The 72,089-nt window shown below is 40.1% G+C and overlaps 6 protein-coding genes across 6 annotated transcripts; all 6 read left to right on the top strand.

The window, feature by feature from the left end:
- The first annotated feature begins 5,960 nt into the window (after nucleotides 1-5,960).
- LOC117594684 (olfactory receptor 4S1-like) lies at nucleotides 5,961-6,902 on the top strand. Its single transcript, XM_034293003.1, has one exon. The coding sequence runs from the start codon at nucleotides 5,961-5,963 to the stop codon at nucleotides 6,900-6,902; it is 942 nt and encodes a 313-aa protein (XP_034148894.1).
- A 14,071-nt stretch (nucleotides 6,903-20,973) lies between these two features.
- On the top strand, nucleotides 20,974-21,915 carry LOC105008648 (olfactory receptor 4S1-like). Its single transcript, XM_029121214.2, has one exon. It carries the CDS (start codon nucleotides 20,974-20,976, stop codon nucleotides 21,913-21,915), a length of 942 nt encoding a protein of 313 aa, XP_028977047.2.
- Nucleotides 21,916-27,545: 5,630 nt separating this feature from the next.
- LOC105008329 (olfactory receptor 8I2-like) lies at nucleotides 27,546-28,481 on the top strand. The gene has a single exon (XM_029121216.1). It carries the CDS (start codon nucleotides 27,546-27,548, stop codon nucleotides 28,479-28,481), a length of 936 nt encoding a protein of 311 aa, XP_028977049.1.
- A 7,140-nt stretch (nucleotides 28,482-35,621) lies between these two features.
- LOC105008371 (olfactory receptor 4S1-like) lies at nucleotides 35,622-36,569 on the top strand. The gene has a single exon (XM_029121217.1). The coding sequence runs from the start codon at nucleotides 35,622-35,624 to the stop codon at nucleotides 36,567-36,569; it is 948 nt and encodes a 315-aa protein (XP_028977050.1).
- An 11,240-nt stretch (nucleotides 36,570-47,809) lies between these two features.
- LOC117594683 (olfactory receptor 4S1-like) lies at nucleotides 47,810-48,757 on the top strand. The gene has a single exon (XM_034293002.1). It carries the CDS (start codon nucleotides 47,810-47,812, stop codon nucleotides 48,755-48,757), a length of 948 nt encoding a protein of 315 aa, XP_034148893.1.
- A 12,007-nt stretch (nucleotides 48,758-60,764) lies between these two features.
- Nucleotides 60,765-61,706, top strand: LOC117594682 (olfactory receptor 4S1-like). The gene has a single exon (XM_034293001.1). The coding sequence runs from the start codon at nucleotides 60,765-60,767 to the stop codon at nucleotides 61,704-61,706; it is 942 nt and encodes a 313-aa protein (XP_034148892.1).
- The last annotated feature ends 10,383 nt before the right edge of the window (nucleotides 61,707-72,089 follow it).

Here is a 72,089-nt window from a genome sequence, read left to right as displayed (position 1 = left end):
AGGCCAAATGTTGAATGTCTGTAGCAAAATGCAGATATTGAAAGTTGCATGTAGGAAAATAGGAAATCTTATTTAGATGGTTGCTAGGAAGAAGAAGTAGATTTAGCTTGGGTGTCTTAGGCAAACAGGACACAGATGGACAACGCACACACATACTGAGGAACTTTAAGCTGAAGACATAAAGCCCAAATATGACGCTTGTGCTGCATGTACACATATAAGGTATAGAACATAAATTGGACCAATGGCACACTGCTTGGCTACCTTAACGCCCCCACTTTTTAGGTGTGTTTGAAGTATAAGTAAAGCTGTTATGACAGTTCATGTTTAGACATTGTGCGGCGACATTTGTCTCCAAAAGCTTTTGTAATAAACGGAATATGCAGTACGGTAATTGACCTGACTCCTGGTGTGTTATTCTCCTTTCCAACAAACCAACTCAGTGAAGTGTTAGACTTCAACAGTACCCTTTTTCGTAGCCTTTTGTAAACGCACCTCTCAGCTTTGAGAGTCTCACAGTATCCCCAACCTGGAACTTGTAGCTATGATTACCATTTCTCATTATTGTTGTACCATACCGGTTCTTCATAACTAATCTAACATTCTCTGCACAAACGTCAGCTGACTTCATCTTAATGGACCAATGGTAGCTATGGTTGTATCCATGAACTAAATCTTGAATAACCTCAACATAGCCATGAGTGTTGGCAGCTATGAGATACCTCCACATTCGTGATTTAATTGTTTTATTAAATCTCTCAACGATACTCGCTTTGACATCAATTGCTGTAGCAAAATGTTTTATGTTGTACTTCATTAACATTTCAAAGTGTGAATTAAAAAACTACTTCCTGCTGTTTAGACTTTTTGTGGTGTTCTTCCTTCTTTTAATATAATGTCTTCAAACGTTTGCATTACCTCGATAGCGCTTTTATTTCTCAGCACGCGAATCCATGCGTATTTGCTTAATAAATCTATGCATGTTAACATACATTTCATGTTATTGTTTTCCACACTGTAAGCACTCATGTCAACCAAATCCAGCTGAAATTTACAGTGGGGAGAACAAGTATTTGATACACTGCCAATTTTGCAGGTTTTCCCACTTACAAAGCATGTAGAAGTCTGTTATTTTTAATCATAGGTACTCTTCAATTGTGAGTGACGGAATCAGAAAACAAAAATCCAGAAAATCACATTGTATGATATTTAAGTAATTAATTAGCCTTTTATTGCATGACATAAGTATTTGATACATCAGAAAAGTAGAAACCTTTGTTTGCAATTTACAGAGATCTTACGTTTCCTGTAGTTCTTGACCAGGTTTGCACACACTACAGCAGGGATTTTGGCCCACTCCTCCACACAGACCTGCAGTCGTCCTGCCCCCTTTGCAGAAAAGCATCCCCAAACAATGATGTTTCCACCTCCATGCTTCAAGGTTGGGATGGTGTTCTTGGGGTTAAACTCATCCTTCTTCTTCCTCCAAACATGGCGAGTGGAGTTTAGACCTAAAAGCTTTATTTTTGTCTCATCAGACCACATGACCTTCTCCAATTCCTCCTCTGGATCATTCAGATGGTCATTGGCAAACTTCAGATGGGCCTGGACATGCGGTGGCTTGAGCAGGGGGACCTTCCGTGCGCTGCAGGATTTTAATCCATGACGGCGTAGTGTGTTACTAATGGTTTTCTTTGAGACTGGTCCCAGCTCTCTTCAGGTCATTGACCAGGTCCTGCTGTGTAGTTCCGGGCTGATCCCTCACCTTCCTCTTTGATACCCCACGAGATGAGATCTTGCATGGAGCCCCAGACCGAGGGAGATTGACCATCATCTTGAACTTCTTCCATTTTCTAATAATTGCGCCAACAGTTGTTGCCTTCTCACCAAGCTGCTTGCCTATTGTCCAGTAGCCCATCCCAGCCTTGTGCAGGTCTACACTTGTATCCCTCATGTCCTTACAGCGCTCTCTGGTCTTGGCCATTGTGGAGATGTTGGAGTCTGTTTGATTGAGTTTTTGGACATGTGTCTTTTATACAGGTAATGAGTTCAAACAGGTGCAGTTAATACAGGTAATGAGTGGAGAACAGGAGGGCTTCTTAAATAAAAACTAACTGTTCTGTGAGAACTGGAATTCTTACTGGTTGGTAGGTGATCAAATACTTATGTCATGCAATAAAATGCAAATTAATTATTTAAAAATCATACAATGTGATTTCCTGGATTAGATTCCGTCTCTCACAGTTTAAGTGTACCTATGAAAGAAATTACAGACCTCTACATGCTTTGTAAGTAGGAAAACCTGCAAAATAGACAGTTTATCAAATACTTGTTCTCCCCACAGTATATGAAGGGCATCAACATTACAATCCATTCTATTGTGATAAACATTCAAATCACTGTTCCACTCACTAATAACTACTTTATTATTCTTTAAATGTTTCTTGGTTTTCAACTGATTTGGCAAATTGTGCAAATTTCTGAGCTTTTTTATCCAAGTGTTTGATTTTGGAGTTCTGTGTAGCTAGCTACACTGGCTTCCAAAACCATTCACCCCTGTTGCACTTGTCCACATTTTGTTTTACGACATGGCGTCTAATGGATTTAATTAGGAGATTTTGCCACTGATCAACAAGAGAATATGTAAATCTAGAAAGTATTCTAAATTAATAAATATTAGAAAGGACAAAGTACTTGATTACCATTGAAGTGTTACCAATAATGACCATTTAAACCCTTGTTTGTAAATCTTTAGGAAATATGATAAATTGCGGCCACTGAAGCATTTCATATAATAATACAAAACAATGAGTATAATATGAGCTTTGCTTGTCTTTGCAATATGTTAACAGTTCGCTTAAAAGAAAAGGCAAAACCCAAACAGAACAAAAACAGAACCTAACATCTGCAAAATAACTAATTAAAACTATTTATTTTTACTTAAGTAGTTAATACCGATTATTATTAATTTGAGAATGTCCTTAAAGGTGCACTAAATGAACAGTTTTCTGTATAAAAACAACACATTTTGTTGCATACATATTTTGCTTTATTGTAAGGAAACGCAAAAACCCATAATCTGTATCACCATTTTAAAGCATTTATTTCAAACTAAAGTTAATTGTTTTCCATTTTTCTCGGGGACCCACAGCTATTCCATGTATTTTATCTTTTCCATATTGTCACATTTCACGGTGAAGCAGGTCACAAACACAGTAATAACAGTGATGAATAAGTACATGTTTTGTAATCCGAAAGCCTTAAACATGACAAGGCATAACAGGATTTGGCAGGAACTAAACGTAACATTCAACATTGACCGACAAAGAGACAGGCAACTGGGGAGAGAAAACCAGGAGGTGATGAGGGGAAAACTAGACAGGTGAGAAGACTAAAGTCACAGGTGAAATCAACAAAAACTTAACACAGAAGTTGTTATGCTTGTTAGGTGTGCGAGCTAAACATCAAGCACTTTATTAGCTAATCAGGTGTGCCTGTTTGGAGTTACAGCAACATTTTAAAATGTTTAGGGGTCTCTGAGGTGAGGAATGAATACTTCTGCTGTAATTTAAAGCTATTTGTGCTTCTAATGTTAATGTAGAGATACTTCCTCTAAGCAATGTTGTCTACACACACACACACACCTTTACCATTTCTTTTTCACTAATACAACTTAAAATGTCTAGACTGCTGGTCATTATTTATTTAAATTGGGGCCATTGAGAAACAAAATGTATAGAGAACACAAACCTTGAAAACATTTTCAATATTGATTAGGTAATCCCCTGTAGTTGTAAGTCAATTATTGTCCAGAAATCAAACTTTTTAACTGAAATCCAAAGTTTTATAACTGACTTTTTTTGAAGCCTTGAATGAAAAGCTTATTTGATGTGTGACAGTGCAGAATCTTTGACACACAAGGACCAAATAGCTGATACTGTTTGGTATCGTACACCAGCCACTGGAGCATAAAATGCATGGACAGGCACAGCTCCGCTATACTTCCTCAAGATAACGAACTACAGTTGTGCTCATAAGTTTGCATATTCTGGCAGAAATTGTGAAATGTTGCCATTGATTTGGAAAATATGACATTCCTTTCCAAAAAAGTTGATAAGGAAAATTTTGAGTGAAGAACAGAAGCGTTAAATTTGCAGTGGTCTCTTAATTTGAAACCTTCTGTTCCTCACTAAAAAAACGTCTTTTTCAACTTTTTTGGAAAGGAAAGAAAAAGTGCAGTGGTCTCTTAAATATTTTTCGGAGCTGTGGTTGACTATAACAGAATTTTTCTTCTGGTGAAAAGAAGAGAGAATCATGGAAACCCCTCAGCGCAAGGGGTTGTGGTCTATATTACCCCAAATCGCTTGAATGAACGCATACTTCAAAAATCCAACAGAAATAGTAGAACATCAGGGAACTGCTGGCATATTTTCAGCGTACTATGGGTTGCGACATAAACATTTCTCGCATTTGAGATTCAGCCTATATCTGTTCCCACTGCTTCCTAGTCCTTGTGCGTTATTGTGTTCCTCTTTAGGTGTCCATGGTGATATTATACGCTGTTTCAGCAGTACCTTTTTTCCAGGCATTGTAGAATCATATGAACATATGTTTCATTAAAGTTAAATGTGCCGTGATAATGAGAACAACAGGAACATCTGTGTTTAGATGTTCTGTAGGTCATGGTCTGCCAACCTCAGGAATATGAAATGTTTAGATTGACCATTAGGCATTGGGGTCCTTGTGGAGATGTGATCTGTGCTAGGTAGACACGCCCCTCAACGTATGTAACCGCTAGCAACCATCTTTACAGTGAGATCGATTGAACATGTAACATCAGATAACTCTGCTGCAGTGCTTTTAATAAAGTTTATGTTTCTCCCTTGATGTTCGACCAAGTACTTTCTTACTAAAGTAACCACTATACAAACCCCTATCCAACAGCTTTGACCCATTGTTTTCTGTGTAACTCTCTGTATAGAATGTCCTCTGTAACTGAACTTGCTGTTCACAAGTGTTTTGTGCGGCCACATTATGAACACCCATATCCTGTGCCTGCCTCCCCACTCTCACCACGTTACAGGTGCCCTGAATAATAGCATGTCAAAAGTATTAAACATTTTAGCATTTCTAAATGGTATAAACAATATGTTCATGAATGCCGTCAAACAGAAGTAGAGAATCCTATAGAGTCATTGATATTGTTTGATTTAGAATCCGAACTCATGAGTAAATTAACCTCTAGAGGTTTATTGTAAATGTCGTCACTCCCTCCAGATACTTTGATTCTGCACAATAAAAGTGTGGCATGGAGAGAGAGGTGTCATATCCACATGTGATCTGGTCTGTTCAGGACCCAAAATCAAAATGAACAATGGAAAGGATCATCTTCCAGGTAAAACTAATTGTTGTTTGTATTCTGTTTTAAACAGTCATTTATTACCTTGAAGACTTTGAATTGACTTTGTTTTATCATCTAACTCCTAAAGTTCGATAATGGACGGTTTCTCCTTAACTTTGTATATCAAGATATACATCACTGATCAGCTTCAACAAACTTTGAAAATACTATATATCTATTGATAATCAAATTTCCTCAGTGAATAGTTAAGGTTTCTCCAAAGCTGTGAGTTGAATGATTTGCAAATAAATAATTTCATAGAGTATATTGCTTCATATACACCAGAATGTGATACATGTCTAATACTGTACTTACTGCTCTCTATTTCCTGTTCTCTAGCTGAGTGCTGAATCAAGATGGTTTTGGGTTTTCCTGCTATCAGTATACCAACATAAATCAATCAAAATACCAAGCAGGAAGGTTTGGGTTGTCCTGCAATCAAAATACAAACAACCCTGGTAAAAAAAGAGCTGTCAATATTGTTAGACAGGCCGTACGCAATTAAAAGCAAAATGTTCAGGCAGGTCATGTAAACAGAAGCTGCCTGTGCCTGTTGTCAATGACATCCCTGTTCAACTCCTCCCAGGAGATAGTGTTTGTGCTGCATGGACTGAATGTGACGCAGACAAACAGACACATCTATTTTGTATTTATTCTCATCCTCTACCTTTTTACAATGTTTATCAACGTGACACTAATCTGTGCTATTGTTCTAGAGAAAATATTGCATGAACCAATGTATTTATTCCTCTGTAACCTGTGTTTTAATGGTATCATTGGTGCTTCATCTTTCTACCCAAAGATACTTTATGACATTTTATTTGACTCTCATGTGATTACATACATTGGGTGTCTAACCCAAATATTTGTCATCTACTTTTATGTTTTTTGTGAATGTACCAACTTAACAGTGATGGCTTATGACAGATATGTTGCCATCTGTAAGCCACTTCACTACCACTGTATTATGACAATTAGAAAAGTGTGGACACTGATTCTTTTAACATGGCTTTTCTCATTGCTAGAAATTACTATTGGAATAGTGCTAACAGCTAGGTTAACCTTCTGTAGTTTTGACATTGATAAATTCTACTGCTCAGCCTGGGTGGTTGTGAAGCTGGCATGTGTTGACACCACTCTGAACAATCTCTACGGTTTCATTGTCACGTCATATAATTTTTCTCAAATGATACTTATATTGGTATCGTATGTGAACATCATCAAAGCATCTTTGCGTTCCCAGGCAGGAAGGAGGAAGTTTATGCAGACCTGTCTGCCTCATCTGATCACACTGAGTAACTTTGTCATATCTCTTCTCTTCGATGTGATGTATGCTCGTTATGGCAGCAACACCAGTCTGTTGGCCCTGAAGAATATCATGTCTGTGGAGTTTCTAGTTGTTCCTCCTCTGATAAATCCTATCATATATGGGATGAACCTCAATCAGATTCGGAATAGCGCAAGAAAGATGTTCAGCTGTAAAGTTTCTGCTCTAAGCTAGATGTTTGTTGTGGTGTAATTTTTTGTGTACTGTCTGATGGGGTCAATAGGTTGCAGACTTTAAGCAGTTTGGAATTTGGAAGTTGTACATTTTCCCCAATCTTCTTGTTGCACTCAAAAAAAGGGGACTCTAATCAATACAACGGGATCACAATAAAAAATGTCACTAGTAAATCTCTGTTTTGTTTAATCTCAGTTTTCACAGATATATTAATTATAGTGTTTCATTGAAACAGACTAACAAACATTCAGACAAACTTAACATTTTTGTTAAAAAAGATTTTCTGTCAAGTACTGTTTGTGTGCTACATGTGACAACAATCTCCCGTATTCTTCATATGAATGGGCTATGGAGTAGGGTGGCAAAACAGAAGCCTTTTCTTACAAAGAAAAACATCTAAGCCTGGCTGAAGTTTGCCAAAACAAACATCAAGTCCCCCAAAAGCATGTGGGCAAATGTGTTATGGTTTGATTAAACCAAGGTTGAACTTTTTGGCCATAATTCCAAAAGGTATGTTTGACGTAAAAACAACATTGCAGATCACCCAAAGAACACCATAGCCACAGTGAAGCATGGCGGTGGCAGCATCCTGCTTTGGGCCAGTTTTTTTGCCTTAGTCAGGGTGGAGAGAATAATGAACAGTTCCAAATACCAGGCAATTTTGGCACAAAACCTTCAGGCACCAGTTAGACAGCTGAATATGAAGAGGACGTTCACCTTTCAGCATGACAACGACCCAAAGCACACATCCAAATCCACAAAAGCATGGCTTCACCAGAAGAATATCAACGTTTTGGAATGGCCCAGACAGAGCCCAGACCTGAATCCAATAGAAAATCTGTGGGTGATCTGAAAAGGGCTGTGCACAGGAGATGTCCTCGCAATCTGATTTGGAGCGCGTTTGCAATGAAGAGTGGACAAATATTTCCACGTTAAGATGTGCCATGCTGATAGACTCCTACCCAAAAAGACTGAGTGCTGTAATAAAATGAAAAAGGTGCTTCAACAAAGTATTAGTTTAAAGGTGTGCACAGTTTTTTATTTTTCCCATTAAAAGGATTTTTTTTGGACATTATTAATCTTTGTCTCATTCTTTTACATCACAAAAACTTTGCATTTTATCAGGGATGTGTAGACTTTTTATATCCACTGTGCTTACCAAAGTACGTACTTTGTGGATGATGGTGTATGTACAGTATGTACTGTTTTGTATACACTCGGAAAGAAAAGGTGATTTAAGCAATTTTGAGCGTGGCATGGTTGTTGGTGCCAGACGGGCCGGTCTGAGTATTTCACAATCTGCTCAGTTACTGGGATTTTCACGCACAACCATTTCTAGGGTTTACAAAGAATGGTGTGAAAAGGGAAAAACATCCAGTATGCGGCAGTCCTGTGGTCGAAAATGCCTTGTTGATGCTAGAGGTCAGAGGAGAATGGGCCGACTGATTCAAGCTGATAGAAGAGCAACTTTGACTGAAATAACCACTCGTTACAACCGAGGTATGCAGCAAAGCATTTGTGAAGCCACAACACGCACAACCTTGAGGCGGATGGGCTACAACAGCAGAAGACCCCACCGGGTACCACTCATCTCCACTACAAATAGGAAAAAGAGGCTACAATTTGCACGAGCTCACCAAAATTGGACAGTTGAAGACTGGAAGAATGTTGCCTGGTCTGATGATTGAGACATTCAGATGGTAGAGTCAGAATTTGGCGTAAAAAGAATGAGAACATGGATCCATCATGCCTTGTTACCACTCTGCAGGCTGGTGGTGGTGGTGTAATGGTGTGGGGGATGTTTTCTTGGCACACTTTAGGCCCCTTAGTGCCAATTGGGCATCGTTTAAATGCCATGGCCTACCTGAGCATTGTTTCTGACCATGTCCATCCCTTTATGACCACCATGTACCCATCCTCTGATGGCTAATGCACCATGTCACAAAGCACGAATCATTTCAAATTGGTTTCTTGAACATGACAATGAGTTCACTGTACTGAAATGATACCGTATCGCTCGACACATTTACAAAATTTGTAATGAGTTCTAAACCCACAAACTCTCAGCTAGACCCGATTCCAACAAAATTACTTAAGGAGCTATTTCCTGTGCTAGGTCAGCCAATGCTGAACATAATAAATTGCTCCCTTTCCTCCGGATGCATACCAAACTCACTAAAAACAGCGGAAATTAAGCCTCTTCTAAAAAAAATCTAATCTGGATCCCGACATATTAAACAAATATAGGCCAATATCTAACCTCCCGTTCCTCTCAAAAATCTTAAAAAATTTGTTTCACAAATGCCTACCTAAAGAAAAATAACATTTATGAAATATTCCAGTCCGGTTTCAGATCCCATCATAGTACTAAGACTGCACTCGTGAAGGTAACAAATGACCTTCTAATGGCCTCAGACAAAGGTTCCGCATCCGTCCTGTTGCTTCTTGATCTTAATGCTGCTTTTGACACTATTGATCACTCCCTTCTCTTAGAGAGACTGGAAACCCAAATTGGGCTACGTGGACATGTTCTAGCCTGGTTTAAATTTTATTTATCTGAAAGATATCAGTTCGTTATGGTGGATGGCATATCCTCTGACAAGTCAAAGGTATTCTTTGGAGTTCCTCAAGGCTCGGTTCTGGGCCCATTATTGTTCTCACTATATATGCTCCCTCTGGGCGATGTAATCCTAAATCATAATATTAACTTTCACTGTTATGCTGATGACACAGTTATATATTTCAATGAAGCATGGAGAAGCCCCTAAATTAGCTACTTCGGAAGCATGCGTTTCAGATATTAGGAAGTGGATGACAGAGAATTTCTTGCTCTTAAACTCAAATAAAACAGAAATGCTCGTTTTAGGACCCAAAAAACAAAGAGCATTGTTAGCAGATCTCACTGTGAACCTCGACGGCTGCATGGTCGTATCCCAAAAAACTGTAAAAAACCTTGGCATTACCCTTGACCCTGACCTCTCCTATGAAGAACATATAAAATATGTCTCAAGAGTTGCTAATTTTCATCTTCGAAACATTGCAAAAATTAGAAACTTCTATCCACCTCTGAGCCCTCATCCTCTGCTTCCTCAATGGAAGACGTGACGGCGGGATTGAGGAGATCCTCGAAGTACTCCTTCCACCGCCCGACGACATCCCCAGTTGAGGTCAACAGCTGCCCACCTCTACTGTAAACAGCGTTGGTAGGGCACTGTTTCCCTCTCCTGAGGCGCCGGATGGTTTGCCAGAATCTCTTCGAGGCCAGCCGATAGTCCTTCTCCATGGCCTCACCGAACTCCTCCCAGGCCCGAGTTTTTGCCTCCACAACCACCCGGGCTGCAGTCCGCTTGGCCTGTCGGTACCCGTCAGCTGCCTCAGGAGTCCCACAAGCCAACCAGGCCTGATAGGACTCCTTCTTCAGCTTGACAGCATCCCTTACTTCCGGTTTCCACCACCGGGTTCGGGGATTGCCGCATCAACAGGCACCGGAGACCTTACGGCCACAGATCTGAGCGGCCGCTTCGACAATGGCGGTGGAGAACATGGTCAACTCGAACTCAATATCTCCAGCCTCCCTCGGGATTCAGTCGAAGCTCTGCCGGAGGTCGAAGTTAAAGATCTCTCTGACAGGAGACTCAGCCAGATGTTCCCAGCAGACCCTTACAGTATGCTTGGGCCTGCCGAGTCTGTCCAGCTTCCTCCCCCGCCATCGGATCCAACTCACCACCAGGTGGTGATCAGTTGACAGCTCCGCCCCTCTCTTTACCCGAGTGTCTAAGACATACGGCCGCAGGTCAGATGAAACGACAACAATGTCGATCATCGACCTGCGGCCTAGGGTGTCCTGGTGCCACGTGCACTGATGGGCACCCTTATGCTTGAACATGGTGTTCGTTATGGGCAAACTGTGACTAGCACAGAAGTCCAATAACTGAACACCGCTCGGGTTCAGATCAGGGGGGCCGTTCCTCCCAATCACATCCCTCCAGGTGTCACTGTCGTTGCCCACGTGGGCGTTGAAGTCCCCCAGTAGAACGATAGAGTCCCCAGTCGGAGCACTTTCCAGCACCCCTCCCAGAGACTCCAAGAAGGTTGGGTACTCTGAACTACCGTTCGACACGTAGGCACAAACCACAGTGAGAGACCTATCCCCGACCCGTAGGTGTAGGGAAACGACCCTCTCGTTCACCGGGGTAAACTCCAACACATGGCGGCAGAGCTGGGGAGCTATAAGCAAACCCACACCAGCCTGCCGCCTCTCACCATGGGCAACTCCAGAGTGGTGAAGAGTCCATCCTCTCTCAAGGAGTGTGGTTCTAGAGCCCAAGCCGTGCGTAGAGGTGATCCCGACTACCTCTAGTCGGAACCTCTCAACCTCACGCACGATCTCAGGCTCCTTCCCCGCCAGCGAGGTGACGTTCCACGTCCCTAGAGCTAGTTTCCGTGTCCAGGGATCGGGTTGTCTAGGCCCCCGCCTTCGACTGCCGCCCGATCCTCTCCGCACCGGCCCCTTATGGTCCCTCCTGTGGGTGGTGAGCCCACGGGAAGGCGGCCCCATGTCGCTCGTTCGGGCTGAACCCGGCCGAGCCCAATGGGGAAAGACCCGGCCACCAGGCGCTCGCGAACGAGGCCCAACCCCGGGCCTGGCTCCAGGGTGGGGCCCCGGCTACGCCATACCAGGCAACGTCACAGAACACAAAATGTTTTTCATCATTAAGGGGGTTTTGAACCGCTCTTAGTCTGACCCGTTGCCTAGGACCTGTTTGCCTTGGGAGACCCTACCAGGGGCATATAGCCCCAGACAACATAGCTCCTATTTTATTAACAACTTAATTTCAACTTTATCCCTCCAATCAAGAATTATTACTGCTATCTTTTATTGCTCTGTATTGAAACACAGGTAATATCCACAACTGGATAACATGAAGTCACATTCTCTTCAAAAGTACATTTCCACATACATGTATTATCACATATTTCCTCAACATTAACTTATCGCAGTTTTATCTTAAACCATAAACACACATTTTCTCTCTAAACCATATACTCTGTTATCTCTCATTAACAAGTATTTCTGTATTCATTATACATTCTGTAAGTGTTCACATAATATAACAGAAAAAAATTGTATTTACATTACATGAGTACAAATTTCAATATAAATCATATTTGTCTCATAACTTTAACACTTAATTTCTATTAACCGAAACTGTGTTAAAATCTAATACTACCATGTGCGTCTAATACTACCATGTGCGTTTCACCCAAAGCTACATCTGTAAACTGCTTTTGTTTATCTGTAAATGTTATTTCTTACCAGTAATGCATAGCCTTACACACACAGTTGCTCTACACATCCACAGTAATAAACTCAGAAATATCCCTAAGCAGTTAGGAATAGATAAGAGAAAACATTCGAGTGACTGTCGGCCGCCATTTCCTCTCAACTTCACAACGTTATCATTGGACTTTACACACTTAACGTACCTTTAGCTTATTAAACACACATCACTGGGGATTCATATTAGCTTATAACCCTTTGTAGTCATATAAATGATGTACAACAAACCTGGAAATATTGGAAATATGACGCCGTTATAAGAGACACTTTTTCCATTCAACCGGAATATGAGCTTATCTTCCTCTGCGCCTCGCTAAAGGTCCCAGAGTGACGAAGCTGAGAGGTACTGCCTTCTTGTGTCCATTCTGTGCAACAGCATGTCATAGCATGCTTCTTTGCATTCTCTCAACAGTATTTAACTTGAAATAAAACAAAACAAAACAAAAGATAATTATCTCAACAAAACCTATTTTTGTGTCACATGAAGAACAATGACATGTAACCAATGACACTTGCTGGAGGCGCCCCGGCTGTGATGTAAAGACAGTAACCCCGCAGCATCCTCAGAAGTCAGCTGTTGTTTCAAGCGCGGAGTATATCATTTCTGTTGTGAGTACAAGTTATTTCATTTGAAATAATTGATTTGAATTGTGCTGCAATTACAAAAGCTATCAAACGAGACATTTGAACTTTTTAAGAATTTGTACATCAATTTTAAGATTGCGCAATCCATGCATTTTTAGCTGTCTTTCATATTGCCTGTTTAAATCCCCGGTTTAGGCTGAGCAGAATTAAACACCAGCCATGTTTGGTAAACACATTTTTGGGCCTTCAATTCTTGGAAATAATTTTGACATTATTGTTAATCAGCTTTAATTACCTGTATACGCTTGTTAATCCTCTTTGTATTAATACCAAGTGACGAGCATCTGTGTCAGATGGACTGAGCGGTTGTGATCTTACACAACCGCCTAGCCCACAACCTGAGCAGATAGTTTTTGTGTAAGTTTAATTATTTACAGATATCTTGTACTAAAGTGTTATTAACAATTACGACAATATGCATACAGCTGATCCTTGGTACTCCTTTTTTTATTCCAACAGATTTAGGACAGCCCGGTGATGATACAGAGTACATTACCATAATGGATTCAGTTACGGACATCCTACCTTATGGCTGCACAGCGTGAGGGTATTCATGCTTGAAAGCTGAAGGTAATACCGTCAGCTCATCAAGACTGCGCTGTATGTAAATGTATGTTTGAGTTAGAATACTTTAACCTGAAAATTGGATCGTTATTTACACGTTAAGCTAGAAAAAAATGTTAAAAGATAATGCTAACAACAGACCAGACACGGAACAGACAACCTCTACACATAATTAATTGAACACACCCCAAAAAACAAAAGAACCAACCATTACTTTGTTACTCTGCGATGCACACAATAATCCTCAGATACAAGGCTTGTTAACCGAGCTTAGTAACCCCCATTTTTCACACAATCTAGTTGACTCTCCTTCAAGCTCTCGGATGCAAACTCAGTGCATTGACGGCGATGTTAGAGTTATACCACGTAATGCATTTGACAATGTTGAATTACGACAGTGATTTTGGCACATTTTATGCAAGTATTAGGGCAGGCTTGGATACTTTGATTGTTAGAGCTTCAGACTTTGTACACAGGCCTGGTGATCGTCTGCAGATTGAGTTGATTGGTGAATCTCTGATAGACCCCGTACGTGTGACCAATCAGAGCAGATTAATATAATGAACGCACGTTTGGTAATTTACTTGAAAGTGTTATGCAGAGTAATGCTGAGATTATTATTGATGAATCACTAGAGCTGGTGGTACAAATTGTCAAAAACTGCGAGGGTGGTGCCCCGCGACGTAAAGCTCAAACACTATTGATAGAGCAGATTATCAATAAAAAAATAAGGCATTCATATGTGGCTGTGAATTATGATTCTACATGTTTTTCTGTTTGTTTGATGGGTATGTTGAACCCGCAGTACACATCCTGAGACCCTGGTTAGTGATCGTGAGTTACATACGGGCGCTGGTTTAGCGTTAGATGATTGTATGGCATTCACAGATATTGATCGGTTTGAAGAAATGACAGGGTGTAAAATTGTTGTCTTTCACCAAACCCGGGATTTTTACCAAGTTTCAAAACAGCTAGGACACCCACCCTAGAACCGTCTTTATGTACTTACACGATAACCATTTCTATGGCATCATGAATCTGAAGGGTTTTCTAGGTGTGTCTTATGTCTGTGACTGGTGCTATACCGGTTTCAACACCTGTGGTGAACATGGTTGTAAACATAGCTGTAGTGTCTGTCTTCATGAAGATTGTCATACCCAACCCCAAAGCATTGCCCTGACTGTAAACGGATATGTTATTCAGATAAACGCTTAGCCAGCATAAACGCTTGAAGCACCACAAAAGTGTGGGTCGTAGGGTTAGCAGGTGTGACCAGAAGAAATATTGTGTCGATTGCGGCCGCTATTACAATGTTAGTATTAACTATAAAGCGCACAGGTGCACGGCTAACATGTGTCCCAATTGTAACATGGATCTGGTGGTTGAAATGAATCATCAGTGTTTTATAAAACCCTCCAAGCCTGCGGACCCCAGTGAGCGCTACATATTTTATGATTTTGAGACATTTGCCAATCCGTTGAATGGTGTACACACTGCAAACGTTGTGTGCGCAATTAGCTTTGATAACGAGACGTGGTGTTCAGCCGGAGATGGTTGTGTCGCAGATTTTTTCCAAAAGTTTAGGCAACCGAAATATAATGACTACACATTTATAGCACACAACTCTAAAGGTTTCGATGGTTACATCTTGATTCAGTACCTTGCTAACAATGGCATAGGCACAACAATTATTGCTAATGGTAGCAAGGTCATGATTTTTACAGACAGCACATTCAATCAGAGATACATTGATAGTCATGGCTTCCTACAGATGAAGCTGTCGGCCTTGCCACAAGCTATGGGTTTTAAGGATTCTAAAAAAGGCTACATTCCTTACAAATTTAACGTCAAAAAGAATGAGAACTATGTTGGCCCCCATCCGGAACCACATTACTACGATGTGAATACCATGATGGCTGAAGAAAAAGTTGAGTTTTTGCAATGGTATGCAATGTTTCTGCCGACCCCTTCGTCATGCAGGATGAAATAAAGGCCTACACAAATGATGTGGTCATCTTGAGAGAGGGTTGTATGCGCTACAGACTCGGCTTGCATGAATGTCTTTTGCAACAGATTCCTCAGCAAGGACACCATTGCATTGGTCCCCTCAGACAACTACAACCATTGTCAGAAGACAATCCAGTGGCTTGAATATGTGGCCTCCGAAGATAATATATCAATACAACACGCCCTGAACAGGGGAGAAGTGAAAATCGGTGCCTACTACGTTGATGGATATGCTGAACGCTATGGGTTGAGCACGGTCTATAAATTTCTATGCTGTTTCTGGCACGGTCACCCAAAGTGGCATTGTTCAGCAAGCATCAGAAAAGCAGAACTTAATATTTGGTACAGAAACCTTTGTTTGCAATTACAGAGAGCATACGTTTCCTGTAGTTCTTGACCAGGTTTGCACACACTGCAGAAGGGATTTTGGCCCACTCCTCCATACAGATCCTTCAGGTTTCGGGGCTGTGGCTGGGCAATACAGACTTTCAGCTCCCTCCAAAGATTTTCTATTGGGTTCAGGTCTGGAGACTGGCTAGGCCACTCCAGGACATTGAGATGCTTTTTACGGAGCCACTCCTTAAATGCCCTGGTTGTGTGTTTCGGGTCGTTGTCATGCTGGAAGACCCAGCCACAACCCATCTTCAATGCTCTTACTGAGGGAAGGAGGTTGTTGGACAAGATCTCGTGATACATGGCCCCATCCATACTCCCTTCAATACGTTGCAGTCGTCCTGTCCCCTTTGCAGAAAAGCATCCCCAAAGAATGATGTTTCCACCTCCATGCTTCACGGTTGGGATGGTGTTCTTGGGGTTGTATTCATCCTTCTTCTTCCTCCAAACATGGCGAGTGGAGTTTAGACCTAAAAGCTCTATTTTTGTCTCATCAGACCACATGACCTTCTCCCATTCCTCCTCTGGATCATCCAGATGGTAATTGGCAAACTTCAGATGGGCCTGGACATGTGCTGGCTTGAGCAGGGGGACCTTGTGTGTGCTGTAGGATTTTCATCCATGATGGTGTAGTGTGTTACTAATGGTTTTCTTTGAGACTCTGGTCCCAGCTCTATTCAGGTCATTGACCAGGTCCTGCCATGTAGTTCTAGGTTGATCCCTCAACTTCCTTATGATCATTGATGCCCCACGAGGTGAGATCTTGCATGGAGCCCCAGACCAAGGGAGATTGACCATCATCTTGAACTTCTTCCATTTTCTAATAATTGCACCAACAGTTGTTGCCTTCTCACCAAGCTGCTAGCCTATTGTCCTGTAGCCCATCCCAGCCTTGTGCAGGTCTACAATTTTATCCCTTACATAGCTCTCTGGTCTTGGCCATTATGGAGAGGTTGGAGTCTGTTTGATTGAGTGTGTGGACAGGTGCAATTAATACAGGTAATGAGGGGAGAACAGGAGGGCTTCTTAAAGAAAAACTAACAGGTCTGTGAGAGCCGGAATTTTAATTGGTTGGTAGGTGATCAAATACTTATGTCATTCAATAAAGTGCAAATTAATTAATTGATTTTCTGGATTTTTGTTTTAGATTCCGTCTCTCACAGTTGAAATGTACCTATGATAAAAATGACAGACTTCTACATGCCTCTACATGTAAGTAAGAAAATCTGCAAAATTGTATCAAATCCTTGTTCTCCCCACTGTATATCATGAACAATACCTCTATTTCTTTGAAAATGTATAGCTACAGGCCTGTGTAGCGTGTCTGTATCCTAGACGAGCAGCCAGTCATCAGCCATGGCATTTTTGAGGATCTCCCTGGTTTTCTCCAAGTACGCTCTTTTCAAACCCTCTCTACCCACATAAGCACCATGGTTTGCCGGGTCATTGTAAATACTTTTCATAACCTGTTCAGACATCGTAGACCATTCGAGCAATAATGGGAAGTAATACATGTTTAACATCGTTTTATTTGAGTTTTCGAAATTACACAACAAAGATATTCAGAAAAGTTACACAAACATTCATATTTCTCACAGTGTTTGTTTATATACATGTTAACATGAGAACGGAAGTTACCCGGCCTTAGACAACAGACTCTTTGCTTTCGTCGCACCATGACGCCACTGCGTCGCATACAGCATCCTCATTAAATTTGTCCATGTATTCATCCCGGTTCTCACTCAGTCTCTGTGTGATGTTCGGCTCCAACTTGAGCTCATGCAGAAAGTTCTCAGCGGCCGCGTGAACATCAGTCATCGGTGCGTGAAATCCCGATGCGTTCAAAGCCTTGACCAACACGTTTCAGTTGCATTGTTAAAACAGTCTCCACGATGTCATCATAATCGGTCTCAAAAAAATTATCAGGCGGATCAAGACAAGAATGTCTTGTCTGGCTCAGGTGGTCCACTTCACATTCGATGCATGCTTTGTGGAGAATCACTCCAACAACGTTTTCCAGAATCATACCCAATGTTGCCTTGATGTTATTTAAAACTTTTGGAGCAAGGTGTTTTTCCATTTTGTGATAACTCTTGTTAGCATTTGAAAGGTATGACAGATTAAGAGGACCTAGCTGATCACCAATCCGATCCAGTGGTAGTTTCTTGCTGGGTATGCCGGGGGAATCGAGCTGTCGGGGTCAGGGGTTCTGTAGAAGGCTTCAGCGTTGTCATCTCAGGCATCACACAGCCAGTCCTCAGCCTTGGGTTCTTCAATCACCGCTTGGTTGTAATCTTGAGACTGCTTGATAGTCACAGGCAGTATGTAAGGCGGGGCTTTAGGGTCTTGCGTCAGTTGAACAGTCCGCAGTCGTAGTCACAATCTAACCCACTGACATTTCCCGGAAATAGGTCCAATCTAACAGAGTCATACTCTTTCAGCCCATTGACAATTTTAAACAGTACATCTACCGTATTATGTGGGCCTTGTTTTGGCCCCAAATAAAACACTTTTTGAAAGGTGCCTCATAATCTGGCATTAAAAACCATTTGATCACTCACACCAGCCTTAAACTCTTAGCCTTCAGGTAATTAATAAAATGCCGCTTCTGGTTGCTCTGGTTTGAAGATGTATCCACCGATCCGGCCATCTTCCAATTGCCATTCCTGTGCCAACATATCCTGGTGTAGTTGATGGATTCGGGTTAAACTCTGCACGGTTTCTTCGGGCTGGCATGTTGATTGCATCTCTGCGGTCCATTTGTAATTTTTTACCAAATTGCTGAGCTGCGTTTAAGTTGTTAGCTTTCAACGGTGTTTCAACCAAAACATTGATCGCCGCACAATCCTCCATGTTTTGTATTCTGTAGTTAAGTTCACTCAGGCAAGACTGAATGACCATCACCGATGTCTGCGTGGTTTGAATACACAGACCACGCCAATCATCCCATATAACATGAAAGGTTAACAACCACCAGTTGTAGGCCATCTATTGTAGCACTTGTCAGAAGATAAAATCCCAGGGTTATAGATTTGCCGAAAACCATTTGTTAAACACCAAACACCTTACAGCTGACACAACACTTATTTATTGCCTGGGAATTTAACATTCCGGAAACCAAAGGCCCATCTGTTAATAAACCAACATAACCCACCTGTTATAACGCTAGCCTGGTTTGCTTATCACGCGTTGTAAAACATAAAATATGGACACATCAATATAATCATAAAAGATAAAGTCACCGGACATGCATACCTCACTCCTGAAGTCCTGCCCGAACACGTCATACAGGAAGTCCCACCCTAACACACGTACAAACCAGATGTCCCGCCCACCTGTCACATCAATCTGGAAGTCCCACCCTCCAGGGCAATAAATCACCATTCCGACACATTATAACCTGCATTTACTACTGATACAACCTCCTACAGTTCCTGCTTGCTCTTGGTGCCTTTTGCCTTCTGGTTTGTTTCCAGGAAAAAAAGTCCAGGCAGGTCAGGTGATTGACAGGTGCTTTTTCAACAGTCACATCATTGGCAGCCATACATGCCCGTTCCATAACACTTCCTCCACCACGCTTCACAGAAGATGTGCTATAAAACTTCTCCCACCATGCTTCACAGAAGTGTTTATTTGTATTTTTTATTTAAAAAACCTCTGCATCATGCCTACTCCAGATTTCGCTGATATTGCTACACTTGTTCTGGCCCTTGGGCCATTTTGCATGTTTTTTTATTACGTGTTTTGTATACGCATTTCTGTATTATTCAATGTAATTTCTCATCTAAAAATGTGATTGGATTGCAATGAATCTTTGAATGTATTATTATTTACAAACTAATTTGAGGGCAATGTTCAGAAAGCATTTTGTTAATATTTGGAAATGCCGTATTGATTCATTGAATCTCCTAAACAGATTACAAAAGATAGCTCCATGATCCATGCCCTATTTACTGTCAGTGATGCTTGAAAAGCGTAATCTGCAAATGTGTCTCACAATGAGTCTCGTTGGTAATAACCATTTATTTCTTACCAGATAGAAAGTCAGAAGTACATTAGGGCTCAGAATTAAAAAGCCGCTGCTGTATGGCAAACTTGGCTCACCAACTCAGCTGAATATACATGCAGATATGTTTGCTCAACTTTGTTGAGATCTACGGTATTTGTGGCAAGTGTGAATATGAACATCAACAATATTTCTGTGCTATTGTTTTGGAATTTCATTATAATGGTCTTATTAATGTGGCCTCGTCAGGAAATTAACCTCTAGAGATAGCAGTATATGTCATCAGTCTCTCCAGATACTCAAATTCTGCCCAATAAAAGTGTGGTGTAGAGAGAGAAGTGTCCAAACCTACGTATGATCTGGTATGTTCAGGACCCAACAACAAAATGAACAATGCAAAGGACACTCTTCCAGGTAAAATTGAGTGTTGTTTGTATTCTGTTTTAATCATTAATAATGTCATTATTTTATTTACATACACTACCCATATTTCATCATCGAACTCTAACAGTTCAGTATAGGAAGGTTTCTCCTTTACTTTATGTTCAAATATTTGGGAAGATTTTTTATTTAGTTTTCATGACACTAATGTTTTTTGCACACCAAAATGTGCATGAATTGGGTACCATGCCAACGGCATTTTACAAGCTGTAATGTTCAACAACGGTTATGAACATTTCAAATGCTACGTTTCTATTGATCATCGCATTCATTCAGTGAATAGTGTAAAGGTTTATCCCAAAATGTAAAATGAATAATTTGCAAATATATCATTCTATAAATGATATTGCTTCATACACACCAGAATGTGATTTATTTGTAATACTGTACTAACTCCACCCAATTTACTGTTCTCTAGCTAGGTGCTGACGCAACAAGGTTTGGGGTTTTCCTGCTATAAAAATACCAACGGAAATTAAACAAAATACCAAGCAGGAAGGTTTAGACTGTCATGCAATCAAAATACAAACAACACTGGTAAAAAGAGAGCTGTCAGTGTGGTTGGACTAGCCATACACATTTAGTGTTATGTTTTAAATAGACCACTTGATAACATTTGGATGAAAGCTAAATGTTCATACCCTGTGAACAATAGCCCTGTTTTGCTGTTGTTAATGACAACCCTGTTCAACTCCTCCCAGGAGATAGTGTTTGTGCTGCATGGACTGAATGTGACACAGAGAAACAGAAACATCTACTTCGTGTTTATTCTTATCATATATCTCTTCACCATTTTTATTAATCTAACATTGATCCTCACAATATTTCTGGAAAATATGTTGCAAACTCCAATGTATTTATTCCTCTGTAATCTGTGTATTAATGGTATCATTGGTGCTTCATCTTTCTACCCAAAGATACTTTATGACATTTCATTTGACTCTCATGTGATAACATACATTGGGTGCTTGACCCAGATATGTTTCATCTACTTCTATGTTTACTGTGAATTTACCAACTTAACAGTGATGGCTTATGACCGATATGTTGCCATCTGTAAGCCACTCCACTACCACTGTATTATGACTATTAGAAAAGTGTGGACACTGATTCTTCTAACATGGCTTTTTTCATTGCTAGAAGTTACTATTGGAATAGTGCTAACAGCTAGGTTACCCCTCTGTGGTGTTGACATTGATAAACTCTACTGCTCAAACTGGGCTGTGGTGAAGCTGTCTTGCATTGACATCACTCTGAACAACCTCTACGGTTTCATTTTCACATCAACTCAAGTCTCACAAACAATACTTATCCTGGTATCATATGTGAACATCATCAAAGCATCTTTGCGTTCTCAGGCAGGAAGGAAGAAGTTCATGCAAACCTGTGTACCTCATCTGATCACACTGATTAACTTCACCATATCTCTTGTCTTTGATGTGATGTTCGCTCGATATGGCAGCAACACCAGTCTGTTGGCCCTGAGGAATATCATGGCTGTGGAGTTTCTAGTTGTTCCTCCTCTGTTAAACCCTATCATATATGGGATGAATCTCAGTCAGATTCGGAATAGAGTAAGAAAGATGTTCAATTGTAAAGTTTCTGCTGTAAGCTAAATTTTTTGTTGTTTGGTGTAAATGTGATTTGGAAGAGATGTACATATACTGATGGGGTCAATGGGTCGCAGACACTTAGCAGTTGAATTGAATATCAAAGATATGCAAATACTAAACATATGTACTTAATTTTTACTTTATAAACATGTCCCAATTTTTGGGGGATTTTTATTCAGTACAACAATAGATTATTTCAGCTGTAAATCTCTGTTTTGTTAAACCTCCATAGTTTTTGATCAATGTTTTAACTCAAAAATATAATAACTTTACAGAGACATTTATGAATGTCTCAGAATTTATTGTTAGAAATTATAGTTAGATCAACTTAACTAGCAGTGCAGATACAGTATGTATAACTGGTAATTAATGTGCACCTCAATTACAGTAATTTGTTAAAATCTATGATAGGAAAATGTCTAGCTGAGTTTCGTTACAGTAATAATACACTCATAAAATATTTTTGATTAACAAAAATAAATAAATTATTAAACCATGTGATGGCTAATAGTTTTAACAAATTATATGTGAAACCATAACAAACAATGCTTGAAATGTCAAAGTTGTTTGAGTGGCTTTCTGTATCACTATATTTGCTGGAGATAATCAGAATAAAAGACCAATACAGCAGATTTTACTTATAGTATAGGGCTGTTCTATTAGTACAAAAAACTGAAATATTATGGGCAAAATGAACAAATAAAAACAGAACAATAAAGGAATACCCCAACTTATCCCACTAGACTTGGTACCCTTTCCAAGATCAATACCCCAAAAGTGTTCACCACCTTTCCCCCACACCTCCCAGACCATCTTGTCTCGTTCCCTTTTGGTGCAAGGGATCTTGTATCAAGATTAGATCCATTAATTAACCTGCCTGCAAGGTTATATTTCTATAGAATCATAAAAAGGTAGGGCCTGAAACAAGAGAGATAGTATAGTAAAAGCAAGATCCACTGTCAAGAAATCTGTCATCAAATCCGGTGGCTACTTTGAAGAATGAAGGCCTTTTAAATTGTTAAACACATGTGTGTTATTTGATAGTTTTGATGGTTACACTATTATTTTACAATGTGGAAAATAGTAAAAACATAGAACAATCCCTGAGTGAGGTTTGTGTGGGCTATATGTGAGAGAATTCTTATCTAGGCTGGAATAAAATGATGTACTACACACAATGAGTACCATGCGTGTCATGAAGTATGTCAGTAGACCATCCACCATCAGATGGTTTGGAGAATTTTTTTTATATTCCGTGCGTATCAACTCATCCGTGAAACATATGGAGGTATTGCTATGGCTTGGGCAGGAATGGCTGCAACTTTGTTTTCATTTACTGTACAATGAGGATCTCTGAATGGTCTGGTAGAAACTCACTAATTAGAACTCTAAGGCAGGTAAGACAGATTTTCTTTCACACAATAACAGTTTATTATATTATATTTGCAAATAGAGACAGAGAGAGACTAACTCCAGAACAGTGAAAGTCTGTCTGATGTACAGTTAAAAAAAAATAAACATGTTTATATGGTCTAAACCAGTTTGGTTTATTCCTCTTGTCAGTTTCATTCTCCTCCGCAAGTTTCCAAATACCTCCAGACTTCCAACTGTCCACCGATGTCTTGTCCCTTTCCAAATTACAGCACCATCAACATATCTTGTATTCTTCCTACTTGTCTAAAAACAGGCTCGGTACCTATCTAATCGGTCCAATACTAAGCTAGTAGTTCTCAACTCCCCTATACTGTTGTAGAATTAATCAATACATCAGCTCAATACATTGTCACGTCCTGGCTCTGCGCTGGGCTGGGGCCATAAGCCAGGACCGGACAGAAGGTGGTGCCTCCAAGCACCACTACTCAGTTTGGTCTCCCCAATTCGAGGCAGGTGTAGATCGTTGCCTCCAATTGGGGACCCTATTTATGTTCTGTGTGTGGCCACACCTGGTGTGGTTCATTTTTGTTTTGTTTTGTACTGAACGCCCTACGTCACTGGTTGCTGCTTTTGTTTTTGATTAAACCATGGATTACCACCACCCTTTCGTCTCTGCGCCTGTGTCCTACCACCACCGTGACAATGATGCAGCAGGATACGGACCAAAACATTTCCCGGTTGCTACCAAAGAATTCTTCTGGGCCAACAAATATTAAGTTATTGAGTGGCCAAAACAATCCTGATCTGAAGACAAGACTGAAGCAAAAGGCCCAAAGCAAACATGAACTGAAGATGGTTCAGGGCATAAGAAGGACATCCCACCCTGCCCCTGGTGAAGCCTATGGATTACAGACTTCAGGAAATGATTGCATGCAAGTGATATGCGACTGTTATGACCCAGCAGCTTGTCTAGGGAACAAGAGGTTGCAACATAAAACACCCCCCGCCCCACCCCAACCTAGTGTGTTTAGAAAATGACCGCCTACGTGTAGAATGTAGACCCCCGGGGCGTCTTCCCTATTCCCTGTCCCCAAAAATACAATCGAAAAGGGCCAATAACCAAAAAATAATAGCAATGCTTACAAAAATAAACAAAGAAAATATCTACCAGAGCTACATAAGGACAAAGAGACAACTGAATTCTGATGTGTCAACACCAAAACTTTCTCTTCAGGATACTTCCAGGGCTATATTCACAGAGTGTGGCGCGGGAAGGAACTGGCAGTCAGCGGTAGTGCATTGCCTGATGGGCAAGTTGAAATGGCAGTGGGATGCACCAATCCTGTCGATCCTAATGTGAATAAGATGAGGAGAGCTGAACATAGAACACAAACAACAACTCAAGGACACACACCAATGTGTGGGGACGTAACAGTGAACGAGCACAAAGCTGATTTACTTTGTTATACATAATGTCAGTCAGTGCAAATATGGTTGGTACCCTAAAACGTGTGGAGATTTCTATATACTTTGCCCGGATTAAATACAAGTCAGTACACAACCTACGCAACAACCTCAGGGTTTTCTACAAACAGAAAATAGATTTCTTATGGAGTTCAGTGAATTTCAGAAGTCCTATAGTGAAAAATGTTGCTCAATGTCAACACAATGTGTTGCTTAACAATGGGACCTGAAGAATGTTGTAGAAATCCCATAAAAGTGAACAGGGGACAAAAAAATGAACTGTGCATCAGTTAGGAATGTATGAAGTTATATATTGCAACAGTCTGCTAATTATGAAGTTCGGACAGTATTTATAGCATAAGTGGTGTAAAAAAAACATCAATAACATCTCAGAAGTATGAAGAACATCTAGTTAGAGGTGCTAATATTCCTTTACTAACTGCATTGTGGGTTACATCAATAATGAGTAACTATGAGAAAGATTTAAAGTGTGGCTGCAAGCATGCTACATAAAAAATTAGAATGGCACAGATTTCAGCTAACTATTGCAATGTTTGGAGAGCGTGGAGGGAATTATGATCAGCTGCAAATACCAGGAAATGTTGGCACAAAATCTTCAGGTGTCCGTTATAAAGCTGAAAAAGATAAAGTTCACCTTTCAGCATGACTACGACCCAAAGCTCACATCCAAATCCACAAAAACATGGTTTCACCAGAAGAAGATTAATGTTTTGGAATGGCTCAGCTAGAGTCCAGACCTGAATTCAATTGAACATCTGTTGGGTGATCTGAAGAGGGCTATGCACAGCAGATTTGGAGCGCTTTTGCAAAGAAGAGTAGGCAAATATTGTCACGTCAAATGTGCCATGCTAAGAGACTGTTATGGAAATTCTTGAACTAATGTACATTTGAGAAGTCTGCTTTTCTATTACCTGGTATGTAAGTCTTTGGTTGTGACACACGTCTGCATAATATCAGAGGTACTCTGACCATCAGTTCATCTGCCTAGACCAATAAAGGTATCTGTCCTTTGTTCCTTAGGAATGTAGGAGAGGGGGACCTGGTATTTGCCTAGGGGGCATCATTGACTGGTATCAGCAGATTATAGGGTTGCTCGTAAATCTGTACATCTGTAAAACTCATTAGAGCTTCTATTGTCTGTCCAGATGCTGTAAGTCCTCTTCAGAGTAAAATAGTCTATCCATGTGGGGAAGGACAGCCTGCACCTTGTGTGAAACCTAGGTAGTAATAGAACAAAGGGAATGTGTTCTGTTGAGTTAGGACAGCTGTGCAGTTTGAGGGGGAAAAATAAAAAATAAACTCACAAAGATTTCAGTTTGTTCTTCAATTGAATTGTTCAAAGTATAGGTACCATTAAAGGTGGAAAAAGTTCTGACATGATTTATCTTTGTCTCGTTCTTTTATTTCAGAAGAACCTGGCATTTAAACAGGGTTGTGCAGACCTATTATATCCATTGCACAGTGAAAACAATAATGGGCCCAAACGAAGCCTTGAGGAACACCAAAACATACGATTGATTTGTCAGAGGACATGCCATGCACACACACAAACATATTGTCACGTTTGAGAGGCAGGACACGAGGTGCAGAGCTGCAGAACATCTTTATAATGTTTTTTCAGAAACAAAACTACAAAAGGAGAGTATTACCGTGGACTGGAGGGCAGCAAACACAAAGCTAACTCCAAACAATGACATTTTAAAGCTAACTTTAAAAGCAGAACTACAGCAACTTAAATAGGATCCCCAATCAGAGGCAATAGGGAGCAGCTGCCTGTGATTGGGGATAATGAAACATAACCGCAGAAATGCCAAGGGGCAATATGAAACAATATAACTGTTTTGTTATATTTTTCTATTATTTATTTAAATAGTTTTGATTTGTAATTGTTTTGGATGATCATTCCTTATAAGTAATATTTTTTTTAAATGAAGGGAAAAAATACCTTCCTGTCACGGTTGACAGTTGATTATACAGAGTTGACAGTACTTATTAAGGCCTAAATGTGCAAAGAATAAATGCATATTTTATTTTGGGTTCTTTCTTAGAATATTGGAATTGGAACCAAGATTTGTTAAGAACTGGATTTGATAAGCAGAATCGGGATTGGCATCAGAAATGATATAATTGAAATGATACCCAACCCTAATGTGGACACCTCACATAATCTTCATATCACATGTCGCTAAGGGAGTTCAGATACTCTGATTCTACTCCATAAAAGGGAGGTGCTGAGAGTGGAAGATTGTCTTACCCAGGCGTGATCTTGTCTGGTCAGGTGTTAATCTGCTCCAACCTTCAGTACAGAGAAAATACCAAACAAGAACAATCATCACCTTCAAGGAAAACCTTTCTGATCAATGTCTGGATCGTTAAAAAAAGGAACATGAGTTAATATCTTCAAGGGGAACTGACTTTTACTTTTTGGTGTGATTGCTTGATTTGTATTTTTTTCATCATCTAACATTCTTATTTTAAATGTTTCTCCCTATATGTATGTTCTTCACTAATGTTTCATTTACAGTGGTTTTAAAGTATAGATATGTTGAAAACTGTGCATGGTGCGTTGTACTGTGTGTAGGTGGATGTTAAAGCAGGGTTGTTTTGGATTGTCCTTCTATGAATATGATCTCATGGATCTGAATACAAACTACACAGTTTGAAAAAGAACTATCAATTTTGTGTAGTGGACAGAGCCCCAGTGTGGTTGGTGGTTACTGAGGAGGCATCATATTATTTTAAATATATAAAGCAATAATTTGTGTCTGCTGTTAATGACAACCCTGTTTAATTCCTCCCAGGAGATAGTGTTTGTGCTGCATGGATTAACATTTACGCAGACAAATGGACACATCTACTTTGTATTTATTCTTCTGCTATATCTCTTCACCATTTTTATTAATTTAACATTGGTTTTTGCTATTGCTCTGGAGAAAATGTTGCATGACCCAATGTATTTATTCCTCTGTAATCTGTGTTTTAATGGTGTAATTGGTGCTTCATCTTTCTACCCAAAAATACTTTTTGACATTTTATTTGACTCTCATGTGATAACATACATTGGGTGCTTGACCCAGGTATTTGTAATCTACTCCTATATTTACTGTGAATGTACTAACCTGACTGTAATGGCTTATGACAGATATGTTGCCATCTGTAAGCCACTCCACTACCACTCTATTATGACTACTAACAACATGTGGACACTGATTTTTCTAACATGGCTTTTCTCATGGCTGGAATGTGGCATCGGTATGGGACTGTTAGTTAGGTTACCCCTCTGTAATATCAATATCGATAAACTATATTGCTCCAACTGGGCAGTGGTGAAGCTCTCATGCATTGATACAACTCTGAACAACATATATGGCTTTATTCAAATATTTTTTCACGTTTCTCAATTTACATTTATTGTTATTTCCTATTTGAATATCATCCGTGCATGTTTGCATTCCCGAGCACATAGGAGTAAATTCACGCAGACCTGTCTGCCTCATCTGATTATACTGAGTAACTTCCTCATATCTCTTCTCTTTGATGTGATGTACGCTCGCTATGGCAGCAACACCAGTCTGTTGGCCCTGAGGAATATCATGGCTGTGGAGTTTCTAGTTGTTCCTCCTCTGGTAAATCCAATTGTATACGGAATGAACCTCAGTCAGATTCGGAACAGAGTTGGTCAGATGTTCAACCGTAAAGTTGCTGTTTGAAAATAAATATATTGTTGCTATGCACTTGTGTGTATCGTGTTTGTCAATTTGACATAAATCTGTGTTCTGGAACTTGAACAATAACAAGTAAAAATTGCAGCTCTGTCTTAATTTAAACATTATTCTTTCAAGTATGAATATCAAGATTTTTTTTTTCTTTTGGGCCTTTTTAGTTTTCATATTTATTTGTCATGGCATTAACTTCCATGACATTTTTGGAATTAATGACTTCAGCGTTTGGGTTCATGAAATCATCGTGTTACCTTGCCTGTCACGTCAAATTAGCTGATTAGTTAGTTGAACAAGGAGGAAACCATACACCAACTATTTAAACAATACACCACTCCGTGAGTGAAACATTCCTCCCGTAAAAACACCATTAAAATGTTTTGTGAATTGTACCACAGTAGACCTGCTGTTGGTTCGGACCAGACGGGATAACCTTCATTGCCCTCGCGCATCGACAAACCTTGAGCGCACAACACCCGGTTGCCGGTTAGGTACTCACCACTGCTGACCGGGAGCACCCTACAAGCCTTGTTGTTTCAGAGATGCTCTGACCCAGTCGTCTGGCCATAATAATTTGGCCCTTGTCAAAGTTGCTCAGGGTTTTACTCCAGCCAATTTCTCCTGCATCCAACATGTTAACAATGAGAGGTGATTGTTCACTTACCATCTAATCTACCTAGACCTTGACTGGTGTACAGTGGGGAAAACAAGTATTTGATAATCCGCCAATTTTGCAGGTTTTCCCACTTACAAAGCATGTAAAAGTCTGTCATTTTTATCATAGGTACTCTTCAACTGTGAGTGATGGAATCTAAAACAAATATCCAGAATAAAACCATAGTCCATCCATCCATCCATCTTCTACCGCTTATCCGGGGCCGGGTCGCGGGGGCAGCAGTCTAAGCAGGGATGCCCAGACTTCCCTCTCCCCAGACACTTCCTCTAGCTCTTCCGGGGGGACACCGAGGCGTTCCCAGGCCAGCCGGGAGACATAGTCCCTCCAGCGTGTCCTAGGTCTTCCCCGGGGTCTCCTCCCGGTGGGATGGGACCGGAACACCTTCCCAGGAAGGCGTTCCGGAGGCATCCGAAAAAGATGCCCAAGCCACCTCAGCTGACCCCTCTCGATGTGGAGGAGCAACGGCTCTACTCTGAGCTCCTCCCGGGTGACCGAGCTTCTCACCCTATCTCTAAGGGATCGCCCAGCCACCCTGCGGAGAAAACTCATTTCGGCCGCCTGTATCCGGGATCTTGTCCTTTCGGTCATGACCCAAAGCTCATGACCATAGGTGAGAGTAGGAACGTAGATTGACTGGTAAATCGAGAGCTTCGCCTTGCGGCTCAGCTCTTTCTTCACCACGACAGACCGATACATTGACTGCATTACTGCAGAAGCTGCACCGATCCGTCTGTCAATCTCCCGTTCCATCCTTCCCTCACTCGTGAACAAGACCCCTAGATACTTAAACTCCTCCACTTGAGGCAGGCACTCTCCACCAACCTGAAGTGGGCAAGCCACCCTTTTCCGACTGAGGACCATGGCCTCGGATTTGGAGGTACTGATTTTCATCCCCACCGCTTCACACTCGGCTGCAAACCGTCCCAGAGCATGCTGAAGGTCCTGGCTTGAAGGGGCCAACACGACAACATCATCCGTAAAGAGCAGAGACGAAATCGTGTGGTCCCCAAACCTGACACCCTCCGGCCCCTGGCTGCGCCTAGAAATTCTGTCCATAAAAATTACAAACAGAACCGGTGACAAAGGGCAGCCCTGCCGGAGTCCAACATGCACTGGGAACAAGTCTGACTTACTGCCGGCAATGCGGACCAAGCTCCTGCTTCGGTTGTATAGGGACCTGACAGCCCTTAGCAAAGGACCCAGGACCCCATATTCCCCAAGCACCCTCCACAAGATGCTGCGAGGGACACAGTCGAATGCCTTCTCCAAATCCACAAAACACATGTGGATTGGTTGGGCAAACTCCCATGAACCCTCCAACACCCTGTAGAGGGTATAGAGCTGGTCCAGTGTTCCACGGCCCGGACGAAAACCACACTGTTCCTCCTGAATCCGAGGTTCTACTATCGGCCGTATTCTCCTCTCCAGAACCCTGGCATAGACTTTCCCGGGGAGGCTGAGAAGTGTGATCCCCCTATAGTTGGAACACACCCTCCGGTCCCCCTTCTTAAAAAGAGGGACCACCACCCCGGTCTGCCATCCCAGAGGCACTGTCCCCGACCGCCACGCGATGTTGCACAGGCGTGTCAACCAAGACAGCCCCACAACATCCAGAGACTTGAGGTACTCAGGGCGGATCTCATCCACCCCCGGTGCCTTGCCACCGAGGAGTTTCTTGACCACCTCTGTGACTTCAGCCCGGGTGATGGACGAGTCCACCACTGAGCCCTCATCCTCTGCTTCCTCAATAGAAGACATGTCAGCGGGATTGAGGAGATCCTCGAAGTACTCCTTCCACCGCCCGACGACATCCTCAGTTGAGGTCAACAGCTGCCCACCTCTACTGTAAACAGCGTTGGTAGGGCACTGTTTCCCTCTCCTGAGGCGCCGGATGGTTTGCCAGAATCTCTTCGAGGCCAGCCGATAGTCCTTCTCCATGGCCTCAACGAACTCCTCCCAGGCCCGAGTTTTTGCCTCCACAACCACCCGGGCTGCAGCCCGCTTGGCCTGTCGGTACCCGTCAGCTGCCTCAGGAGTCCCACAAGCCAACCAGGCCTGATAGGACTCCTTCTTCAGCTTGACGGCATCCCTTAATTCCGGTGTCCACCACCGGGTTCGGGGATTGCCGCCTCGACAGGCACCGGAGACCTTACGGCCACAGCTCCGAGCGGCCGCTTCGACAATGGCGGTGGAGAACATGGTCCACTCGGACTCAATATCTCCAACCTCCCTCGGGATCCAGTCGAAGCTCTGCCGGAGGTGGGAGTTAAAGATCTCTCTGACAGGAGACTCGGCCAGACGTTCCCAGCAGACCCTTACAGTACGCTTGGGCCTGCCGAGTCTGTCCAGCTTCCTCCCCCGCCATCGGATCCAACTCACCACCAGGTGGTGATCAGTTGACAGCTCCGCCCCTCTCTTCACCCGAGTGTCCAAGACATACGGCCGCAGGTCAGATGAGACGACAACAAAGTCGATCATCGACCTGCGGCCTAGGGTGTCCTGGTGCCACGTGCACTGATGGACACCCTTATGCTTGAACATGGTGTTCGTTATGGACAAACTGTGACTAGCACAGAAGTCCAATAACTGAACACCACTCGGGTTCAGATCAGGGGGGCCGTTCCTCCCAATCACGCCCCTCCAGGTGTCACTGTCGTTGCCCACGTGGGCGTTGAAGTCCCCCAGTAGAACAAAGTCGGAGCACTTTCAAGCTCCCCTCCCAGAGACTCCAAGAAGGTCGGGTACTCTGCACTGCGGTTCGGCCCGTAGGCACAAACAACAGTGAGAGACCTATCCCCGACCCGTAGGCGCAGGGAAACGACCCTCTCGTTCACCGGGGTAAACTCCAACACATGGCGGCAGAGCTGGGGAGCTATAAGCAAACCCACACCAGCCCGCCGCCTCTCACCATGGGCAACTCCAGAGTGGTGAAGAGTCCATCCTCTCTCAAGGAGTGTGGTTCCAGAGCCCAAGCCGTGCGTAGAGGTGATCCCGACTACCTCTAATCGGAACCTCTCAACCTCACGCACTAACTCAGGCTCCTTCCCCGCCAGCGAGGTGACATTCCACGTCCCTAGAGCCAGTTTCTGTGTCCAGAGATCGGGTTGTCTAGGCCCCTGCCTTCGACTGCCGCCCGATCCTCTTTGCACCGGCCCCTTATGGTCCCTCCTGTGGGTGGTGAGCCCACGGGAGGGCGGCCCCACGTCACCCGTTCGGGCTGAGCCCGGCCGGGCCCCATGGGGGAAGGCCCGGCCACCAGGCGCTCGCATTCGAGCCCCAACCCCGGGCCTGGCTCCGGGGTGGGGCCCCGGCTGCGCCATACCGGGCGACGTCACGGTACTCAAAATACCGTAAAACCATAGTATGATTTTTAATTAAATTATTTGCATTTTATTGCATGACATAACTATTTGATACATCTGAAAAGCAGAACTTAATATTTGGTACAGAAACCTTTGTTTGCAGTTACAGAGATCATAAGTTTCCTGTAGTTCTTGACCAGGCTAAACTTTTGTCTCATCAGACCACATAACCTCCCATTCCTCCTCAGGATCATCCAGATGGTCATTGGCAAACTTCAGACGGACCTGGACATGCGCTGGCTTGAGCAGAGGGACCTTGCGTGAGCTGCAGGATTTTCATCCATGCTAATAGACTGCTACCCAAAAAGACTGCATGCTGTAATAAAATCAAAAGCTGTTTAAACTAAGTATTAGTTTAAGGGTGTGCACACTTATGCAACCAGGTTATTGTGAGTTTTTTATTCTTCCCCCTCAAAGATTTCAATTTGTTTTTCAACTGAATTGTTCACGTTATAGGTCACATTAAAGGTGGAATAAGTTCTGACATGATTTGTCTTTGTCTCATTCTTTTACATCAGAAGAACCTGGCATTTTAACAGGATTGTGTAGACTTTTTATATCCACTGTACATACAAGATTTTAATGAACATTCAACAATTTATTTAGGCTAATCATAATACATTCAACATGTCACACATTACTGTTTTTCAATAGGAGATTGAAAAACAGTCACCAATCACCAATTACCAATTCAACAAATGTATTACACAGTTATTGTAATATTAGGAGAGCAAAATAAAATTGCATACACATCCTATCATCTCTCTGAATTTTCTCTTGGTGGCTTTTGTATGGTGACTGTTGAACAATGGAGATGGAGCTACTGCCACCCCTTCATATATTTTTAGCTATATTGATGTCACAGCTGTGTATACAGATGGTCAGTGCTACGTCAGCGCAAAGAATCACATCAGCAACTGACGATGGACAGCTCTGCTCCTACAGTAGATGTCGACAGGACTCAGCAGTAAAACTATATGAAGATTTTATATGATAGCGACGTAGTCAAGAGCAAAAATCACTAATATCAGTTGGGTGAGAAAATCACCAAAATCACAACTGTTTGAATCAAGGAAAACTCACATTACCTGACTGAAAAGGCCAAAGCATCGCTTGTCAGTTTTCTAACTTCAGATGTTCAAAGATGGAACTTGGATAGTAGAGTAATACTTTTTATTCTTGGATTGAGGCTGGTTTTCTAACTGTACCTCTAATACTAAAAACCTTTACGTATAGTGGGGAGAACAAGTATTTTATACACTGCCGATTTTGCAGGTTTTCCCACTTACAAAGCATGTAGAAGTTTATAATTTTTATCATAGGTACTTCAAATGTGAGTGACTGAATCTAAAACAAAAATCCAGAAAATCTGATATGATTTTTATGTAATTAATTTGCATTTTATTGCATGACATAAGTATTTGATACATCAGAAAAGCAGAACTTAATATTTGGTACAGAAACATTTGCAATTACAGAGATCATACGTTTCCTGTAGTTCTTGACATGGTTTGCACACACTGCAGCAGGGATTTTGGCCCACTCCTTCATACAGACCTTCTCTAGATCCTTGGAGATATGTCTCTGGGCAATACGGACTTTCAGCTCCCTCCAAAGATTTTCTATTGGTTTCAGGTCTGGAGACTGGCTAGGCCACTCCAGGACCTTGAGATGCTTCTTACGGAGCCACTCCTTAGCACTCCTTTGTCCTGGCTGTGTGTTTCGGGTTGTTGTCATGCTGGAAAACCCAGCTATGACACATCTTCAATGCTCTTACTGAGGGAAGGAGGTTGTTGGCCAAAATCTCGCAATACATGGCCCCATCCATCCTCCCCTCAATACGGTGCAATCGTCATGTCCCCTTTGCAGAAGAGCATCCCCAAAGAATGATGTTTCCACCTCCATGCTTCACAGTTGGGATGGTGTTCTTGGGGTTGTACTCATCCTCCTTCTTTCTCCAAACACGGCGAGTGGAGTTTAGACCAAAAAGCTCTATTTTGTCTAATCAGACCACATGACCTCCCATTCCTCCTCTTGATCATCCAGATGGTCATTGGCAAACTTCAGACGGGCCTGGACATGCGCTGGCTTGAGCAGGGGGACCTTGCGTGCGCTGCAGGATTTTAATCCATGACGGCGTAGTGTGTTAATAATGGTTTTCTTTGAGACTGTGGTCCGAGCTCTCTTCAGGTCATTGACCAGGTCCTGCCATGTAGTTCTGGGCTTCCTCATTGTAAGTAAGAAAACCTGCAAATTCGGCAGTGTATCAAATACTTGTTCTCCCCACTGTATTTGTTATTTTATCCATTTATTGCTACATGATTCTAGGCTTGATGACCTTGAGTATTCTATTCTGGCACAGTGATTCCTGTATAATGTATCATTTAGTACAGTAAAACAGAATCATTTTAATCAAACCATCAGCAAATTTAAAATGATGTATAAACACGAACAAGTAATGCCATTCCAAGATTTTTCCACATTGAGAGTTATAACAGCAATGTGGGAGTATATTATATTTCATATAATTTTCATACAGCACTCCCACTTTAGAGGGGGCAGTGTGTCATTACTCCATGCAGCTCACGTTGCTATGACGTTCAAGTCCTCTGATGCGACCCAATAAAAGTGTGGTTCAGATGGTGGAAAAGTGTCATACTCAGGTACGATCTGGCCTGGTCAGGAGAAGGTAATCTACTATGTCCGTCACTATGGAGACCATACAGAATAAGAACTGTGATCAACTTTAAGGTGAACAGGATTTATTTTCTTATATGTTGTTCAAAAACCGTAATCGTGAGTGATTATCTTCAAGAAGAACTTTCATTTAGGACTTTGAAATGAAAATTTGATTGCTTATTTACTTATTTAAGCTCAATATATTCTAGCTTCCTGCCTAACTTTGTTTTTCAAAATAATATTAGGTGGATTCTAAAGCAGATTTATTTTGGGTTGTCCTTTAATCAAAATCATGTTCAAACCTCATTACACTGATTAAAGAAGAGCTGTCAGTGTTGTAAAGCTGGCAGGGTTGCTGTTCAGACCACAAATACTGTTAGAATGTCTTTAAATTTGGATGAACTGTAAACACTAATGACATCTCAGTTCAACTCCTCTCTGGAGATAGTGTTTGTGCTGCATGGACTGAACTTGACGCAGACAAGCAGACACATCTATTTTGTATTTATTCTCATCCTGTACCTCTTCACCATTTTTATTAATTCAACACTGATCTTAACTATTGTTCTAGAGAAAATGTTACGTGACCCAATGTATTTATTCCTCTGTAATCTGTGTATTAATGGGATCATTGGTGCTTCATCTTTCTACCCAAAGATACTTTATGACATTTCATTTGACTCTCATGTGATAACATACATTGGGTGCTTGACACAGATATTAGTCATCTACTTCTATGTTTATTGTGAATTTACCAACTTAACAGTGATGGCTTATGACAGATATGTTGCCATCTGTAAGCCACTCCACTACCACTGTATTATGACTATTAGAAAAGTGTGGACACTGATTCTTCTAACATGGCTTTTCTCATTGCTAGAAGTCACCATTGGGATAGTACCAACAGTTAGGTTACCTCTCTGTGGTGTTGACATTGATAAACTCTACTGCTCAAACTGGGCAGTTGTGCAGCTCTCATGTGTTGACACGACTGGGAACAACATCTCTGGTTTTATTTTCATATGTTCTCATTTCTTCCAAGCATTGCTTATTCTGATTTCCTATGTTAACATCATCAAAGCATCTTTACGTTCCCGGGCAGATAGGAGGAAGTTCATGCAGACCTGTCTGCCTCATCTGATCACCCTGGCTAACTTCTTTACATCCATATTCTTTGACTTGATTTATGCTCGTTATGGCAGCAACACCAGTCTGTTGGCCCTGAGGAATATCATGTCTGTGGAGTTCCTAGTTGTTCCTCCTCTGGTAAATCCTATCATATATGGGATGAAACTCACTCAGATTCAAAATCGTGTTCGACGAATGTTTTACATTATAGTTGCTGTAGTTAGATTAAGGTAATGCAGCTAGGCATTTCTGTGTATCAACGTGTGCTTTGACAATTTCTAAATATTAAAATCATGAAGTTTTATCCTTTGGTTTTGTCAGATTTTTCTGTCTTGTTTATTACTATGGCAGATTATAATTTTTTTTATAACAAATATAGTTTTTTACATAATGGAATCATAATTTTCACAATGAAAATACATTTGTTTGTCAGTAAATTGAACCACCTGCCAAGAAACAGTACACAAAATGAATAACACAATCAATTATGCAGAAATATTTCTGAATGTTTTAAGAGAGAAACCACATGATCATTTTAATTCCAAAATATATTATTCAACTGAATTGTTTTAAAACTGTTTTGTGTATGTATAGTGCTCAACATAATTATTGCTACCTCAGGTACATTAAGCAAAAAAAAAAAAACATTGAAAATCATCAAAAATATTTTATGATAAATTTAATGAAAAGAAAGATGTAGAGAGAGTAACTACTACAATTACTAGCAAATATGTACAAAAAGGCTGAAAGAAATTGCCACTGTAGTTTAACTGGTTGAGCTTACACTCACATCAAACACTTTAGTGAAACATAAAAAAAATGTATTAAATCTTTTTTATTCAAAAATTTGTCACAATTATTGGTACCTATATAAAATCATATTAACTACATCTAAATTATATTCGGTAACACTTTTTTTAAAGGCCAATTGTGTAACACATAATACAGCATTATACATGTACTCATAATGCAATATAATACAGTAATAATGCAGTATGAGCATAATTATAGACACTCGTAAAGACTTGTGAAGGCTCATGATTTTGTAGAAAAATACTCATTTATAATTATAATGACCTATAATGTACATAAGTATAGTGAGTCACAATTACTGGTAAATCTTTTTCTCAAGGATCATACAGCATTACAATTACCACACTGTGATTCATCTAAAAGATGGGTCAATGAGCTGCAAATCACTATTAGTGCACAATTATTTTCATGGTGTGTAATAGCATACTTAAAAACCACTATAAAGTAATCTTTGATTGCTTTAGGTAAATTTATGAAATGTCTAATCACACAAACATAGTACACAAATTACCATTTATAAAGACTGAATAGGCATTCATAACTGCAGAAAGGATACCCTATTATAAAGTGACAAACCAATGACCATTTCTGAATGAGTTACAAAACATGTATCTTTAATTAAATGACAGAATTATGGACTTTATTATCAAGTTATCAAAATAAATGTTTTCAATGGGTGATAGGTCTGGACTGCGGGCCAGTTTAGCACCTGGACTCTATTACTACACATCCATGCTGTGGTAATACGTGCAGAATGTGGTTTCTCAGAATGTGGACCTCAGTCCATCTTAAATGAGCTCAGGCCCAGAGAAGGCAGAGGTGGTTCTGGACCTTGTTTATGTATGGTTTCTTCTTTGCGTGGTAGAGTTTAACTTGCATAGGTGTTCCAACGACATGCTGTGTTCACAGAAAAGGGTTTTCAGAAGTGTTCCTGGCCCATGTAGTGATTTCCACTGCAGTGATTCAATGCCTGAAGGGCCCGAAGATCATGGCCATCCAATATTGGTTTTCGGCTTTGTCCCTTGCATACAGAGATTTCTCAGGATTTCCTGAATCTTTTAATGATATTGTTTACCACAAATGATGAGATCCCCAAACTATTCATCCTTTATAAATGGCTATTGTTGTATCACTTTATAATAAGGTATCATTTCAGCAGTTGTAGCCCATTTGTAAATGGTTATTGGTGTGTCACTTGATAATAAGGTATCTTTTCAACCTCTCACCCCAAACGGTCCTTGTCCAATACTACCATAGCAACTGGTCACTTTTGAAGAAGGTCCACCAAACCTCCGTCATTAAGGCTCAAACTGGTAAAAACGGTATGCCTTCGCTATGGCACCTGCTGAAAATCTGACAACAGGTACACAAAATGTTTAGAGGGGGGAGTCATTTACTGTGACTTCCCTTGAGTTGTGAAATTCCTTAGTCAAAATGTATATATAATTATTAATTTGTCAAAAATATTACGTAATGCTGACGTTATACTTCTTTGTGCTAATCTAATCAAATGTGACCATTAATATGACTTAATTGCTACTACTATGTTAACTAGATAGCTAGCTATTATTAGCTTGTTTTGTCGAGGCACTCATGGGCTTAACCTTAACAGGTGACTTTCTGCTGAAGTAAATAGGATTATGTTGACTGATAAAAAAGTTCAGTAATAGCTATATGAACAGAACTTACCAAGCAGTTCAAGAGCGTGACTGGTCCACAAGTCTGTGCTGGTCGCATTTGAGTTCATGGGGTTTCTCATTCTTTGAGATATCTGTATGCTTGTTGCAATTACTGTGTCCCCTTCCTTGTTTATCTGAATATTGTGCATATAGCAATGCTTTGATCTGATTTGATCTGGAGGTATTAGTCCAAAAATAATCTATCTAAGCACAGCTTGACTGGCGTAGCAACCGTAACTAAAATGGCTGGGGTTTTTGCGAAAGGTCAATTATGACTCGTACATACATTGTACATTATTATAAAACATCTGTCATAGGGTTCTAACAAAATTTGTAATTTGTTGAAGAATAAAATATGTTTTTGAAAACCCTGTAATGGCAATTCTAAACCATATATGCTACAATCATGGCAATCATATAATGCTACATGAGTTTCTGAGACCTTTACGTGGTCAATGAGTCATCTGTGAAAAAGTTTGACAATTTAAACTTGTGTATTACCTGCACCCATGTATTAACCTCTGTGGTTGAAAATCCATGTATAAGCCATGTTTTATAAACGGAAAAGTATGGTAACTAAAAATGACCATTGATGTGATAGTTATGGTAAACTTTAAAGTTTCATAATAACAAAGATTGAGGTGTCACTAATAATTATTTAATATCATAATTGAGACGAAGTGAAGCAACCAAAGCAAGGCATTCTAAATACTTAATTGTTAACTAAACTTCGCTGAGTTCTTTGTAATTTGCGACCTTATTATTGAACAATATTATTTTGCTACTGTATTTAAACCATTTTACAATGGTCTCATTGAGGTTTCATTCGAAAAGTGACTTCAAAGAGAGCAGTGAGTCAGCATTCATGTCATGAATGCTGTAGTGGTGGAGAGGAGGAACCAGGCACAGGCAGAGTGGCAGTCGATGTTCGCAGAATAATAGAAAATAAACACAGCACACAAACCAAAACGAAACGAAAAACACTCACCACTGACAGGCAACATACAGCGACAGGGAACAATAAGCGACAAGTGAGGGGAGCAGAGGAGAAACATTTAAACACATACTAATAACTTAATTGGGACCTGGTACGAGTGACAATTGGAGACGAGACAAATGAAGGAGTCCGGGGTGAGTTCATGAACAATGGGAATCCGGGAAAAGCGAGAGATGACGGAGCTGTCCGTCACCTCACCACCACAATTCATGTCACATGTTGCTATAACAGCTCAGATACTCAGATTCTACCCAATAAAAGAGTGGGTCAGGGAGTGGAGAGGTGTCAAACCCAGATATGATTTGGTCTGGTCCGGAAGATGTAGTTCAATCTGTCCATCAGTACAAAGGCCATACTTAAAAAGGACAATTTGATCACTTTTAAGCAAACCTGCTTATTCACTCTTTTTCATATTCTGCTTTGATCGTCAACCAAAAGAATCAGAAATGTTTTATTTTCAAATGGATATCAGATTTGGGATTTTTAGGCAACTTGGACTGATCATCTGACTCATTCCGTTAATCATCTTGGATGATGCCTTAATTTACAGTGGGGAGAAAGAGTATTTGATACACTGCCGAATTTGCAGGTTTTCCTACATACAAAGCATGTAGAGGTCTGTTATTTTTATCATAGTTACACTTCAACTGTGAGAGACGGAAAAAAAATCCAGAAAATCACATTTCTATATAATTAATTTGCATTTTATTGCATGAGATAAGTTTTTGATTAACTGCACCTGTTTGAACTCGTTACCTATATTAAAGACACCTGTCCACACACTCAATCAAACAGACTCCAACCTCTCCACAATGACCAAGACCAGAGAGCTGTGTAACGACATCAGGGATACAATTGTAGACATGCACATGGCTGGGATGGGCTACAGGACAATAGGCAAGCAGCTTGGTGGGAAGGCAACAACTGTTGGTGTAATTATTAGAAATGGAAGAAGTTCAAGATGACGGTCAGTGTCCCTCGGTCTGGGGCTCCATGCAAGATCTCATCTCATGGGACATCAATGATCATGAGAAAGGTGAGGGATCAGCCCAGAACTACACGGCAGGACCTGGTCAATGACCTGAATAGAGCTGAGACCACAGTCTCAAAGAAAACCATTAATAATACACTACGCCGTCATGGATTAAAATCCTGCAGCGCACACAAGGTCCCCCTGCTCAAGCCAGCGGATGTCCAGGCCCGTCTGAATTTGCCATGATCCTCTGGATGATCCAGAGGACGAATGTGAGGTCATGTGTCTGATTAGACAAAATCGAGTCCACCTCGCTGTATTTGGAGGAAGAAGAAGGATGAGTACAAACCCTAAGAACACCATCCCAACTGTGAAGCATGGAGGTGGAAACATCATTCTTTGGGGATGCTTTTCTGCAAAGGGGACAGGAACGACTACACCGTATTGAGGGGAGGATGGATGGGGCCATGTATTGCGAGATCTTGGCCAACAACCTCCTTCCCTCAGTAAGAGCATTGAAGATGTGTCGTGGCTGGGGTCCGAAACACACAGCCAGGGCAAGGAGTGGCTCCGTAAGAAGCATCGCAAGGTCCTGGAGTGGCCTAGCCAGTCACCAGACCTGAACCCCAATAGAAAATCATTGGAGGGAGCTTGATTGATTTCCTGCTGTTGGGCCTTGAGGTCCCTGGTCCAAACCTGCGGAGTACCTGGTTTGGGGGTATGTTGCTGTCCCTATCCTTGTCCATCTGGTCATACTTCTGACCTAGTCTAAATATAAATAGACTCTGGATTTAGCCCAGAAAAATTTATTAATTATTCAAATTGAACTCTTAATATCTCACCCGGCCCAGCCAGAAGAGGACTGGTCACCCCTCTGAGCCTGGGTCCTCTCTAGGTTTCTTCCTAATATTCGGCCTTCTTAGGGAGTTTTTCATAGCCACTGAAATTCAACACTACTGTTGTTGCTCCTTGAGGTTTAAGGCTGGGTGTCTCGGTAAAAGCACTTTGTGACAACTGCTGTTGTAAGAAGGGCTTTATAAATACATTTGATTGATTGATTGAAAGTCCATATTGCCCAGCGACAGCCCCAAAACCTGAAGGATCTGGAGAAGGTCTGTATGGAGGAGTGGGCCAAAATCCCTGCTGCTGTGTGTGCAAAGATTGTCAAGAACTACAGGAAATGTATGATCTTTGAAATTGCAAACAAAGGTTTCTGTACTAAATATTAAGTTCTGCTTTTCCGATGTATCAAATACTTATGTCATGCAATAAAATGCAAATTAATTATTTACAAATCATACAAGTTGAATCTCACAGTTGAAGAGTACCTATGATAAAAATTACAGACTTCTACATGCTTTGAAAGTGGGTAAACCTGCAAAATCGGCAGTGTATCAAATACTTGTTCTCCCCACTGTAGTCAACATGGAGAACTAATATCCATATGGTTACACCAAAGTCATATTATTGACAACTGGATTTAATTAATTTGGGTTTGTAATACAAACAGGATAGACCAGTGAACCCCATGTCATTCCAAGATGGAAGAAGAGCTGGTACTCTCAAATTGTACATCTTACTTTTGGACTGACAAAATAATGAAGGTAAACATGTGGACATCATATCAGATATAGACCCAGGTTATCTATTAATCAGGTCACCAATCTATGGCAGTATGCCAATGTGTGCAAACAGGGGAAATGGAGAGAACCCATGCAGTTGATCGCTTGCAAGCAAAATGGGAGATGGGAAACAGTTGCAAACACAGCAGCTTGCAACAAATAGCCAAAGAAACTCACAAAGACCATGTAGGAATGGAGGTGACTCAGGTACCTCTATATCTGTCTGATGTAAGATACTGGGAGAGCCTGCCCAGCTAAACATGCACCATGGACTGGTGACAGAAAACACTCCAGCAGAATTGAAAATCAGCCGTTGCCAGCTACAATAGTCATTTCCAAAAGTAACAATGTCTACACTGTATTTCTGATCAATTTGATGAAACAAGCTGTTAAAACAAGAAACCAGGCAAGCCTAGTTTTGCTTGCCCACAATTAAAAGTGATGAATGTAGTTGTCCTCCCTGGAAAAGAGTCTGTCTTTAACCACTGTGGTTAAAGAGTTGGTATAGCATTTCAAAATTAGATCTTTTTGTCATGCATTAACATTACACCAAATTTGAATAATTAGCTAGACAGCATTAAGCATTGTGTTAAACTGACTAACGTTTCTTACTAAGTTTACCTCCACCTCAATTACTGACATAATCAACTTTTTGATGATATTCTAATTATATGACCAGCACTTGTATGGAATGAACCTCAGTCATGAACCTCAGATTCAGAATAGAGTAAGAAAGATGTTCAACTGTAAAGTTGCTTTTCTACAGTAAATGCATTGTTACTATGTACTTATGCATATTAACTTGTGTTTTCGGGTTTGCCTATTTTACATAAAGCTCTGGCTCACAGTTAAAACATTTTATTAATTGAAATATCAACTTCATGAGGTTTTGCCTTTTAGCCTTCGTCCGAATAATTTGTCATGGAATTAATGTGCCTTACTTCACCTCAATTACTTGATATTATTGGCTTAGATTACGTGTTTGGCTTCATTAAATCATATTGTTACCTTGACCAATTCAGTGAAATCTTCTCTAGGGGATAGGTGAGTTGAGCCACCAGAAGCGTGGGAAACCTTCACTACCTAGCCTTTTCCTTGCTAGCATATGGTCACTGGTTAACAAAATGGACGAAATACAACTGAGAATCATCTCACAAAAATGTATTATGGATTGCAGCGTCATTATTTTCTCAGAAACATGGCTTAACAACAACATAGCCGACAACATAAAAGAGCTGGAATGGCACAATGTCTTCAGACAGATCGGACCGAAGCCGACTCCGGTAAGAACAGAGGTGGGCTGTGCATTTACGTAAACAAAACATGGTTTACAAACAATAACATAACCGGTCACTGCTCAACCAATCTGGTGTACCTGATGATCAGATGCAGGCCTTTTTACTTGCCTCTGGAATTTACATCTATTGTTGTTACAGCAGTCTACATACCCCCGGACGCTAATGCTAAACTAGCAATGAAAGGACTGTAGGCTGCCATTAGCAAACAGCACCCGGATGGTGTTTTTGTGATTGTGGGGGATTTCAACCATTCAATTCTGTAAAAATTTTTTTCCCAAATTCCACCAACATGTCTCTTGCCCCACCAGAAGAGACAATACATTAGACCATGTGTACACAAACATTCAGGCTTACAAAGCCTTTCCTCTCCCCCACATGGGACAGTCAGACCATCTTTCACTGTTTTTACTTCCCAAGTATTTACCCTTCATTAAACATGTGAAACCATCAGTGAGGACATTCAAAGTGTGGCCAGAAAGGTCAGACTCACTTCTACAGCACCAGTTTCAACACAGACTTTGTTTGACACTCAAGCCACCCTTGACTCCCATTCATTATGCTTCCACCATTCTGGATTACATCAACATCTGCATAAACAATGTCAACACCCTACAAAATGGAACCGTTGAGGATGGCTGCCGTTTTTCGTGCTCCCAACCAACTTTGCGGATCTATTGTTTTATTGTTGTTACTATTTTTGTGTAATTTTGTTGCATTTGCCACCGCGTTATTAACATATGACAGACAATGACTATTGGACATCAGAACTGCACTAGAATCGTCTTTTTCATACAGAACATCAAGTTCAACGAACAACCCGGGATACCCTTTGTTGTGCTTACCTGAGCAAGCACCTGGAAAATGAAGTAAATAAAGACCTAAACTAATAAAGACCTTCTCCAACCAGAAGCCGTGGATGAACAGAGAGATCCGATAACTGCTAACGGTACGCAGTGCTGCTTTCAGATCTGGCGATGCAGAAGCAGGGTTACAGCAGATAGAAAGAAGCAGTTCTTGAGCCTGCTGGTGTGAGAACAAAGTGACCTGTATTGCCTGCCTGATGGTAGGAGGGTGAACAGTTTGTGGTATGGATGTGAAGGGTGCTGGGCACTAGTGATGTGCTGGGCGGATTTCACCACCCGTTGCAGGGCGTTCCGGTCGGCCACGGAGCATCCGCCAAACCACACAGTGGCACAGTTCGTCAGAATGCTTTCGATTGTGCAGCAGTAGAGGTTCACAAGGATCTGGGAAGACAGACGGGCCTTCTTTAGCCTCCTCAAAAAGTACAAGCACTGCTGCACCTTTAGTTCAGGGTCCAGGATATGTCATCAGAGATGTGGACACCCAGGAATTTGAAGCTGAACACATGCTCCATCTCAGTGCCATTGATGAGAACTGGGGCGTGACAGCAGCCTTTATAATTGTTGTAATCTACAATGAGCTTTCTACAAAGGGCCAGGGTGTTGTCTGCGAACCATGCCACCAGTCACATGAACTCCTCCCTCTAGGCTGACACTAGGGAACCAGTGTTGGAGGGAGGCAGGACTTAAGGTGGGCCGGAACTAGTCTTTCAAAGCACTTCATGATCGTGGAGATGAGTGCGACAGGTCAGAAGTCATTCAGGTTAGACGCAGACAACTTCTGTACTAGCACAATGGTTGTGGTCTTGAAGAACACTGGGACAACCACCTGGGCCAGTGACAGGTAGAAAGACCTTTGGCCAGCTGCCCAGCGCATGTAAGGTGCATACCTGTCTGCAGTCCGGACATGTCACCCGTGAAAAACATTTGGCGCATTATGTAACATAAAATATGACAAAGGAGACCCCGAACTGTTGAGCAGCTGAAATCCTATATAAAGCAAGAATGGGAAAATATTTCACTTTCAAAAGTACAACAATTGGTCTCCTCAATTCCCATACGGAGTATTCTTATAAGTGGTGATGCAACACAGTGCTAAACATGCCCCTGTCCCAAATATTTTTAAACGTTTTGCTAGCATCAAATTCCAAAAACGATTACATTTCTCAGTTTCAACACTTAATATGTTGTCCTTGTAATATTCTCAATTAAAAATCAATGATTTGCCCAGCATTGCATTCTGTTTATATTTGTATTTTATGCAGCATCTCAACAGTTTCAGAAACAGGGTTATACATCTCGGACCTTCTCTCTCAGTATGAACCCTCTAGACCCCTCAAGTCATCAGGGTCTGGTCTGTAAACTGTTCCCAGTGTAATGACAAAGGCAGGTAATCCAGCGTTTAGTAATTATACTTCAAAGAGCAGGAAGAACCAGAAAATCCTAGATTTGGCCCCAATATTGACCGCTTTTAAATCCAGGCTAAAAACCGTTTTCTTCTGCCTTATATTAATCTTTCATAGTCTTTCAGCCATCTAAAACGTGATGATTTTATTTGTATGCTTTGTTTTTTATGTTAAATGTATATCTACGACTGATATTCTCTCAAGAAGACAGTCAGCAGAAGACATTTCGTAATGGATCTGGCCTGTGAGCTTTGTGAGAACTACACAAACGTCAAGACAGCCAAGGAGACAGCACGTCCAACTCTTCCTTCTTTCCCAGCCTAGGCAGCTCACACCTCAAGGGAGAACATTCTTAAATTAAAACCTTACGATAACCTTGTTGCATACCCTATTATAACTGGGTATGTGCCTGTGTTCAGAATTAACCAATCACATTCAAACTCATGTTAAATAGAAGTCATTACACAGCTGCCATCATTTAAAATGACTCTGATTAATCACAAATAGTGACACTGGTTAATCACAAGTTCAGCTGTTCTCGTAGGATTTTCCTGACATTTTCTTAGTTGCATCTCAGAGCAAAAGCCATGGTCCGCAGAGAGCTTCCAAAGCATCAGAGGGATCTCATTGTTTAAAGATATCAGTCAGGAGAAGGGTACAAAAGAAATTCCAAAGCATTAGATATACCATGGAACACAGTGAAGACAGTCATCATAAAGTGGAGAAAATATGACACAAAAGAGACATTACCAAGAACTGGACATTCCTCCAAAATGTATGAAAAGACGAGAAGAAAAATGGTCAGGGAGGCATCCATGAGGCAACATTAAAGGGACTGCAGGAATTTCTGGCAAGTGCTGGCTGTGTGCTACATGTGGTCAGAGCTCTCTTCAGGTCATTGACCAGGTTCTGCCGTGTAGTTCTGGGCTTCCTCATTGTAAGTAGGAAAACCTGCAAATTCGGCAGTGTATCAAATACTTGTTCTCCCCACTGTATTTGTTATTTTATCCATTTATTGCTACATGATTCTAGGCTTGATGGCCTTGAGTATTCTATTCTAGCACAGAGATTCCTGTATAATGTATCATTTAGTACAGTAAAACAGAATCATTTTAATCAAACCATCAGCAAATTTAAAATGATGTATAAACATGAACAAGTAAGGCCATTCCAAGATTTTTCCACATTGAGAGTTAAAACAGCAATGTGATGTTAAGTAGTCCTTTGGGAGTACATTATATTTTCATATAATTTTCAAATAGCACTCCCACTTTAGAGGGGGCAGTGTGTCATTACTCCATGCAGCTCACGTTGCTATGACATTCAGATCCTCTGATGCGACCCAATAAATGTGTGGTTCAGATGGTGGAAAAGTGTCATACTCAGGTACGATCTGGCCTGGTCAGGAGATGGTAATCTACTATGATCGTCAGTATGGAGACCATACAGAATAAGAACTATGAACAACTTTAAGGTGAACAGGATTTATTTTCTTATATGTTGTTCAAAAACCGTAATCGTGAGTGATTATCTTCAAGAAGAACTTTCATTTAGGACTTTGAAATGACAATTTGATTACTTATTTAAGCTCAATATATTCTAGCTTCCGGCCTAACTTTGTTTTTCAAAATAATATTAGGTGGATTCTAAAGCAGATTTATTTTGGGTTGTCCTTTAATCAAAATCATGTTCAAAATCTCATTACACTGTTTAAAGAAGAGCTGTCAGTGTTGTGAGGCTGGCGGGGTTGCTGTTCAGACCACAGTTACTGTTAGAATGTCTTTAAATTTGGAGGAACCGATCATTTCTGTGTGTTGTAAACACTAATGACATCTCAGTTCAACTCCTCCCTGGAGATAGTGTTTGTGCTGCATGGACTGAACTTGACGCAGACAAACAGACACATCTATTTTGTATTCATTCTCATCCTCTACCTCTTCACCATTTTTATTAATTTAACACTGATCTTAACTATTGTTCTAGAGAAAATGTTACGTGACCCAATGTATTTATTCCTCTGTAATCTGTGTATTAATGGGATCATTGGTGCTTCATCTTTCTACCCAAAGATACTTTATGACATTTTATTTGACTCTCATGTGATAACTTACATTGGGTGCTTGACCCAGATATTAGTCATGTACTTCTATGTTTATTGTGAATTTACCAACTTAACAGTGATGGCTTATGACAGATATGTTGCCATCTGTAAGCCACTCCACTACCACTCTATTATGACTGTTAGAAAAGTGTGGACACTGATTCTTTTAACATGGCTTTTCTCATTGCTAGAAGTCACCATTGGGATAGTACCAACAGTTAGGTTACCTCTCTGTGGTGTTGACATTGATAAACTCTACTGCTCAAACTGGGCAGTTGTGCAGCTCTCATGTGTTGACACGACTGGGAACAACATCTCTGGTTTTATTTTCATATGTTCTCATTTCTTCCAAGCATTGCTTATTCTGATTTCCTATGTTAACATCATCAAAGCATCTTTACGTTCCCGGGCAGATAGGAGGAAGTTCATGCAGACCTGTCTGCCTCATATTATCACCCTGACCAATTTTGTCATATCTCAACTCTTCGATTTGATGTATGCTCGTTATGGCAGTAACACCAGTCTGTTGGCCCTGAGGAATATCATGTCTGTGGAGTTCCTAGTTGTTCCTCCTCTGGTAAATCCCATCATATATGGGATAAAACTCACTCAGATTCAAAATCGAGTACGACAAATGTTTTACATTAAAGTTGCTGTAGTTAGATTGAGGTAATGCAGCTAAGCATTTCTGTGTATCAAAGTGTGGTTTGACAATTTCTAAATATTAAAATCATGAAGTTTCATCCTTTGGTTTTGTCTGATTTTTCTGTCAAGAGATTCTTGTTTATTACTATGGCTGATTTTTTTTTAATAACAAATATTCTTTTTAACATAATGAAATCATAATTTTCACAATGAAAATACATTTGTGTGTCAGTAAATTGAGCCACCTGCCAATAAACTGTACATAAAATGAATAACACAAACAATTATGCAGAAATATTTCTGAATGGTTTAAGAGACAAACCACATGATCATTTTATTTCCAACTGAATTGTTTTAAAACTGTTTTGTATATGTATAGTGCTCAACATAATTATTGCTACCTCAGGTACATTTAAGCAACAAAAAAAAACATTGAAAATCATCAAAAATATTTTATGATAAATTTAATGAAAATAAATATGTAGAGAGAGTAACTACTACAATTACTAGCAAATATGTACAAAAAGGCTGAAAAAAAATTGCCACTGTAGTTTAACTGGTTGAGCTTACACTCACATCAAACACTTTAGTGAAACATTAAAAATAAAAAAATAAAAATTATGTATTAAATCTTTTTCATTCAAAAACATGTCACAATTGTTGGCACCTATTTAAAATCATATTAACTAAATCTAAATTATTCGGTAACACTTTTTTAAAGGCCAATTGTGTAACACATAATACAGCATTATACATGTATTCATAATGCAATATAATACAGTAATAATGCAGTATAAGCATAATTATAGACACTCGTAAAGACTTGTGAAGGCTCATGATTTTGTAGAAAAATACTCATTTATAATTATAATGACCTATAATGTACAGAAGTATAGTGAGTCACAATTACTGTTAAATCTTTTCTCAAGGATCATACAGCATTACAATTACCAACACTGTGATTCATCTAAAAGATGGGGTCAATGAGTTGCAAATCACTATTAGTGCACAATTATTTTCATGGTGTGTAATAGCATACTTAAAAACCACTATAAAGTAATCTTTGATTGCTTTAGGTAAATTTATGAAATGTCTAATCACACAAACATAATACACAAATTACCATTTATAAAGAATGAATAGGCATTCATAACTGCAGAAAGGATACCCTATTATAAAGTGACAAACCAATGACCATTTCTGAATGAGTCACAAACATATCTATAAAACATGTATCTTTAATTGAATGACAGAATTATGGACTTTATTATCAAGTCATCAAAATAAATGTTTTCAATGGGTGACAGGTCTGGACTGCGAGCCAGTTTAGCACCTGGACTCTATTACTACACATCCATGCTGTGGTAATACGTGCAGAATGTGGTTTGGCATTGTCTTGCTGAAATAAGCAAAAACATCATCTGGATGGCAGCACATGTTGCTCCAAAACCTGTATAAAATGTTCAGCATTAACAGTGCCTTCACAGATGTGCAAGTCCCTCATGCCATGTGCACTTATGCACCCCCATAACCTCTTCTGTTTAGTCTGGAGAATGCGGCGTCCATGATTCCAAAAAATAATTTCACATTTTGATTAATCAGACCACAGGACAGTTTTGGACCTCAGTCCATCTTAAATGAGCTCAGACCCAGAGAAGGCAGCGGTGGTTCTGGACCTTGTTTATGTATGGTTTCTTCTTTGCATGGTAGAGTTTTAACTTGCATTGGTGTTCCAACGACATGCTGTGTTCACAGAAAAGGGTTTTCGGAAGTGTTCCTGGGCCCATGTAGTGATTTCCACTGCAGTGATTCAATGCCTGAAGGGCCCGAAGATCATGGCCATCCAATATTGGTTTTCGGCTTTGTCCCTTGCATACAGAGATTTCTCAGGATTTTCAGAATCTTTTAATGATATTGTTTACCACAAATGATGAGATCCCCAAACTATTCATCCTTTATAAATGGCTATTGTTGTATCACTTTATAATAAGGTATCATTTCAGCAGTTGTAGCCCATTTGTAAATGGTTATTGGTGTGTCACTTGATAATAAGGTATCTTTTCAACCTCTCCCCCAAACGGTCCTTGTCCAATACTACCATAGCAACTGGTCACTTTTTGAAGAAGGTCCACCAAACCTCCGTCATTAAGGCTCAAACTGGTAAAACGGTATGCCTTCGCTATGGCACCTGCTGAAAATCTGACAACAGGTACACAAAATGTTTAGAGGGGGGAGTCATTTACTGTGACTTCCCTTGAGTTGTGAAATTCCTTAGTCAAAATGTATATATAATTATTAATTTGTCAAAAATATTACGTAATGCTGACGTTATACTTCTTTGTGCTAATCTAATCAAATGTGACCATTAATATGACTTAATTGCAACTACTATGTTAACTAGATAGCTAGCTACCTTTATTATTAGCTTGTTTTGTCAAGGCACTCGTGGGCTTAACCTTAACAGGTGACTTTCTGATGAAGTAAATAGGATGATGTTGACTGATAAAAAAGTTCAACTTGGTTCTGACTGATCATCTGACCCATTCCGTTAATCATTTTGGATGATGCCTTAATTCACAGTGGGGAGAACAAGTATTTGATACACTGCCGAATTTGCAGGTTTTCCTACTTCCAAAGCATGTAGAGGTCTGTTATTTCTATCATAGGTACACTTCAAATGTGAGAGATGGAAAAAAAATCCAGAAAATCACATTTTTATATAATTAATTTGCATTTTATTACATGACATAAGTTTGATTAACTGCACCTGTTTGAACTTGTTACCTGTATTAAAGACACCTGTCCACACACTCAATCAAACAGACTCCAACCTCTCCACAATGGCCAAGACCAGAGAGCTGTGTAAGGACATCAGGGATAAAATTGTAGACATGCACATGGCTGGGATAAGCTACAGGACAATAGGCAAGCAGCTTAGTGAGAAGGCAACAATTGTTGGTGCAATTATTAGAAAATGGAAGAAGTTCGAGATGACGGTCAGTGTCCCTCGGTCTGAGGCTCCATGCAAGATCTCACCTCATGGGACATCAATGATCATGAGGAAGGTGAGGGATCAGCCCAAAACTACATGGCAGGACCTGGTCAATGACCTGAAGAGAGCGTAGACCACAGTCTCAAAGAAAACCATTAGTAACACACTACGCCGTCATGGATTAAAATTCTGCAGCGCACGCAAGATCCCCCTGCTCAAGCCAGCGCATGTCCAGGCCCGTCTGAAGTTTGCCAATGACCATCTGGATGATCTATTGGCATCATCTATTGTTCAGGTGTTATGAGAGCCCAGGTTGCTCTGATAGTGGCCTTCAGCTCTTCTGCATTGTTGGGTCTGGCGTATCACATCTTCCTCTTCACTATACCCCATAGATTTTCTATACGGTTAAGGTCAGGCGAGTTTGCTGGCCAATTAAGAACAGGGATACCATGGTCCTTAAACCAGGTACTGTTAGCTTTGGCACTGTGTGCAGGTGCCAAGTCCTGTTGGAAAATGAAATCTGCATCTCCATAAAGTTGGTCAAGAGTGGCTTGATACAAGGAATGCGACAGCTGAAACCCATGTCTTGCATATGTCTGAGCGTGGTGGTTCTTGAAGTACTGACTGCAGCTGCAGTCCACTCCTTGTGAATCTCCCCCACATTTTTGAATGGGTTTTGTTTCACAATCCTCTCCAGGGTGCGGATATCCCTATTGCTTGTACACTTTTTTTCTACCACATCTTTTCCTTCCCTTCGCCTCTCTATTAATGTGCTTGGACACAGAGCTCTGTGAACAGCCAGCCTCTTTAGCTATGACCTTTCGTGTCTTGCCTTCCTTGTGCAAGGGGTCAATGGTCGTCTTTTGGACAGCTGTCAAGTCAGCTGTCTTCCCCATGATTGTGTTGCCTACAGAACTAGACTGAGAGACAATTTAAAGGCCTTTGCAAGGTGTTTTGGGTTAATTAGCTGATTAGAGTGTGGTACCAGGTGTCTTCAATATTGAACCTTTTCACAATATTAAAATTTTTTGAGATGCTGAATTTGGGTTTTTTATAGGTTTTCAGTTATAATCATCAAAATTAAAAGAAATAAACACTTGAAATATATCAGTCTGTGTGGAATGAATGTACACATTATACAAGTTTGACTTTTTTAACGGAATTACTGAAATAAATCAACTCTTTGATGATATTCAAATTTTATGACCAGCACCTGTATGTACAGTTGGCAACAGTGGGACATGACTGTCACCAACACATTGATAATCAATTATATCTGTGTAGATGTTTAGGGTGTTAAACCCAGCCAGAATATCTGTGGAGAATGTTCCGTACCATGGGGCGTACCAGCGCTTCCCATACGGAAAATACATTTATTTTAAATATAGTTAAATGTATTTATACATTTTTAAATAGATTTCAGAATAAAAGGTGAAATACATTTTGATACCTGAAATTTATTTTGAATAAAGATAAATGTATGTATACATTTTTAAATACATTTCAGAATAAAAGGTGAAATACATTGTGATACCTGAAATGTATTTTGAATTAAGTTAAATGTTTTCAACAAATTCTGCATACATTCTACATACATTTTGCATTGCAAAAATATATTTAAAATACATTTCTTTTCCGTATGGGTTGCCTGGTTTTAAGCCCAATATCTGTTCCAGTTTTGTACTAAATTTCGAACTAAAATGGGGCTCATCTTTAAGAAACATTCTATTTTAAATTCATCATACCCCGCCCATACACCATGTGGTTTTCTATAACTGTTGATCTCTGCCACTAGTTTTACTATGCCATTGTAATAACCGGTGTTGAGTTCCTATTTCCAAGTTTTGTCGTTATTCGAGTCATGTAGTTCAAATGCGTTTTCACCCAATGTAAAAGTCTTCTACGTATGTCCGTATTGTAATTCTATCAAAGATACTTCCCAAAACCTTTCAAATCTATACATTTGGCAAATTTTATGGTATAGCTCGAACTCGTATTGCTTGGATAGACATGTCTCGATGAGTTACTGGGCAGCGATATGTAGAAGCCACCGTCACCCACGCTGATCGCAGTCAATGTAAATGACGTGATCCTGAAAATCCAGGAGTTTTATCCAGCTTCTAGGTCAAGCACTTGTTCCGATGGTATCCAGCTGTTGAATTTCTCAGGCCAACCAAGCCATTTCACAAGACTCTTTTTCTTCCCTTTCTGTACTTTCTTATCCAAAACTGTTTCTACTTTAAAAGATGTATCCTTAGCCACGATTATTTTCAGTAATTCCAGTCATAAAAGGTCCCATTTATCATATCACCATCGTAATCGTTTATTCTGTATACATTGTTATTGTCAAATATTCATCTGTGTACTGTGGATATACTGAATGTATAAGCTGTTAAACTGTTATAAGCATTAAGGCCAAATGTTGAATGTCTGTAGCAAAATGCAGATATTGAAAGTTGCATGTAGGAAAATAGGAAATCTTATTTAGATGGTTGCTAGGAAGAAGAAGTAGATTTAGCTTGGGTGTCTTAGGCAAACAGGACACAGATGGACAACGCACACACATACTGAGGAACTTTAAGCTGAAGACATAAAGCCCAAATATGACGCTTGTGCTGCATGTACACATATAAGGTATAGAACATAAATTGGACCAATGGCACACTGCTTGGCTACCTTAACGCCCCCACTTTTTAGGTGTGTTTGAAGTATAAGTAATGCTGTTATGACAGTTCATGTTTAGACATTGTGCGGCGACATTTGTCTCCAAAAGCTTTTGTAATAAACGGAATATGCGGTATGGTAATTGACCTGACTCCTGGTGTGTTATTCTCCTTTCCAACAAACCAACTCAGTGAAGTGTTAGACTTCAACAGTACCCTTTTTCGTAGCCTTTTGTAAACGCACCTCTCAGCTTTGAGAGTCTCACAGTATCCCCAACCTGGAACTTGTAGCTATGATTACCATTTCTCATTATTGTTGTACCATACCGGTTCTTCATAACTAATCTAACATTCTCTGCACAAACGTCAGCTGACTTCATCTTAATGGACCAATGGTAGCTATGGTTGTATCCATGAACTAAATCTTGAATAACCTCAACATAGCCATGAGTGTTGGCAGCTATGAGATACCTCCACATTCGTGATTTAATTGTTTTATTAAATCTCTCAACGATACTCGCTTTGACATCAATTGCTGTAGCAAAATGTTTTATGTTGTAAATCATTAACATTTCAAAGTGTGAATTAAAAAACTACTTCCTGCTGTTTAGACTTTTTGTGGTGTTCTTCCTTCTTTTAATATAATATCTTCAAACGCTCGCGTTACCTTAATAGCGCTTTTATTTCTCAGCACGCGAATCCATGCGTATTTGCTTAATAAATCTATGCATGTTAACATACATTTCATGTTATTGTTTTCCACACTGTAAGCACTCATGTCAACCAAATCCAGCTGAAATTTACAGTGGGGAGAACAAGTATTTGATACACTGCCGATTTTGCAGGTTTTCCCACTTACAAAGCAAGTAGAAGTCTGTTATTTTTAATCATAGGTACTCTTCAATTGTGAGTGACGGAATCAAAAAACTAAAATCCAGAAAATCACATTGTATGGTTTTTAAGTAATTAATTAGCCTTTTATTGCATGACATAAGTATTTGATACATCAGAAAAGCAGAACTTAATATTTGGTACAGAAACCTTTGTTTGCAATTTACAGAGATCATACGTTTCCTGTAGTTCTTGACCAGGTTTGCAAACACTGCAGCAGGGATTTTGGCCCACTACTCCACACAGACCTTCTTCAGATCCTTCAGGTTTCAGGGCTGTCACTGGGCAATACAGACTTTCAGCTCCCTCCAAAGATTTTCTATTGGGTTCAGGTCTGGAGACTGGCTAGGCCACTCCAGGTCCTTGAGATGCTTCTTACGGAGCCACTCCTTAGTTGCCCTGGCTGTGTGTTTCGGGTCGTTGTCATGCTGGAAGACCCAGCTACAACCCATCTTTAATGCTTTTACTGATGGAAGGAAGTTATTGGCCAAGATCTCGCGATAGATGGCCCCATCCATCCAACCCTCAATACGGTGCAGTCGTCCTGTCCCATTTGCAGAAAAGCATCACCAAAAAATGATGTTTCCACCTCCATGCTTCACGGCTGGGATGGTGTTCTTGGGGTTGTACTCATCCTTCTTCTTCCTTCAAACATGGCGAGTGGAGTTTAGACCTAAAAGCTCTATTTTTGTCTCATCAGAACACATGACCTTCTCCCATTCCTCCTCTGGATCATTCAGATGGTCATTGGCAAACTTCAGACGGGCCTGCACATGCGCTGGCTTGAGCAGGGGGACCTTGCGTGCACTGCATGATTTTAATCCATTACGACGTAGTGTGTTACTAATGGTTTTCTTTGAGACTGGTCCCAGCTCTCTTCAGGTCATTGACCAGGTCCTGCCGTGTAGTTCCGGGCTGATCCCTCACCTTCCTCTTTGATACCCCACAAGATGAGATCTTGCATGGAGCCCCAGACCGAGAGAGATTGACCATCATCTTGAACGTCTTCCATTTTCTAATAATTACGCCAACAGTTGTTGCCTTCTCACCAAGCTGCTTGCCTATTGACCAGTAGCCCATCCCAGCCTTGTGCAGGTCTACAATTTTATCCCTGATGTCCTTACACAGCTCTCTGGTCTTGGCCATTGTGGAGAGGATGCAGCCTGTTTATTTGAGTGTGTGGACAGGTGTCTTTTATACAGATAACCATTTCAAACAGGTGCATTCAATACAGGTAATGAGAGGAGAACAGGACGGCTTCTTAAAGAAGAACTAACAGGTCTGTGAGAGCCGGAATTCTTGCTGGTTGGTAGGTGAATATATACTTAAAATGCAAATTAATTATTTAAAAATCATACAATGTGATGTTCTGGATTATATTCTGTCTCTCACAGTTGAAGTGTACCTATGAAAGAAATTACAGACCTCTACATGCTTTGTAAGTAGGAAAACCTGCAAAATAGGCAGTTTATCAAATACTTATTCTCCCCACTGTATATGAAGGGCATCAACATTACAACCCATTCTATTGTGATAAACATACAAATCACTGTTCCACTCACTAATAACTACTTTATTATTCTTTAAAAGTTTCTTGGTTTTTCAACTGATTTGGCAAATTGTGCAAATTTATGAGCTTTTTTATCCAAGTGTTTGATTTTGGAGTTCTGTGTAGCTACCTACACTGGCTTCCAAAACCATTCACCCCTGTTGCACTTGTCCATATTTTGTTTTACGACATGGAGTCTAATGGATTTAATTTGGAGATTTTGCCACTGACCAACAAGAGAATATGTAAATCTAGAAAGTATTATAAATTAATAAATATTAGAAAAGGACAAAGTATTTGATTACCATTGAAGTGTTACCAATAATGACCATTTAAACCCTTGTGTGTAATTCTTTAGGAAATATGAGAAATTGCGGCCACTGAAGCATTTCATATAATAATACAAAACAATAAGTATAATATGAGCTTAACTTGTCTTTGCAATATGTTAACAGTTTGCTCAAAAGGAAAGGCAAAACCCAAACAGAACAAAAACAGAACCTAACATCTGCAAAATAACTAATTCAAAACTATTTCTTTTTTACTTAAGTAGTTCATTGCGATTAATATTAATTTGATAATGTCCTTAAAGGTGTACTAAATAAACAGTTTTCTGTATAAAAACAGCGCATTTTGTTGCATACATATTTTGCTTTATTGTAAGGAAAAGCAAAAACCCATAATCTGTTACAACATTTTAAAGCATTTATTTCAAACTAAAGTTCATTGTAATTCAGAGGTTTTCCATTTTTCCCACAGCTATTCCATGTATTTTATCTTTTCCATATTGTCACAATTCACGGTGAAGCAGGTCACAAACACAGTAATAACAGTGATTAATAAGTACATGTTTTGTAATCCGAAAGACTAAAACACGACAAGGCATAACAGGATTTGGCAGGAACTAAACGTAACATTCAACATTGACTGACAAAGAGACAGGCAACTGGGGAGAGAAAACAAGGAGGAGATAAGGGGAAAACGAGACAGGTGAGAAGACTAAAGTCACAGGTGAAATCAACAAAAACTTAACACAGAAACAGAGTTGTTAGGCTTGTTAGGTGTGCAAGCTAAACATCAAGCACTTTATTAGCTAATCAGGTGTGCCTGTTTGGAGTTACAGCCACATTTTAAAATGTTTAGGGGTCTTTGAGGTGAGGCATGAATACTTCTGCTGTAATTTAAAGCTATTTGTGCTTCCAATGTTAATGTAGAGATACTTCCTCTAAGCAATGTTGTCTACACACACACACACTTTGTCACGTCCTGGCTGTGCCCCTAGCCATCTCTGCGCTGGGCTCGGGGCATAGCCAGGACAGGACAGGAGGTGGCCTTTAGCCACCTCTACTCCTTTTTTTGGTTTCCCCAATTGGAGGCAGGTGTTAGTTATTGCCTCCAATTGGGGACCCTATTTAAGTTTAGTTTGTAGGCCCCAAGGCGTGGTTCATTTTGGTTTTGTTTATCCTGTGTAAGGAATACCCACGTCACTGGTTGCTGCCTTTTGTTTTGCTGGAGTCTTTCTTTATTTAGCATTAAACATGGATTATCTTCACCAACTCTACTCTGCGCCTGTGTCCTTCTCACCCCACGACCGTGACACACTTTTACCATTTCTTTCTCACTAATACAGCTTAAAATGTCTTGACTGCTGGTCATTATTTACTGGCTGGTTAAATTGGGGCCATTCAGAATCAAAATGTATAATGCACACAAACCTTGAAAACATTTTCAATATTAATTAGGTAATCCCCTGTAGATGTAAGTCAATTATTGTCCAGAAATCAAACTTTTTACTGAAATCCAAAGTTTTATAAGACTTTTTTGATGCCTTGAATGAAAAGCTTATTTGATGCGTGACATTGCAGAATCCTTGACACACAAGGGCCAAATAGCTGATACTGTTTGGTATCGTGTACCAGCCACTGGAGCACAAAATGCATGGACAGGCACAGCTCCGCTATACTTCCTCAAGATAACCGACAACAGTTGTGCTCATAAGTTTGCATATTCTGGCAGAAATTGTAAAATGTTGCCATTGATTTGGAAAATATGACATTCCTTTTCCAAAAAAGTTGATAAGGAATGTTTTGAGTGAGGAACAGAAGCGTTCAATTTGCAGTGGTCTCTTAATTTTAAACCTTCTGTTACTCACTGAAAACTGCCTTTTTCAACTTTTTTGGAAAGGAAAGAAAAAAGTGCAGCAGTCTCTTAAATATTTTCTGGAGCTGTAGTTGACTATAACAGACTTTTTCTTCTTTCTGGTGAAAGATGAGAGAATCATGGAAACCCCTCTGCTTTTACTCAGCGTAAGGGGTTGTGGTCTATATTACCCCAAATCGCTTGCATGAACGCATACTTCAAAAATCCAACAGAAATAGTAGAACATCAGGGAACTGCTGGCATATTTTCCGCGTAGTATGGGTTGTGACATAAACATTTCTCGCATTTGAGATTCAGCCTATATCTGTTCCCACTGCTTCCTAGTCCTTGTGTGTTATTGTGTTCCTCTTTACGTGTTCATGGTGATATTATACGCTGTTTCAGCAGTACCTTTTTTCCAGGCATTGTAGAATCATATGAACATATGTTTCATTAAAGTTAAATGTGCCTTGATAATGAGAACAACAGGAACATCTGTGTTTAGATGCTCTGTACGTTATGCTCTGCCAACCTCAGGAATATGAAATGTTTAGATTGACCATTAGGCATTGGGGTCCTTGTGGAGATGTGATCTGTGCTAGGTAGACACGCCCCTCAATGTATATAACCGCTAGCAACCATCTTTACAGTGAGATCGATTGAACATGTAACATCAGATAACTCGGCTGCAGTGCTTTTAATAAAGTTTATGTTTCTCCCATGATGTTCGACCGAGTACGTTCTTACTAAAGTAACCACTATACGAACCACTATCCAACAGCTTTGACCCATTGTTTCCTGTGTAACTCTCTGTATAGAATGTCCTCTGTAACTGAACTCGCTGTTCACAAGTGTTTTGTGCGGCCACATTATGAACACCCATATCCTGCTTCTGCCTCCCCGCTCTCACCACGTTACAGGTGCCTTGAATAATAGCATGTCAAAAGTATTAAACATTTTAGCATTTCTAAATAGTATAAACAATATGTGCATAAATGTCATCAAACAGAAGTAGAGAATCCTACAGAGTCATAGAAATTGTTTGATTTAGAATCCAAACTCATGAGTAAATTAACCTCTAGAGGTTTGTTGTAAATGTTGTCACTCCCTCCAGATACTTTGATTCTGCACAATAAAAGTGTGGCGTGGAGAGAGAAGTGTCATATCCACATGTGATCTGGTCTGTTCAGGACCCAAAATCAAAATGAACAATGGAAAGGATCCTCTTCCAGGTAAAACTGATTGTTGTTTGTATTCTGTTTTATACATTCATTTATTACCTTGAAGACTTTGAATTGACTTTGTTTTATAATCTAACTCCTACAGTTTGATAATGGACGGTTTCTCCTTAACTTTGTATATCAACCATGATATACATCAATGATCAGCTTCAACAAACTTTGAAAATACTATGTATCTATTGATAATCAAATTTCTTCAGTGAATAGTTAAGGTTTCTCCAAAGCTGTGAGTTGAATGATTTGCAAATAAATAATTTCATAAAGTATATTGCTTCATATACACTAGAATGTGATACATGTCTAATACTGTACTTACTGCTCTCTATTTCCTGTTCTCTAGCTGAGTGCTGAATCGAGATGGTTTTGGGTTTTCCTGCTATCAGTATACCAACGTAAATCAATCAAAATACCAAGCAGGAAGGTTTGGGTTGTACTGCAATCAAAATACAAACAACACTGGTAAAAAGAGAGCTGTCAATATTGTTAGACAGGCCGTACGCAATTAAAAGCAAAATGTTCAGGCAGGTCATGTAAACATTAGATGCCTGTGCCTGTTGTCAATGACAACCCTGTTCAACTCCTCCCAGGAGATAGTGTTTGTGCTGCATGGACTGAATGAGACGCAGACAAACAGACACATTTACTTTGTATTTATTCTCATCCTCTACATTTTTACAATGTTTATTAACGTAACACTAATCTGTGCCATTGTTCTAGAGAAAATGTTGCATGACCCAATGTATTTATTCCTCTGTAATCTGTGTGTTAATGGTATAATTGGTGCTTCATCTTTCTACCCTAAGATACTTTATGACATTTTATTTGACTCTTATGTGATAACATACATTGGGTGTCTAACCCAAATATTTGTCATCTACTTCTATGTTTTTTGTGAATGTACCAACTTAACAGTGATGGCTTATGACAGATATGTTGCCATCTGTAAGCCACTCCACTACCACTGTATTATGACTATTAGAAAAGTGTGGACACTGATTCTTTTAACATGGCTTTTCTCATGGCTGGAAGTTACTGTTGCAATAGTGCTAACAGCTAGGTTACCCCTCTGTAGTGTTGACATTGATAAATTCTACTGCTCAAACTGGGCGGTTGTGAAGCTGTCATGTGTTGACACCACTCTGAACAACCTCTACGGTTTCATTTTTACATCATACCATTTTTCCCAAATGATACTTATCTTGATATCGTATGTGAACATCATCAAAGCATCTTTGCGTTCCCAGGCAGGAAGGAGGAAGTTCATGCAGACCTGTCTGCCTCATCTGATTACACTGAGTAACTTTGTCATATCTCTTCTCTTCGATGTGATGTACGCTCGCTATGGCAGCAACACCAGTCTGTTGGCCCTGGGGAATATCATGTCTGTGGAGTTTCTTGTTGGTCCTCCTCTGATAAATCCTATCATATATGGGATGAACCTCAATCAGATTCGGAATAGTGCAAGAAAGATGTTCAGCTGTAAAGTTTCTGCTCTAAGCTAAATGTTTGTTGTGGTGTAATTGTGTGTGTATTGTCTGATGGGGTCAATGGGTTGCAGACTTCAAGCAGTTATTGAATATAAAATATATGCAAATACTGAACATACACTCACCTAAAGGATTATTAGGAACACCTGTTCAATTTCTCATTAATGCAATTATGTAATCAACCAACCACACGGCAGTTGCTTCAATGCTTCAAGGGTGTGGTCCTGGTCAAGACAATCTCCTGAACTGCAAACTGAATGTCAGAATGGGAAAGAAAAGTGATTTAAGAAATTTTGAGCGTGGCATGGTTGTTGGTGCCAGACGGGCCGGTCTGAAAATTTCACAATCTGCTCAGTTACTGGGATTTTCACGCACAACCATTTCTAGGGTTTACAAAGAACGGTGTGAAAAGGGAAAAACATCCAGTATGCGGCAGTCCTGTGGGCAAAAATGCCTTGTTGATGCTAGAGGTCAGAGGAGAATGGGCCTAACTGATTCAAGCTGATAGAAGAGCAACTTTGACTGAAATAACCACTCGTTACAACCGAGGTATGCAGCAGAGCATTTGTGAAGCCACAACATGCACAACCTTGAGGCGGATGGGCTACAACAGCAGAAGACCCCACCGGGTACCACTCATCTCCACTACAAATAGGAAAAAGAGGCTACAATTTGCACAATCTCACCAAAATTGGACAGTTGAAGACTGGAAGAATGTTGCCTGGTCTGATGAGTCTCGATTTCTGTTGAGACATTCAGATGGTAGAGTCAGAATTTGGCGTAAACAGAATGAGAACATGAATCCATCATGCCTTGTTTCCACTGTGCAGGCTGGTGGTGGTGGTGTAATGGTGTGGGGGATGTTTTCTTGACACACTTTAGGCCCCTTAGTGCCAATTGGGCATCGTTTAAATGCCACGGCCTACCTGAGTATTGTTTCTGACCATGTCCATCCCTTTATGACCACCATGTACCCATCCTCTGATGGCTACTTCCAGCAATATAATGCACCATATCACAAAGCTCGAATCATTTCAAATTGGTTTCTTGAACATGACAATGAGTTCACTGTACTGAAATGGCCCCCACAGTCACCAGATCTCAACCCAATAGAGCATCTTTGGGATGTAGTGGAACGGGAGCATCGTGCCCTGGATGTGCATCCCACAAATCTCTATCAACTGCAAGATGCTATCTTATCAATATGGGCCAACATTTCTAAAGAATGCTTTCAGCACCTTGTTGAATCAATGCCACGTAGAATTAAGGCAGTTCTGAAGGCGAAAGGGGGTCAAATACAGTATTAGTATGGTGTTCCTAATAATCCTTTAGGTGAGTGTATGTACTCATCCCACCCTGGCTTAGATTTACGGCGGGATGTAAATGTAAAATGTTCTTTGGCTAAAATAAATCACTGCACAAAAATAAATCACTGCATTTGACTCACACAGCCTCAGTCACTTACTCACCTCGTCCACTGTCCAGGAATTGTGACAGAAAAAAAAACAAGAATCGACAGAAGAAAGATCGTTTAATAGTTCTAAACATTTTTTAGGGTGTTTTTTTACTCACTGCTTGTCTCTCCCATGACTTCATTCCTCTCTCCTACAGCATTCATCACAATTACTTGCACATGGCCTATTATGCAAATTAGGTGATGATGTCATTTAGCGACTTCTAGCAACTTTTAGCCAGTAGCTACTTTCCTTTCTAAGAAGTTGGCAACACTTCTCACGTTCTTTAGGCGCCCGCACCAGAGCCTAAGAGGAGAAATGATATTTTGTGAATTAAATTAATTCCAAAATCAGTATTGGTCACCAAGATGGCGCCGTTGAGGATGGCTGCTGTATTTCGTGATCCCAACCAACTTTACAGATTTGTTTTATTGTTGTTACTATTACTGTGTAATGTTGCTATATTTGCAACCGCGTTATTAACCTATAACAGACAATCACTATTGGACCTCAATAGGAACTGCCCTGGAATCATCTTTTTCATACAGAACATCAAGTTCAGCGAACAACCTATAGTGATTGTCTGTTATAGGTTAATAATGCACTTTGTTGTGCTTACCTGAGCAAGCACCTGGAAAACGGGGCCAACGAAGGGAGCGTGGGGTGGAGTTTCGGTCCGACTGCGGCTGTGTTGCACCATGAAAAGGGAGAAATCAATAAAGATGCTCGGACACAATGCTTTCTCTCAGGCAGCTTCATTGAGAATGAAGCATCGTGGGCAAGAGCTCTCCCTTCTTCCACATGCATACAAACTTTGAAAAAAAAAACATCCATGCTGTTTCGAGTGAGATATGGGTTTCTGAATGTCCTCTGTCTTCAGTCTCTGGGTGAGCTGTTAGAAAACTCCTCGGGCTGTGACGTCACAGTCCGAAAAATGTGAATATTCCCACCCTCCACCCTCCACCCCCTCCTAACAGAGCAAACCTAATGTTTCCACCGTCTATATCCTCCATGTTGTTACTGATTCAGAAGCACCATGTTGAAGCACCACTTAAACTGTGCTGTTGTTGGCTGTAAAGAGGAGCACAAAACACTTCATCGCGTCCCAGCCGCAGAGGACAGAAGAGAGGCATGGCTTGAAAGAGGCAATGTCCCTGCTACAGTTGTCAAAATTTTTTCGATTTGTGCTAACCACTTTGAGACGGGCTGTTTCTCGAACTTCAGTCAGTACAAGGCAGGATTAGCCAAGAAACTTTGCTACAAGAGTGCGCAATTCCAACTTTGCGTGGAATACCTGCAGACGAGGGACATGTAAGTAGTTCTATACAATTAGCTGTCTTTATTTTGCAATTCTACACAAACTAACCAAGAAGTGTTTTGGCAAACTAACATTTTAACTAGCTAGTGTTTTGCCACATAGTACAAGGTAACGCTAACCGCTAGCTTCTAGCTATTAGCATGGTGTCCACATACAAACCCGGAGACTCAGTCGGTCAAGCAATACACATCCTCCGCCGGATAAAATTTTGGGGATTTGCGCAAATAATAAATTTGTTAATATTTTATAATATTATATTTACAAACGGGAATATGTTAGCGTTGTCTAGGGCAAAACATGCGCAAATTACGTTAGACCGTTACTACTATGCTCTCCCCGCTACAATGGTAACAGTTAGAGTGGGCATGGGCAAAGGAGCAGCAGCTAATGAATATGCAATGAGCAGCAGAAAACTGAAACACTTTGAAAGGGACTGAAACAGAGAGTAATAGAGGGAGGTAAGAATCTTTTCCTACAAGCTATTTCCAGCAAACAACTTCAGAAACATGTTTTATGGAACTTATAGACCTATTTTAACTTGTTGAAAAGCAGTCATAATATGGGCGCTTTAAATTGCAATTAGTGTCTGTGCATAAATAGTCAATGAGTTTGTTAGCTCTCACGTAGATGCTGTTAGAAATCAACAGTTTCGTATAATGCTTGAAATAATGATCGCATACCCGGTTGTCAAGGGAGAGAGTAATTCAGTTATGTATTGCAGCATTAGATAGTCTTGTTCATTAAGTTATGGAGCCGGCCTTCCTTACACAACCTCAATCTCATCTCACTCAATGTAATGTTGGTTACAAGCTGATATATACATTGAAGGGTGTGTTTACTTTGCGAAGATCAGGTTTCCAAGACAGTAACCCCCATGCCAAATGATCAATGTAAACATTCCTGTGGTTATCAGAGCGCAACCTACAGAGAGATAATCTAAACAGAGAGGTTTCTGTTGTTCTCATTATCTAGGCACATTCACTTCCAATGAAACGTACATACATGTTGTAATTATTAATGCTCAGATTCCACACTCCTCCCTATGAAACATTTAAAGAAAAACATTACATGTTTGATAAAACATTACAAGTACAATTCAATTCCTAATGAAAAGAAAAGGCCCATACACTTATGTTACAAATGACTAAGACGAAACAACAAAAAGGAGTATCTGACCAATGAGGTCTGTAAACATGGTGGTGATCACTGTACCTTTCATTGTATTCTGTAACATTTGCTCTTTAGTATTTTCATTAATAGAGAGTGTATGTTTCAGCTCAGTGATATTTTGACCTAGGCTTGTGTTGTCATTTTATATTACTAGCTATTCAGACAATTACCCAAGCAAAAATTGAACATTGTAAATCACTCACAGGGTCAAGTCTGGATGTAGCACACTGTAAATCACTCAGAGGGAAAGTCTGGATATAGCACATTCTAAATCACTCACAGCGACGTTCAGACGTTGCATATGTTAATCCCTCACAGCGACGAAACACTGAAGAAATTAGACTTTGGTACAATGGAAAGTAGTAAGTGTACAGCTTGTATAACAGTGTAAATGTGTTGTCCCCTCAAAATAACTCAACACAGCCATTAATGTCTAAACCGCTGGCAACAAAAGTGAGTACAACCCAAAAAAACATTTCAAAATTGGGCCCAATAACCCATTTTCCTTCCATGGTGTCATGTGACTCGTTAGTGTTACAAGGTCTCAGGTATGTTACATTTGGTATTATCACACTCCCTCATACTGGTCAATGGAAGTTTAACATGGCACCTCATGGGAAAGAACTCTCTGAGGATCTGAAAAAAAGAATTGTTGCTCTACATAAAGATGGCCTAGGCTATAAGATTGCCAAGACCCTGAAACTTAGCTGCAGCACGGTGGCCAAGACCATACAGCGGTTTAAAAGGACAGGTTCCATTCACAACAGGCCTCCACAACATGGTGGATCAAAGAAGTTGAATGCACATGCTCAGTGTCATATCCAGAGGTTGTCCTTGGGAAATAGACATATGAGTGCTGCCAGCATTGCTGCAGAGTTTGAAGCGTTGGGGGGTCAGCCTGTCAGTGCTCAGACCATACGCCGCACACTGCATCAAATTGGTCTGCATGGCTGTAGTCCCAGAAGGATGCCCCTTCTAAAGATGATGCACAAGAAAGCCCGCAAACAGTTTGCTGAAGACAAGCAGACTAAGTACATGGATTAATGGAACCATGTCCTGTGGTATGATGTGACCAAGATAAACTTATTTGGTTCAGATGGTGTCAAGTGTGTGTGGCGGCAACCAGGTAAGGAGTACAAAGACAGAGGAGTACAAAGAATAGGGTCATGGCCAGTCCAAATAGCTTTAGCTAAATTAATAACAAAGTTAATACAGGAGAAAATCACACCAGTCCAACTTTCTCCACGGCAACCAAAGCTGTCAATGGTGGGTCATTTAAACAGCAGGAATGGTTTACCTGACATTGGGAAAACTTTTATATTATTACCGGTACATTTGTCACAAGATTTTGTGTTGTACTAGCTGCACTACTCGACACTGACCACCCATAGAACCAACGGTAATTTAGGTAAATTAGCACTTAACTTATCTTTGACAATGACGAATTTCTTCTCTTTCACTTCCTTAACAATTGAATTATTAACCCACCCTGATCGAATATACAGATAGCCCACCACCATTTTTATAGAGATGTATGGAGGTTAAATACTTTTTTAAATATATTTTTTGGGGGTTATGTAATTTGTTTTAGACAAGTTTCAAATAGTGAAATTCAAACATCATGTCATATTGTATCAAAGTGATCAGAGGTAATTACTTTTTCTTCACCAGAAGAACGGTAGCTAAAACATTTCAGTAGAAACTTGACTGTGATCTGTCATTTGTAACACAAACAAAAAGGAAATAAAACGTTATTGAACAAAATAGTAAAGTGGTCGATAATAATAGGGGGTTGTATTTTTTAGCCATGTCGCTAATTTGCCTCTTGAAGTAAATGAAGAAATTGAGATTTCTGCCTATACTGCCATTGCTGTTTATAACTGCAATTCATGTGCACATACAGGTGCTGGTCATAAAATGTGAATATCATCAAAAAGTTGATTTATTTCAGTAATTCCATTCAAAAAGGAAAACTTGTATAATTTATACATTCATTCCACACAGACTGATATATTTCAAGTGTTTATTTCTTTAAATGTTGATGATTATAACTGACAACTAATGAAAACCCCAAATTCAGTATCTCAGAAAATTTGAATATTGTGAAAAGGTTCAATATTGAAGACACCTGGTGCCACACTCTAATCAGCTAATTAACCCAAAACACCTGCAAAGGCCTTTAAATGGTCTCTCAGTCTAATTCTGTAGGCAACACAATCATGGGGAAGACTGCTGACTTGACAGCTGTCCAAAAGACGACCATTGACCCCTTGCACAAGGAGGGCAAGACACGAAAGGTCATAGCTAAAGAGGCTGGCTGTTCACAGAGCTCTGTGTCCAAGCACATTAATAGAGAGGAGAAGGGAAGTATAAAAAAGTATACAAGCAATAGGGATAACCGCACCCTGGAGAGGATTGTTAAACAAAACCCATTCAAAAATTTGGAGGAGATTCACAAAGAGTGGACTGCAGCTGGAGTCAGTGATTCAAGAACCACCACGCTCAGACATATGCAAGACATGTGTTTCAGCTGTCGCATTCCTTGTGTCAAGCCACTCTTGAACAAGACACAGCGTCAGAAGCATCTCGCCTGAGCTAAAGACAAAAAGGACTGCTGCTGAGTTATGTTCTCTGATGAAAGTAAATTTTGCATTTCCTTTGGAAATCAAGGTCCCAGAGTCTGGAGGAAGAGAGGAGAGACACAGAATCCACGTTGCTTAAAGTCCAGTGTAAAGTGTCCACAGTCAGGGATGGTTTTGGATGCCATGTCATCTGCTGGTGTTGGTCCACTGTGTAATAGTCCAAGGTCAACGCAGGCATCTACCAGAAAGTTTTAGAGCACTTCTTGCTTTCTGCTGCTGACCAATTTTATGGAGATGCAGATTTCATTTTCCAACAGGACTTGGCACCTGCACACAGTGCCAAAGCTACCAGTACCTGGTTTAAGGACCATGGTATCCCTGTTCTTAATTGGCCAGCAAACCTGGCCTGACCTTAACTCTATAAAAAATCTATGGGGTATTGTGAAGAGGAAGATGCGATATGCCAGACCCAACAATGCAGAAGAGCTGAAGGCCACTATCAGAGCAACCTGGGCTCTCATAACACCTGGGCTCTCATAACACCTGAGCAGTGCCACAGACTGATCGACTCCATGCCACACCGCATTGCTGCAGTAATTCGGGCAAAAGGAGCCCCAACTAAGTGTTGAGTGCTGTACATGCTTATACTTTTCATGTTCATACTTTTCAGTTGGCCTACATTTCTAAAAATATTGTTTTTGTATTGGTCTTAAGTAATATTCTAATTTTCAGAGATACTGAATTTGGGATTTTCATTAGTTGTCAGTTGCCAGAGTTGTATCCCCAGTCATATTGAGATATATTGGGAATTTTTTTTTGTTTCTTCAGATTATTTTGTTGAAATATTTTAAACCACTGCAGCAAAAGAGAAAGGGGTCAAGAATGTCAGGTAACTAGCTAAACTGATGACAGTCTGAATTTAATGATGCATTTACTTTAACCTGAATAGCCTTATTAACTAGGAGAAAATTGTTAGTAGCATTTTAAAACATTTATTCTTTGTTTTCTGTAAGTGTATGAATTGCATTACTAGGCAGGGAAAGTACAGAGACTTGAGAGTGAAGAACATAGTTTCCAATGTAAGTCAGGAGGCTAAGGGGTCCTTTAACATATTACAACCCCCATTGAATCCTTGGAATATCTTTTCTATTGTATTAATGTTTATTACTATTTCGTTACTATTTTGTATGTTGTAAGAAGTTAGTGTTTCAATGTCTATGGAGTAGGAGTCAGATAGTTAGGTTGTGGTTTTACAATTTTATTGTTTTATGAGTTTAGGGGAGTGCCCAAAAAGCACAAAACAAACCAGTCGTACCTAAAATCTTTGATTGTTCCTTGCACATGTTAAAATTCAAAAGAGCTCATTAGAACTTTGGACTCAACATCAATAAATGTATTTTGCAAATGCAATGATGCCACGATCACGACTTTTATGTTTGCTTTAAATGCTAATTACGTTAGCTAGTTAGTCATGGCAGTTAATTCAGATGTGGTAAACTAACCTCAATCAATCAGCCTGGTGACATGAACATTCTAACAAACAGTGGCTATTAATTATTTGCCTTTGGAGATGGTTTCCTAGTTATAAAGCCTCACTAGTTTATGTATGCTCAGTAAGGACGTCAATTCTCTGTTTTCATTCATTTCTGAAATTCTAGCTGACGGAAGGATAAACTTACCAATGGCACCATTAAACAAAGACAAAAAATATATTTCAGTTTGTGCAAAAAATTGTTTGATTTCTTTATTCGGTTGATTCATGAAATCAAATCTTCCTATATTGGTGTCTCATCTATCCTTTTGACGGAACCCAGCCCATTCCCGCTTACAACGAATCTCAATGAATTCATCGAGATACAGTATAGTGCAGTATAAAGACCAAACTTTTTATGGATGCTACTTGTATGTTTTTTAATGGTTATCTGCACCATTCTAATGGCCATGAAACCGAACACATAAAAATGTACAATGACTTGATCTAAAATTGATCAAATGAAAATTGTTTGCAGTGCAAGAACATATTTAGCTTAAGGCAACAACTCTTCGCTTGAAAAACGTTTTAACTGTTTTCCGAATTTGATTGAGGTTCATCCCATATATGATGGGATTCACCAGAGGAGGCAGAACTAAGAACTCCACAGCCATGATATTCCTCAGGGCCAGCAGGCTGTTGTTGCTTCCGTAGTGAGCGTACATTGAATCAAAGAAGACAGATATTGAACAGTTAGCCAATGTGATCATATGAGGCAGACAGGTCTGCATGAACTTCCTCATCCCTGCCTGGGAACGTAAAGATGCTTTGACAATGTTCACATAGGAAATAAGGATAATTATCGCTTGAGAGAAATTTAAAAAAGTTAGAATCAAGCCATAGAGGTTGTTCAGACTGGTGTCAACACAGGAGAGCTTCACCACTGCCCAGTTTGAGCAGTAGAGTTTATCAATGTCAACACCACAGAGGGGTAACCTAGCTAATAGTACACACCCAATAATGCATTCCATCCATGACAAAAACCATGTTAGAAGAATCAGTCTCCATACTTTCCTAATAGTCATAATTGAGTGGTAGTGGAGTGGCTTACAGATGGCAACATATCTGTCATAAGCCATCACTGTTAAGTTAGTGAATTCACAATGAACATATAAAAAAATAAAAAATATCTGAGTCATGCACCCAGAGTATGTTATCACATGAGAGTCAAATAAAATGTCATGAAGTATCTTTGGGTAGAAAGCTGAAGCACCGATGATTCCATTAACACACAGATTACAGAGGAATAAATACATTGGGGTTCGCAACATTTCTTTCAGAAATATAGTAACGACCAATGCTAGATTCAGAAAAATGGTGAAGAGATACAGGATGAGAGTAAACACCAAGTAGATGTGTCTGTTTGTCTGCGTTAAGTTTAGTCCATGCAGCACAAACACTATCTCCCGGGAGGAGTTGTACTGGGATGTCATTAACATCTAGTTGGTACACAAGGCTAGAGTTTTCGTGAACTGAAAATCTTTATTTTACCCAAGCATTTTCAGTTGGTTTATTTACACATTTAAACTAAGAATGACTTTTAAATGTGTATCACAACATTGATAGCTCTCCTTCAAACTGTGGTATTTTGATTTTAGGACAACCTAAAACCATCCAGCATCTGCACTCAGCTGGACAACAGATAGTGCCTTGTTGTTAGTATAGTATTAAACATGCAAAATGTTTATCCTTAAAAAATCGTTCAACTCATTTAGGGATGATTAATAAAAAAGTTATGTCAATGTCCCCTTCAAGATGATCATTAATGGATATCATGAATGATAAAAAGCAGTTTGTATAGGATTCAACAATCACATTCTGGTGTACATAAGAAATGTATATTTCCCAATAATTGAAAAAACGTTGGTGAGAAACCTAAAAAGTATTAAACTGAGTCATTAAAGTTATTTCAAAGTCTTCAAGGTAATTAGATGAGTAATAAACTACTAAAACAGAATACAAATAATGATTAAGTTCTACTTGAAGATGATCCTTTGCATGGTTCTTTTTATGTAGGGTCCTGAGCTGACCAGATCATACGTGGGTATGACACTTATCCTCTTTCCACACCACACTTTTATTGGCAGAATCTGGAGTACCTGGAGAGAGTGATGACATATATCGCTACCTCTGGAGGTTCATTTCCTGATGAGACCACACCAATAAGGCCATTATAATGAGATTTAAAAATCACTTTATTGAAGTTCATATTCACACTTCCCACATATTGCAAAGACCTTAAACAACTTTAGGTAACTTTAGGAATTTCTATTCTTGTTGCATTACTTCAGCAGTTGTGCTTCAACAAAAATTAACTTTAAAATAGCTCACACGATCCCTACG

Source organism: Esox lucius, chromosome 7, assembly GCF_011004845.1.
Source record: "Esox lucius isolate fEsoLuc1 chromosome 7, fEsoLuc1.pri, whole genome shotgun sequence".
NCBI classification, from domain to species: Eukaryota; Metazoa; Chordata; class Actinopteri; order Esociformes; family Esocidae; genus Esox; species Esox lucius.
Note: the sequence above shows the minus strand (reverse complement) of the source record. Positions and strands in the feature narration are given on the sequence as shown.

Coding starts and splice junctions, on each gene's coding strand:
- LOC117594684 (XM_034293003.1), top strand. CDS start 5,961: ATGACATCCCTGTTCAACTCCTCCCAGGAGATAGTGTTTGTGCTGCAT.
- LOC105008648 (XM_029121214.2), top strand. CDS start 20,974: ATGACAACCCTGTTCAACTCCTCCCAGGAGATAGTGTTTGTGCTGCAT.
- LOC105008329 (XM_029121216.1), top strand. CDS start 27,546: ATGACAACCCTGTTTAATTCCTCCCAGGAGATAGTGTTTGTGCTGCAT.
- LOC105008371 (XM_029121217.1), top strand. CDS start 35,622: ATGACATCTCAGTTCAACTCCTCTCTGGAGATAGTGTTTGTGCTGCAT.
- LOC117594683 (XM_034293002.1), top strand. CDS start 47,810: ATGACATCTCAGTTCAACTCCTCCCTGGAGATAGTGTTTGTGCTGCAT.
- LOC117594682 (XM_034293001.1), top strand. CDS start 60,765: ATGACAACCCTGTTCAACTCCTCCCAGGAGATAGTGTTTGTGCTGCAT.